Source organism: Passer montanus, unplaced genomic scaffold (genome assembly GCF_014805655.1).
Source record: "Passer montanus isolate IOZ18808 unplaced genomic scaffold, ASM1480565v1 scaffold45, whole genome shotgun sequence".
Lineage (NCBI taxonomy): Eukaryota > Metazoa > Chordata > Aves > Passeriformes > Passeridae > Passer > Passer montanus.
Genome location: NW_024369373.1, coordinates 5,872,207 through 5,941,870, shown reverse-complemented (window position 1 = coordinate 5,941,870; position 69,664 = coordinate 5,872,207). Strand labels below are relative to the sequence as shown.

Below are 69,664 nucleotides of genomic sequence, written 5' to 3'. Positions count from 1 at the left end.
TTTCAGTGTGTCATATATTGTTCTTTAATGGCACAAAATAAAGAAAACCATTTTCATAAGAAAGTACTTAAAGAAATGCTGTTGCTGTCACAACTATTGACAGGCTTTGAAGTGGCACCAATATCACAAGCAGTTAAAACAACCCAATAAAACAGAAATGTATATAAACAAACTAAGAAAGGATTTTCAATATTAAAGCCCTTAGAAACAGGGTAGTGAGACTGGGGCATCTGTTCCATAAGCAGCAGTGCAAGAGTCTCCATTGTGGCTGCAGAAGAAATTTAAATGGTACATATGTCTCAGCATAGAACTGGAAGCTACTACATCCAGTGGTTTCTCATCCATCAGGACAGGTGTGAGAAGGGAGACAGGAGTTTCCATTTTAAAAAAGGCTGTAGTTCCCCTTCAGTCATAGAAAGGAGATGAAATAAACAAAACCCAGAAAAACTAATTGCTCACGCAGCAGGTACTCAAGAAGCCCATCTGGAAGGTTGAAGGTTTTTAGAAGTACAGACAGAACAAAGGAGATGGAAGCCCACAGGAGTACTCACCTGTGGAGGTTCAAAGTTTGGTCTCCACCAGTTGCCAATGCAGTCATCAATCACCCAGTCTTGCTGAACACCATCCTGACGACCCAGTATCTATCAAAAATCCAGTACTAATCAGACCTCAAACTACCTCAAGGAAATTGTTTTAGTCAACACATACTGGAAGCACAAAGACTTGCTGTAATATGTGTCTGATGTAGTTCATAACTGCTCTGAGACAGCTTTCAATAGAATTGTAGAGTAGTTTTGTATTAAGTGAGATTTTTTAGTAAAAGCCTCACCTGGTAGGACAAGGGCACTCTAAAAAGCTTTTCAAAATCTATGCTGTACTCAGCTGGACTGAGTCCTATCAGACCAATGGGAAGAATGAAATATATTGTTACATTATCTAGCAGAACTAATTTAGTCCTGCCAATGCACCCTTTTCTCCAAGTAGCTATCTCAAAGGCAAGTCCCCATCAGTTGTCCTCCACAACATATTTTATTGCTCATCTCTACACTCACTTGCCTGAAGCCAGTCAGAAAGCAAAGCTGCAAATGAACACAGGACTTGAGCAGCAGGTAGGAGTCAGCCACACTCATGATGCAGATAAATGAAAACTTGACTGCTTTATTTGTTAACTACCTGAGAACATCACAAAAGCAACAAAATAACAACAGTGGTAAGAAAACTACTCTAATGCTTTAGCTTATTCTGCTAATTCTAAAATAATGCAACATTCTGCTACAACAACACAATGAAAGCAAACAGACCTCTGTCATTAAGCGTTTGAGCCCTTCTACCTCATCTTCTCCTGGATTGAGTTCACCACCAGGTCTGTTAAAATAATCAGTGATGAAAGCCAAAGTTATTTTATTGCATTTACCAATCTTCACAGGCAAGTTCCAGTGTGCTTCCAGGCAGGGAGTTAAAAATTCACTTATGGCTCTTAAGTCAGAAGTTCCAGAATAGCTTTGCTGAATTTGAAGACAGCAGTACAGATTTCACAAAAACTGAAACTAAAATGGCTATTTATGTCCCTTAAAAATAACCACTGCATAAAACACTCTCAGTTCAACAGGACAAACCACAACAATACACATGATAATAACTTGGACCCTTAGAGGGTAAAGTTTTAACAATAATAACCAGAAGCTGAAGGGCTGTAAATACTGCCTGTATTTGTTCTTATCACAAAATCAGCACTCACTGAAGCACACAAAAAGCAGAAAATAAAACTCATGTGGGAAAATGATGCAAGATTATTCATTTTCATTATTACAGCATTTTGCAAATCATTTACAGTCTTGCCTAGTTTATCCACAACAGCCCTTCAAATCAAGATGTCAAAAACTAATCTAGATGTAAAATTAGACTTAACACACACACAAAATTGAGAAAAATATAAAATGTTAGAAGAACAAGAACACAAACATGGTAACTTGAAACAAGTCGAGGCCATCTAGTTTAAAACAGAAAATCACCATCACTACAACCATATTCAATCACTAAAACTTCACTCTGGCTGTAATAACTATGGAGATGAACTGAAGCAGTTTTCTCAAATTTAGATGCCCACCTTTCTTGCTATCCCAGCTGAGCCATTAGTTTGTAAACAGGTATCATTCTGCATTTACAAGGGGTTAGTCCTTGGCCTCCACCTGCCCATTTTTACGGGCACAGCATAAGCTATTGAAGCACAACAGCTTTCACAATGCAAGTACAACACACCGACTGCTGATAATGAGTTTTAAACAAGATTTTACTGTAGTGATGCACTGGAACTAAGATTCCCAGTCAGTTCTAAACTAAATCATCCCCCTCACAAGCAGAGTCAAACACACTATAGATTAAAACACCACCATTCAAAAAATACTTTCCAGACTAAGCAATAAATCCCACTCAAAACATTGAGCAGTTGGCCACAGTTTAACCTCCAGCCCACACGTTTAGTGGTCTGTGACAAGAAACTGAAGTTACACTCAGGAAACAGACACTTACAGCTTGAAAAAGGTTGTACCCAGCTGCAGTAACAGCACGTGGGGCAGCCTGTGCTCATGCACAATCAGAACTCCCTCCACTGTCCGCCTCATGCCAATCTTGTCAAACTCTTCTCTCATGCGCTGAAACCGAGCTGCCACGGAGCTGTCCTTCTCATACAGGGGCTCCTTCGTGCCAAACGTGTAATTTGTCAGAGGATACCTGTAGGGAGGAGAAAAAATGTTACTGCATAACAAGAAATCTAACTTTAAATCCCGTGACACAGCATCTAGCCTGAGGCAGACCCTTCACTGGTTGATGGGTAAGTCATAGTGCAGGGCTAAAATATTTTTGGTGGCTTATGACAGGTCCCCTGTCCCCTGGGACCTGCACTATGGAACACACAAGCACAGACAGTCCTGTTGAGCTGCACTCTAGCCTGGTGCAGGCTCAAAACAAGGAAAAGAAGCACAGAACCAACTGTCATTCATCAGCCACCCTCTTTGATCTCCACGCTGCAGGGAAATGCTCTGAAAGCAGCTGGAAAAGAGACTGGAGAAAAAGCTCTGCTGGGAGGGGAGGAAGCTGCACAGGACTGCAGGTTTTCTTCTGCAGATGTTATGAGAGCCTGAGAACTAAACTGTTAGAAGTGGTTTTGTTTTGAAGTCAGAAATCAGACGTGGATCACAGAAGAGGAGAAATGCTGAGTTTATGAGCACAGGGTTGGGAGCCTGGGGTAGGATCAAGAGTGTGAGCAGATCCCTCTGCTGGGCTGGCACGGGGCCCCTGCACCTCCTGACAGTGCAGTGAAAACTCAGGGATTTCTCCAGGGTAAGAGGGACTGCAAACAGAAAGAAAGGAAAGGTTAGGCAAGAAATGGGGCAGTCCAACAGAGGGCAACAGGGGAGTGTTATTGTACAATTAAACCCATGTAACAGAGAGATCTGATGGCAGGAGACCTGGAGGAAACACAGAATCACCCAGGTAAGACAAAAGGGAGAAGAAAATGCTTCTAGGTACAGCAGGGATGAGTTATCACCATGGCTTTACTGACTTGTGGCAAACAACAGAATGAATGACTGGTGTTTTCCTTGAAAGCATGCTTCTTGGCATGGATTCTTTCCCCAAACATGTCAAACTTTAGTAGCATACAAATCCCAGGCCCCCTCCTCCTCCAATTTTCCTCATGTTTTGCAGTGGTTAAAATAACAAGCCAGTTACCATTGTCAGAGCCTTTTCTCATGCAGACAAGTGAGCCAAAACAACCAGCTTCCAAACCACAGGTTCATTTACTAACAAGCTCTCCTACTTTCACTTATAGTTTAAAACCATCCATGTTTCTTTTTCCATTCATTTCCATTTTTAGATACACAAATGGCTTTAATAATAACCTATAATGCTAACCCATACTATACTAATGTGGGTGCATTAGTCTGTACATCAAAACCCTCAGCCTTGACTTAAACAAAATGCTGCTGGTAGCACAGCTTCATGATGAGTCTTTGCTTCAGAAACCCGACAGAAATACTCCAATTTCTGAAGTTCATATTTGAATTTTCACATGACTCTGTGAATAAACTCAGCTACACCAAAAATGATTAATAGCTAAAATTGAATATTGACTGTTGCAGCTAACGTTTGCTGCTTTTTGCAGCTTGACAGAGCACATAACAAAGAACACATCCCAAATCCACCAGATTTACTGGAAGAAGCAAAAATATATAACTGCTCATAAAAAATACATGAATACTTATTAGCAAGTAATTTGTATCTATGACAATTTTCTGTGGTAGGAAACACTGAACTTTAACTCCAATACCTGCACCAGACAATCCACAAACACCAGGCACATCCAGCCACATTTTACCGACTGCCCAGGGTCAGCCCAAATCCCAGCGAGACCAAGAAAAATCCCTCTGCCGCCTTTCTGGATGCCTGTGAGAGCACGAAGATGTCTGTGATGCTCACCACACCTAAACCTTTCCTGCGTCACTTGTGGTTCACACCTCCCGAGCCAGACGCTCTTTCTAAGCACTAAAACCTTTACACTCCACACTCCCAGCAAGGCCGGCAAGCCCTCGGCACCCTCCGTGCCCTCGGTACCCTCAGCGCGGCTCAGCAGCCCCTGAGGGGCCGGGCCCCCATCGGCACTCGGGCTCTGCCGCTGTGCCCCCAGCCCTCCGAAGGGCCGGGAGCCCCCGGACCTCGCACGGCGGGCACTGAGGGAAAACCCCGCCGAGCCTGCGGTGGGAGCGGGGACGAGCTGGCCAGCGGGGCGGGACGGGAGGGGAAGGGGCAGAGCCGGGCAGGCCCGAGGCGGCGCTCACAGGTTGATGGTCCTTTCCAGCGTGAGCGGCTTCGTCTGCTGGATGTACTTGTTCCCGAACTGGTTCACCCCGCGGGGCCAGCCGGTCTGCGAGCGGTTGGGCGGCACCACGGACATGGCGGTGAGCGGCGGGAGCAGGCGGCGGGAGCGCTCGGTCACTGCTGGGCGGCGGGAGCGCCGTCCGCCATTAACACCCGCCCAGCCCTCAGCGCCGCGCGCCGCCTGCCGGGACCCGCGGCGCCCCGCCCCGCCTCCCCTCGCTCATTGGCCAACGGCTTCCCCTCCCGTCCCCGCGCGATTCGATTGGCCACCGCGGGCGAAGCGCGGGGACCGCAGGGAGTTGTAGTCCGGCCGGGACGGTGCCATGGCCACCAAGCGTCGCGGAGCGGCAGCGCCGGCGGCGGCGAAGCGCGGGAGGCGCGGGGCGCGCGCAGAGCTGAGCGCGGCTTCGCGGAGGCGCTGCGGGATGAACTGCAGGGTCTCGGCTTCCGCGGGCGGCGCAATGACCTCCTGTCGCTGCAGCAGGTGGGCCCCGGGCCGAGCTGAGCCGGGCCGGGCCGAGCTGCGCCGAGCCGAGCCGCCCTAACCCGTCCCTTCTTCTCTTCCATGGGCCGCCGCAGTCCGAGGAGCTGGGGGCAAGCCCGGAGCCCCACGTCGCTGCCCTGAGGTAAAGCTCGGGGCTCTGCCCGCTCACGGTGTGGGGAAGAGCCGTGGTGGCTCTGCCGGGAAGGCGATTGCAGGGATTTTGGCCCAAAATCGGGCCAAAAACCGGCTCTGGAGCACTGAATCTGCTCTGTGCTTGTCATGGGCACTGAAGTCTGTTCAGCTTTCATCCACAGTCAGCTCTCCTGCATCTGCCACCTCTGAAACGCTTCCCGGTGCACCTTCCCACTGGTTGCATGCTTGCTGCTGGTTATTGCCAGCAGTGCTGTGAGCACTGGGCTGTTTTCTTAGCCAGCTTCTGTGTGGTTCTACAGAAATACAGTCACTCACAGCACCTGTAACTGTTTAAACAGTTGGCAGAAAGGCAATAAATTAGTTTCGTTTATGATGATATGTTTTATAACACACTTACTTGTGTGCTTATCTTCTCAGGCGTGCTCTGTGTGAAGAATTCCAAGTGTGGCTTTCTTCTGTGACCCAGATAGCGCTGGAGCCAACTATTGACATATCCTGTGCTAAATATGAGTATACTGGTCAGTCCATAAGTGATCCTTTCCCTAAAGCTTCTGTGCATGTGTAGGGAACAAAATGTCTATAGAATACCTAATTTTATTCTAGTTTCAGAGGGTCCTAGAGGTTGTTAGCAGCAAAACAGTGTCTGAAAGTGAACCACAAATGAAGATAAAACTGTTGCTGGTGTATAACTGCCTGTACCTTTGGAATGGCCTGATCTGTCAATTGCAGTGCAGTTCCACAGAAGTGAATTTGCAGATCTCAGGCTGGTGATGCTGATGAGTGAAAATGCAGTTGTTGGAAAGAACATGTTTTTTCTTGTCATATCCTTGCGGGGACAAAGCTGGGAAGCAGTTGTTGGAATGAATCATGCATGTACTGGAAAGATGCTACAGCAGCAAAACGTGTGTAATTGCAGATGTGCTGCTGTGCCACGACGATGAACTGGAAGGTCGGAGAATCGCTTTCATCCTGTACCTCGTCCCACCCTGGGAGAAAAGTGATGGGGGAACGTTGGATCTCTACAGCACAGACGGTAAAAGCTCCAGGCCCAGCCTCAGTGGATGTAAAAGATGAAGTTAATGTGGCCCTTGCAGCAATTCTCACCTCAAACAGTAGAAGAGAGATAAAGAGTTACTCCTTTGTTCAGAGAAGCTGATGTATAAGTAAAGTGTGCCCTTAGGGATGGGCTGTAGCAGGCTTTGCAGACTGTGCTAACAGGCAGCAGCAGACAAACTTTTGGAAGGGTCAGGAGCAGAGGCAAGATGGAAGCAATGCCAATAAATGTGCTTGGAACTCCAGACTGATGACAATAACTTCCCTTTCCAGCAGCAGAACCACAGAATGGTTTGGGTTGGAAGGGATCTTAAAGCTCATCTGGTTCAGCCTGCCTGCTATGGGTAGGGACATGATCTGCTAGACCAGGGTGCTGCAAGCCCCATTGAGCATTTCTAGGACGGGGCATCTGTAGTTTCTCTAGGCAACCTGTGCCAGTGCCTTGCTGCTCAAAGTAAAGGATTCCTTTCTAATATCTAATCTAAACACACCCTTTGTTTGAAGCCATTCCCCCTTGTTCTGTTATTCCATGCCCTTGTCTTCATGCCCATGTCCCAGTTCCTTCTACAGCACTCTTGGTAGCTCCTTTTGGCACTGGAAGAGGCTTTAGGTTGCCCCAGAACCTTCCCTTCTCAAGCTGAACAGCCCCAACTCTCTCTTCTGTCTCCATGCAGAGGTGCACTGATTCCTCACCCTTGCTCTGAGCTCCATGCCTTATACCCAGGTGTCCTACCAGTCACAGAATCTTGTTGTCAGAGAGAAATCCCAGTTCATATCTTAACCAGAGCATGTTTTCTTCCTCAGAACACTTTCAGCCACAGCAAATCACCAAGTCATTAGTGCCTTCATGGAACACGCTGGTTTTCTTTGAAGTGTCTCCAGTCTCTTTCCACCAGGCAAGGAGTTGTGTCTTGTTAATTTTTTAATCCTCATTGTTGTGGTTATTCATTCTGTGTGTTATTAGTGTCCTGATGGGGAGGGAGAAGAATTTTGGGTGTAGTGGATACTTGTGCTAAGTGCTGTGTGCTAAAGAGAGGGCTTCAATGACATGAAGGAGGACAAGAACCAACAAAGCCAAATTTAAACCATCAGTGTAGCTGCATCATCCTGGGAAAGAAAAATTTCCATTTCTATTTTGTGTTTCTATCCTAGCAAGCTACTGCTGTGAATTCAGCTCTCACTTGTTTCTTTTTGTTGGCTTGTTTTAAACTAGCTCACATTTTTTATATGGTGGTCATGACCTTGTTCCAGAAGAGCTCCTCAGGCCATCCATCACCTTGCCAACAATGCAAGGGCACTGTGCAGATCTGGCTGTACCCCCTCAGTGACACAGACATGGTGCAGTGCCTGCAGCAGAAATGCTGATACAGTTAAGAATACTCTGTAACACTTGTCAGGAAAAGGCCTGGGAACGGAATGAATAATTTGGGGATCTGCATGACACAACACCTAACTGAAATCTGACACTCCTGTGTACCAGGGACTGTATCAAACAGGGCCAGAGAGCAGAAGGCTGGAAAGGAGGATCATCAGTGATCCTCCTTGGCCATGTCTTGACCTAGGCCACAGGGAGCTATTTTTGTGTCATTTATCTCTTACAGTTGTTAATTAAGAGCAGCATCTACTTGGTCACTGCCCTGATTGTTTTCTGGTAGTGATTTAATTTTGTCTTAAAAATCCATGACTCAAAGCTCTCAGAGGAAGAGAGAGAGAATGGATTCTCTGTGAGCTTGGAGTAAAAGCTTAGACTGGAATCCTGGAAACCTGTATTTCAGGACAATAAGCCTCTCTGATAATCTGTCCTGACATTTCTGTGTATGCAGTGGGCTCTCTGAGTCCATCTCCTGTGAGGAGTTTGGCTGGCCCCATGGAGCTGGTGCCTGTGCTGACGTGCTGCCCCGTTGTTGCAGGTGTCGGAGGTTCTGTCGCGCAAGTGCCGCCTGTCAGTGAGCGGTTGGTTCCACGGCCCGCCCCTGCCCAGACCTGCACGGCACATTGAAACCCCCCTGGCCAGGAGCCCACACATCCCCTATGATGTGAGTAACAAGCCTGTGTCTGCATTTCTGTGTCTGCCCTGTTCTTGTAATACCTGTTAGGGAATGCATCAATGCACGGGGGATGCTTTAATCTTTATCCCATTTTCCTTTTCATTTCCTGTTGATAAACTTGTATCCAGTTTCTTTCTTGTGTATCTTTGTATGTTTTACATACCTACAGTAGTTCAGAGAATGTGGTGAATACCTGTGGTGCAATGAAATAAGGCAATAGAGTGTGTTTGTGTGTAGGAATCCAGCTCTGTGGCCAGCTCAGTAGGGGGAATTGGGGAATCTTTGCTTCTGAAAATTCAGTGTTCTAATCCATTTCCCTTCCAGCATGAAATACTGTATGAATGGATCAATCAAGTTTATTTGGACCTGGACTCCCAAGCTCAAATCCAGGAGGAATTTGAGGAGCGATCAGAAATTCTCCTGAAAGACTTTCTTAAGGTGAGCCCAGTGGTTCAGTTTGATGCAATCTGCCAGAACTGGCAGAGGGCTGGCAGGTACCACATGGCACGAAGGCTGGGAAGGGGCTTGCTTGCACATCCAGCAAAACAAAACATCTTAAGTTTCACACCTAAAGGAAAATGGACCAGGTGACCTCCAGAGGCCCTTTCCAACCTCAGCCACTCTGGTTCTGTGGAATGATCCCCTCTGACTGCCTGTACACTGCTGCATCGGGACTCAGCAAAAATTAAACGCTTGTCTTCAACCTTGTTTTCTTGAGAGCTAAATGTTAACATTTCTGCATCTCTTTCTCCTAGAAAGAGAAGTACCAACTACTATGTGAAGCATTGGAGAACAAAGAGATCCAGTGGAGTAGTCGGGGGCCAGCCAATAAAAGGTGGGGAATGACAGCACGCTGCACCTGGTGATCAGGCTGAGCAGCAACTGCCATGAGGCTGCACTGGTCAATGCTATCCATCTAGATATGGTCCTTGTTGGCTCTCCCACAAGCAATTACATGTGCTGTCTTTCAGACTCTATGAGGCAGCAGAGGAAGACAGCCTCCCAGACACCCTGAAGAAATTCCTGCAGCTGCTGCGCTCTGAGGCCTTATTTTTACTGCTTTCCAACTTCACTGGCCTAAAGCTGCACTTCCTGGCTCCCTCTGATGAGGATGAAGATGCTGGGGAGGGACAAGCAGCAGACACCAGCAGTCCCAAACCTGAGCAGGAAGAGACTGAACAAGCAGCTACTGGCAATTCCCATCTGCCACACCAGCCTGAGAACACCCCTGAAGCACAGGACGGCGAGGCGCAGAGCAGTGAGTAGAGCAGCAGCAGCGTCAAAGGATTCAAACAGAATTCCCAGTGATTTTCATGGAACTAGGGTTTCACCTTGTACTGCAGCCAGCACAAGGCACCAGCACAAATGTGGCACTTGAAGCATTTTAGACTGATTATCTGAAATCAGTGACAATTGCAAAAGAATTTGGAGTAAATCAATGACTCATTTCAAAGTTACAATTTTGAACAGACCTAAATCCTGAGGGTGGGACTTTTAGGGGGACTGTTAATCTTTTGTCAATAGTTATGTGGTTTCTACATCCACAGACCCCTGCTTCATATAAAGCATATTCTTGTATGAGATAATAAATCAAAAAGAGAAAGGTCAGCAGGTCAGAAGTAAAACAATTTTAGAATTAGAAAATTGATACCTAAAACCAGGATTCAGCCTTTCAGAAGACACTGTCAGCCTAAACAACCTTAGCTGAATTTAGTTGTCAGCAGTGACAACTATGAAAGATTAAATTAATTTTGGATTTTGATTGGTGATGTTTATTTAAAACCAGCGGCTCTGAAGTTTAAGGGTAGAATTTTGGAAAATGCTCATCTTGCACTAAGTCAGAGAAGTTAGTGGACACTGGAATAAAAGGTAATAAAAAAACAAGTCCTACTGAAAAAATCCCACCAGAATAGTTACCAGGAGCTAAGGATGTATGGAACAAATCTTGGTCCTACTCCTACACATTGTTCAAAGTACCTAAATTAGAGTCACCTCTAGGAAAGATACTGACATGTGATATGTGGTTTTACCCTTTTTCCACTGGGGTCAGCAGACAGTTTCACAGTGGTGTGAGATCATTGAGCTTTGAGCTCAGCTGATGTGGCTTCATGGCTCTCCCTGGGTGTTTGTGCCCTCTCCTAGGCTCAGGCACCCCTGTGTGTGCAGGAGAGCTGCGACGCTGGACCCACGGGCACTACACTCTTGTCCACGACTCTCAAGCCACAGAATTTGCTCTTGACCTGCTCTTCTTCTGTGGCTGTGAAGGTAAGTGGATGCGATAGAGACGTCAGACTCTCCTTTTACAAGGTTTGCATAAAGGAATGACTTCTGAGTTCTCAGCAGTGCTAAAGCAGCCAAAATTTCCCTGCTTTCTCCTACATAGAAGGTGTCTGTAGACTTTGTCCTAGTCCTCAGTTCGGCATAAAACCCTGTTTTCAGTAGTCCTCATGCAAAGGTTTGGGATTGTGGCCTTGGAATCATCTCTGGCCTTTCCCGCTTGCGCCAGGAGGTGGCGCTTGGACAGAGGGAAAGGCTGAGCCTCCTCGCAGACCTTTCCTCTGCTAAGCAATGGCTCTGGGCACGCTGGAGGGTCAGGTGGCCACAATACCCAGGGGTGTTCTACCCTTTTTCGCATCAGAATTATCAATACACTTCCAATTTACAAAGCCCAGTGTTTTCAAAAGTTACTTTAGGCATACGTAGGCATTTTGATTGCTAGTTAGATAGTGGTTTGGTAAAAAAAAAAGTAAACACAAGCATTTTAGGCCAGATGAGGCCAGAATGTACAGCTGACTGAAATCCTTTGGCATATCTGCTAGGGCAGAACTGTTTTACAAGTGAGGAGCAGTGCACCAAACAACTTTAAACAGCCAATCTACCATAAAAGGCAAATCCAGTACATTTGCTTCAAGTTGTTTCTGAACAGAAGAAAACAAATAGACTGGCAGGAGGTAAATACTTACCCTGTATCCGGTAACCTTGGAGAGTGGGGTGAAAAAATGGCATCTCCTAGAAGGCTGCTTGGAACCTGGACAGCACTGAGGTTTCTAAGAATCTTTCTTTTCTATTTTAAGACTGGGATCCTGAATATGGTGGCTTTACTTCCTACATTGCAAAAGGTGAAGATGAAGAGGTAAGGACCTCAGTTGCTAGCTGCAAATCAGATAAAACTGTTTAGGTGGAGAGACATAATTACCCTTTGTCATAACGCCAATGTCATGCTGAGGGCGCTCAGTAGCACACTGGAGCCTCCTTGCCCCAGTCACTGCTCCTGGGCAAAGCTCTGGCCTCAGCTTCAAGAGGCTGCTGTTCACTAAAGTATGAGACCTGGGCTCTGAGAGTGCCTCACAGCACCTGCACCCGGGGCTGTTGGGGAAGCCTGCCTTGAAGGGACACAAGGCTGTAGCAGGGATAACACTTGTCCAGGGAAGTGCTGTTCACTGTTCACCCATTCAGCATCAGTACTAGGACAGTGCTGAGCAGTCATACTAGTAAGAAGTCCAGAAGCCCTTAATGTATAACAATGCTTCAGGTAAAGGGTATTAAAATTAAAATAGTGTCACAGTTCATTTTCTAACACCACCCCTTTGTTCTAACTAAATTTTGAAACTTTGGGGTTTTTTTAAGAACTTTATCAAAGCTATTTTTGTGAAACTGATTTCCTTCCTTATCTTTATGTCCTGTAGCTGTTGACAGTGAATCCAGAGGACAACTGCTTGGCCTTAGTTTATAGAGACAAAGAAACAATGAAGTTTGTGAAATACATCAACCATCGAAGCTTGGCACGCCTGAACAAGCATCCAAACAGAACAGGATTTTGGGATTTTTCCTTTGTCTATTATGAGTGACGGTGTAGTGTGCCCACTGTCAACAGAACAGTGGTGTGTGGTGGGCAGGTTCCTACCCAGATGTCCAGCTCTGAGCTAAGCACAGACAAACTTTGCTCATGCAACTCCATCACACTGCATAATGTGTGGGCAGGTCGTTTTTTTAACTGCAAAAAGGGGAATTCAGTCTTCTCCCGGGTCCATTGTAACACTCTCAACTGCTTTTAATGCTCTTTGGGGGAGGTTGTCACACAACTGTTACCTTTCCAGCTGTTCTCTCATGGGAGCAGCACAGTGGCATCTCTGACCCATCAGGGTGAGAATTACAACTGTCCATTGCCCCAAGCTGACTGATTTTATTAAAAAAAAAAAAAAAGGAAATGGGTCAGTTAAATGTTTCATACACTGGTCGGGCAAGTTTTGTTAGAAAATGCCCAAGACATTTTCTGGGGCTTAACTGTGTTCCTGAGACAGAAATAAAGGAGCCGCCATGGGAAATATGAGGTTTTTCCAGCTGCACAACTCTGTGGAGTTGGGAAGGAAGACAGTGAGGCTATAAAGGCATTGGGAAGGACTTGGCGTCGTAACAAGGAGCAGGAGTTTATTATGCTAAATGCTGTGCAGACAGACCTAGATTCTGCCCTTTTTCCAAAGAATTTACAAGCTAAACAGCCACTCTCCTTGGGTGGGTGTCCACACAGCTCTGAGCTCCCGCCTCAGAACAGGGGACAGGGACTGGAAGCAGGAATGAGGCAAGTTACCTTTTCCTGGCTTGGTGTCCACAGGTAATAGGGAAGTCACCAAAGAGCATGGCCTTGTGTCCTTTTTGTTATGTCCTGGGATCTCCTGGGTTTTAACATGGCTTCTGTCGCTGGAGAACAGTTCAGATGCTTTGAGGCAGCAGCCAGCCAAGTCCTGTGGTAAACACTGCAAGAAAGGCAGTGAGTGTGGCCTTGGTGCAACACCTCCCTGCACATTTTCAATACTGTGCACCTGCCCCACATTCACTGCAAGCAGGACAGTGCCAGACTCACTTCTGAGGTGTCCAGCCCACCACGAGGTGCAGCAGGGCTGTACCAATGCTTCAGGAGACAGCCAGAGTGCAGAACACACTGCTGGAGGCTCGGCCCTGGTCTGTTGGTCTGTACCTGCTTGCCTGAAACTTGTTTTGTCACAGAGACAGGTGTTCTTGCAGCTCATGCAAGCCAGCCAGTGCAGGCCATGGGCTTGCAGTAAGCTGGGGAGTGTGCATGTTTCATTGCTCCTGTCTCCTGGGTGGGGAGAGGGTAGTTTTGGATTAAAATCTGCTCCTTCTCCCATTCCAGGCCTGTTGCTGGAGGCCACCACAGTGGTGTAAGACCACAGCTGGCAGTACAGGAGCAGTAAACTCAAAGCAAGGCTGACTGCTGACTTAAGTAGTCTTCACCCTTTTCTGAGCAGGTGGGATGTCCTGTGGCCATGTCTGCATGAAGATACAGGAGCAACAACCTTCAGCTTCAATCCCAATACACAAAGTTCAAAAAAGGAATCCCTGAGGCAGGCAGCAGGAACCCCTGCCATTGCTTCCAAAGGGAAAGGTATCTCAGCCCCCACAGGAGCCAGAGCAAGGGGCCAACACTGCTGTTAGAGAGTGCTGTGCAGGACTCTCTAGCTCCAGTGTCAGTTCCATCCCCCATGATGAGCAGCTGCTCAATTCCAGCTACTCCCTCATGCTCTGTTGGGCAGGAAGGATGGCTGGGAGGTGGTTGCCCCAAGCTGCTGTTGTAAGATCTTGTTCATATTCTGACTCATTTCCCAAAGCCAGCATCTCTGCGTGCTGCCAAAACTCTCTTGCTTGGTTTTAATCTCCTTTGCCACTTACTAAGACAAAGGGATGAAACTAGAAACAAATCCTGAAGTGAGGACAACCCTTTGCATCATGGGTTTCTGAGGTACTTTTCTGCCTATTGGGACAGCAGCTCTTCCTGGGAAGAAAGCAGTTCTTATAGAAACAAATTCTTATTCTGAGCTCTCCCCTAGAACAAGACAAGTAATGGAGGTTTCAAAGAAAAAAAAAAAAGAATTATTTGGGTAATTTGGAACAAAATAACAGACACCACAGCTATTCACAGCATAGTCTGCTAGGCAAAGTTGGGAGCAAATTAATTAACAAAACAAGGTTACTTCTTTGACTGCATTGTGAGCCTAACAACGTGCTTGGTAGATCTTGGAACATCCTTCCAGGGGATTGGGAAGAAGTCAGGCTCTTTAGAGCTTGCTGCTTTTTAATAATAAGTATTACACTAGAGGGCATACCAGCCTCTGCTTGAGCAAGCCCCTATCTACCTGATCACACAAGGAACCACCCTTCTTCCTCTGGTGACTCAGATGAAGTAATTTAAGAAGCCAAATTTGCAGTTGGCTTTCAAAGGTTTAAAAATTAACGTCTCTGCTCTCCCACCCTTCTTGTTAGGTCTTAAAGCCACAGGCAGCCCCAGGCATGACTGGTGCTGCAGGTAGAAGAAAGACTTCACTCACTAAAGTTTCAAATGACATGAGCTACTGGAGAAAGAGGGGCCTTCATTTATACAGTGCCAGTAATGGGAGCTTTCTCTATAGATGCTCTTGCTGGATACCAGTCTGTATTTACAATTAGGTGCAGCCACTTGCAAAGTACCTGCATTTTTCATTTGGCAAAGGTAAAAGTTTTTACAGGAAAATAAATTACAGATTTGTTGTCAGAAACTTGATAGGGGAAATCAGCCTTACCAAAGGTCTGGACAGCAAGTGAAGGACTGACCTCACTGCCAGGAGCAGACCAGAGCTGGGACTGGCAGTGCCTGGTGTGTAGTCCTGAAAATGAGACTGATTGGGAAAGCCATTTTTTGATCACAGCCGCTCTCTTGCTCTCTTATCATTAAATGGAGTACATAAATTTAAGCAAGCAAGCATTAGGATTTTGAACATAAAGAACAAGAGCTTGAAACAGTGGGAACAGGTACAGCAAGTGGCAGAAAGCCCAGCACTTATGCCAGGAGACTGTTCCATAATCAAGTCTGAGCTCACTTGCTTAGAACAGCATGGGTGGCTCACCACCCTTCTACCAAGCAGCTGGATTTGACTAACAACCAGTTTCTTGAAAGGATTCAAATGAGCTCCTGCTGCAGATTCTGACTGACACAGGGCTGTGCTTTCAGCAGAATAGTTCTCCATATGGAAGGGGCCAAAGCAGTGGCGAGGGGCAGTTTTGGGAATAAAACATGTTGTGAGAATTACATTCCCCATTCAACTGGTCATACCATACTCACCAGTAGCTCTGTAACAAAGGGTGGGTTGCTGGTTTTAATTCAGTAGTGGCTCGTAAGAGAGACCAGTTAGAAGCCATGACTCCTTCTGAAAGCCCCAAGAAGCCACCCAAGAGCTTTGATATGGGCCAGCTCCTCCCTGCCCACGTCGCTAACACCATCGCATGGTGGCAAGGGTGATGCTGATGCAGGAGCACTGGGGCCCAACCTCCATCCTGTGCGGGTTATTTTTAGCTTCCAAAAGAAATTTGCTTTGGCAAAGGTTCTAAAATACCTTTAGATCTGAGATAGAGCCTTACTGTAATATTTTAATCCAATTCTAAGAGATCACACAACCAAACAGGTTTGAGCCAGGAGCCAAGTCATTTTCCAATACCTTCTTTGATCCCATTAAGTACTACCAGCTCTTCATGATTATGCACCAAGCATGGGTGTGTAGTTTGTTTTTGTTGTTCCTGAGTGAGCCTTGCTTTAAGTTTACTGAAATGCACCCTTGCCCATCTCAGTATCTGCAGTTTTTCCAGCAGTAGCACAGACCCAGTAACTGGAAGCAAAACTTTCTGCAGTCCAGGTGTGGGGAGAGTGCTGGATGTGAAACAGACCACTTCCTACCTGCACAGATCATGGAACTGGATACCTGTCAAAGATCTTCTGGCTTAAGAGCCACGCAACCCTGCGTGAAACCCCGGACTCTCCAGCACAGGAAGTTCAAGTGTAAATTAACTATGCAGCAGAAATCAGAGAAGTTGTTTGGGTTGGGTTTTTTCAACATATAAATTTAGCAGTACACATCTCCCCAACTAAATCAGAACAAAATCAGCCAAGCCAGTCTATGTTTTAATGGAAAAGACCAATGCTTTAACTACAAAATATATTTAAATACATAAATAAGTTACTGTAATAAAAAATAAGTGTTTGAACTTCTGTCTTGCATAAATACCACATCTGCACTTAAACTCTGATGCTCTCTTCATGGAGTTTTGGTCTATGCAATATTTCTCACCTGACAACTTAACTACAGCACTACCACTGTAATTACTTCACCCTACAGTGGAGTAGGGGTCTGAATTAACTGCTTGTCACTCATTATCTGCTCAGTGCATGGAATCACTGCCTCTGCACAGCTGCTGCTCCTCTCCCTAAGAAGAAGCTGTTCCCACACGCATTATCCTGAACAGTGTGTTGAAGTTGTTGCTTCTTATTGCATCCCGACAAGCACTGATCACTTGTGTTTTAGGTTTGCCAACTGCAAGGAGGAAAAAAAAGAAAAGAAAGGGAAAAAAAGTCAGTTACAGAGTAAGAAACTGGTAGAAATACTTATTTGATCCAGCCTGAAAATTTTGGGGTTTCTTTCAAATGCTTTTTAAACACATGATGAATCACCACCTTTTTTCTAGTACATAAATAAAATCCTTTCTTTAAAGAAGAATTCCCTGAAGCTCTGTTTTATGAGAATTTGTTGGAAGGGTAATGCTATAAACATAGAAAAAAGTACCTCCCTCCCCAAAGACCTACAGGACTAATAATGCAGATAAAACAGTCCTGCTTAAGTTAGTAGTTGCTTTTTTTAAAAGCAAAATTATAAACTAAAAACTGAAGTAATTCTAAAAAGATTTTTTAAGTAGCATGTTTAACAAAACTACCAATTTCTGCCTCATTCAGAAATCTGGAAGTTATTTCAAATTGTTCTTTATAGAATTGTGATCCCAGATCTGTGCCTCTCTGGGGGTCTGAGACTCCCCACTGCTTTCAAAAACACAGACTTACCACGTAACTGCCCAGCCCTTTGGATTGCCTGATTCACAGCTTTCAGGTTATTCAGCAGCTCTGTGTGATTGTTGCAACGAATTTTGTACTGATTTATTAAATCTCTGTTCAGGTCATACAGCTCGCTGTACCGTGCCTTCATGTTTTTCCTGGGGAACAATCAGTTCAGTTATTTGCATCTCTGAGGACAAGAAAGTTATTCCTGGTTTGTCAATATAAAGACGTAGCAATACATGGTTGTGTTGGCTACCACAGTCACCTGCATGTCTGCCAGCTACAAGACAACAGACTTGTCTAGACATGCTAGTTATACTCATTATTTTACTAAAAAAACCTGAATAGCCTATTTTTGCAGTTATTTTATCCAGCAAGACAAAGTGGAGGTACCACCTTCCCCAGTGAATGTACCACTGCCCTTCAGTAGCTTGAGCCTCTTTACTGCTGCTCTTCAGAGTAAAGCTTGAAATTAGCAGAAAACAGCAAATCAGAGTGAAAACCTGACACCAAAAGTTTATTTCCTGGTGTTCTCAAAATTTCACACACCACAGATAGCTTTTCCTGCTTTCTTCCCTTAATATATCCTTTCTAACATATCTCACCATCTTGAAGTAGATTCACCTCAGCTGCTATACACTAAGCCCCTACCCTTGCCCTCTTGCCTTCCCCTGACTGGTTTCCTACCTAAAGAACATGACAAGGTTCAAGGAGAGCTCATGGTGAGACCATCGAAGGTACAATTCTACATCAAAAATTGTAACTAGGCAACTCTTGTATCACACCAGTGTTTTCCTGTGCCCTTTTCTTCCTGAAAAGCAAAGACTGGCCATTCTAAACCCCAAGCACACAAACCAGGAAGCAACTGCTCACATGTCTCCCAGGAGCCGGGCATCTTCCGCCTGAACCAGCATGCTGCGGATGAGGTTGGAGTGTTCAGCCATGTCAGCAGTGAGCTTCTGATTCACTGCGTGATGCTCATCCACCTGGCCAAGGCAAACAAGTCATGAGCAAGGGTCCTTGGCACCCTGGGCACACAGGCTTCAGGCTAAACCTCAGCCCAGTGCAACAGGAAATAACACCCCAATCCAACCAACCAGTATCCCTGACACTGTTCTCTTTCCCCTCACTCCCCACTGCTCCCAGAAAGGGTGAGCAGACTGAGATACACATCTCACGTGCTGACCCAAAACCAGAGCTCAGTCTCACAGATAAAATATTTACTTTATCCTAAACAACCAACTGAAGGGACTAAGGGCCTGTTCTACAGAACAAAAACCCACAGAAAGTTGAGTGTCCCACAGGATATACAGCAAGCTATCGTGGGCCGATTTCCACAAAAAAGATAAAATAGTTTAAAGATCCTCTCATAAAAAAACCCAGCGACTGTTTATCTGCCTACTCAGAAATGTCCAAAGCCTCCTCACCTTCACCAATATTTTCCGTAGCTCCTCAAAGTATGCAGGAAAATCTGCTTCCACCTGCAGATCTTCAATGGCCAGGAAAGAGGCCATTGACTGGATAATGTCACCAGCTAGATCGATATCATCTGTGTTGATGGAAATCTGTCAGAAAGGAAAGAAAGCACTTTAGCACTCTTCCATGCCAGACCATCTGAAACTGCCCAGCAGTATTGCCTCTCCAACAGCTACCCAGGTTCAAAGCAGGTCCTTTTATCAAGTGGGCATGGGCAAGCTCTACAGCTTTCAGTAAACAGGAACACATTGATTTCAAAGGGGCTTTTATTCAGGTTTGGGATAGAGAAGCATCTGTGCACACAGGACCAGCTACAGGCAGAAGTTACAGGCAGCCTTTGTGCCTCACACTATGGCTCCCTGAAACCATTCCATGAGGAAATAATTTCTCTCCTTCCTATAGATCTGCAGGCTAAGCAGTTTACTTCACTAACTGGCCCACTAACTTACCCACTGACAGTAAATAGACACAGAAGTTTCCAAAAGCATGAGTACTTTCTCTGCCTGTTTAGTCATCCTTCACTTTTACTGCCTCTATGGGATACTGGTTTTACTGGAGTATTACTGAAGGGCTGTTCCCCTTGTCCAGAGAGGTACTCACCTCTCCACCAGGCTTGATTTTGATGCAGAGCTGACCTGCGTTACGAAGGGAAGTGAAGCAAACCTGAAAGGGAGCACTCTGAAACTCTGCATCCTCTGGCAGCAAGAAGCTCTGATTCAGCCACATAATGATCTTGCAAAAATAAAGATAAGAGCATCAGCCATCCCTTGTGTGTAAAGCCTGCGGAACCACACAATGTCCCTGCACATAATGTGCACCAGAACACTCTGTTCCGGAAATTTCATTTGCTAAATTTCACCCCATAACCCCATGTCATGAACTTAGAATGAAGAAAATTGAATCCTTGCACTAAAGCTGAATATTCCTAAAATAATCAAATCCAACAATCAGAGACTGCTATGAAATTGAGGCACTACCTGAGCACTGTGCCGCCTTTTTCTTGCTCTCTGCTCATTTACAAAATTCAACACTCACTACAGGTCTCCTGCTATCAGCAGGCACCCAGCAAACAAGATAATATCTGAAACACCTTCTGATCTCAGGCCTTTAGTTCTTGCAGGAATTCCTGATGCTTGGAGTGCCTCAACTGAGTCATCTTTTAAAGACAGAAAAAAGCAGGGTTGACTCGAAATACGCAGACTCCAAAGGCAGTAGTGCAGTTCACTGCATGATTTCTCCTTTCTATTGGGAATATCAAGCTGATTGCAAACCCGCCACCTATGCAAGACTTGAAACCAGGAAGGAGAGCAGAAACTCACCCTTTGTGGCCTCTCATTCATGGTACAGTTAACAAAGCTCAGGGGCTCTGTGGCCGAGTCTGGGCTGCTCAGGGCATACATGGAAAAGCGGGGAAGCTGTCTTGTCAACTCAAATACATGGAACTGTGTGCTGGAAGCAACCAAACAGAAAAACAGACAATTAACAACACAGCAGGGATTCACCTATTGCAATGGTTCCTGGTTCTTTTTTAGCTGGGGACTGACACCCACAGATTTCAGTTACATAATCAGCTGCTTACTGCTTCCCCAGAAGAAACACTGAAACTTGGAAATTCCAGGATTATCACAAGGTTAAATGATTCCTCTCCTTTGCTGTCATTTTCAATAATCCTTCCACTGAAGTATACTCTCTAGGCTAATACTTTTACTATATTTTACTATATGATTAGGTATTTTCTTTACAAGGTCAGTGAAGTCTTATTAAAACCAATAATAAAGGCAAATAGAGAAAACAGAAAGGGAATTCAGTCCCATACAGTCTTTCTGCAGTGGGTGGCTAGCTCTCAAAATATGCCTCCCTATTCAGGGAAAGAATGCTGCCTCCTCAGGCACCAGCAGCTCTGGCAGATGTGAGCAGGAAGAAAGCTGTTTTCAAGGGTCTATGAAGAGACATTTTATTTTCTATGGAGAGATTCCTATGGGAGACTGGAAAAATGTTGTCTTGAAATCAAGCATGTGTTACTTTCTATTTGCCCTGAAGCCAAATGGGCTCAGGATTACTTTATAGCTTGAGAGACAAAGCTGTGTCTCCAGGCTTGCCCAAGTACTCCATCCAGAGCAGCCACAATCCAGGGCCCAGCCCCTAAGGGATGACAGGACAGAGTCTCTGCATCTGTTGATTCCCTCCACACATCCATAGTAAGACATCTCCTGGAAAAATGTGCATTCCTTCCTAAAAGCAGAACCAGAACATAACAGATCACAGTGATTCCAGAGCATTTAGACTTTATCTGGAAAAGAACTCAGTGTCACAGGTGCATCAATGTTTTTAAGAAAGCACCCCAGCTCTCCTTTCATAGAAAGGGCACAGACAAATAGGGCACTCAGGAATTAACGGTGCACTTCCCATGGGACAAGCATGAAACCCCATTATTGCTGTTTCCTGGTCCCCCAGTTCTGGAGACCAGCAGAGACCACACCACAAAACTCACCTGTTTCGGTAACCCACAAAGGCTTTGATGTGCAAATCCACAGGGACATCCTTGGGTGGAGTAAGGGGAACACGAACACAGCCTGAGAGGTTCTGGAGACTGGGGTGGACCACATGGCTCTCTCCTTCAAATATGCCCTCAGCAAAGATCAGCACAGCACGGATGATTGTGTCTTAGCAACAGGAAGAAAAAGCAGTTCCCAAATTAAAAGCTGTCCTCTGGCAAGAAACCACCACTGTTTTCAGAATTAAGCATGTTTCACTCCTTACATCACTCCTCTGAATTGTTAAAATACCCCAGGTGACCAGGACTATCTGGACTTGACTGCATCCTCAGCATGCCTGGTGCAAGGTGAATTTGCTGTCTTGGGGTAATTGCAGTTTTGCTTGCAAAGCCAGCTGAGATCCAGCTGCATTCATGCAACACCCTCACTAATGCAGCTGTGGGTTGGTGTTTACAGTCAACACAAGAAGTGCTGCAGGGATCACCAAGGCTGGTTTCATCCAAGTTAAATGTTAATTGCCTCAGAAAATAACACATAATAAGAAACAAATTCCATCAAACTCCTCTCCCCTAAGACCCATCCAAGGAACAAAGCTTGATTCAAAATGCTGTGAAAGGAAAGAAACCACAAAAGGGACATTACAGGCAATAAAGGGGAGACATTCAAATCACCAGCTAAATATAACTAAAAATTTGCATGATTTTACATGAAGTGAATATCAATGGTTACAGGTTACCACTCACCATTTGTGGTGGAAATACACAGCTCCACATGGGCAGACTGGCTGTCAGAGCCCAGATTAACTGAGAGGGCTGTCTGGAGTTGGGTGTTTGCTGGAATCAGACCTCTCTGCCCGTCAGCTTCCTTCAACTGAGTGGTCAATTCAGCCTGTTACAAAACACAAACCACCCATCAGAATCAGAATTTCAAGGTTTTCACTCAAAAAACCTAGAAAACATATATACAAGTCAGTTCTATTTTCTTTCAGAAGGTTGTATTACAGCAATTTTCAGACACTTCCAACTAGCTCTGAGTGGTGGCTGGATCAGGCATGGAGCTGTGGACACTTGGGCCACAATATGTTTGAGTGCTTCACTATGGATGGACCTCAGCTCTGTATGCAAACCTTTACTCAGAAAACACTTCACATATGTCAATTTTAAACACAATCTGACAGAATTCCAAGCTTCTGCCATGGTGATCATTTGCTGTTCAAAGATGAGTTTGCTCTTTCTTCAGACTACTTTTTGAAATGTTCACCATCAAGCCACAAGTGTGATTCCTACACCCTAGCAGTGCTCCCTGATCCTCTCACAATCCCCTCTGACTCCCAAGATGGCTTATAGACTGAAAACTACAATTTTCAGTCATAAGCCAAAGCACAAGGCTGAAGGGAATCCAGTTCTAAGCACAACTACTCTGGGAAGAGCAAGAAGCAAAGAAAGCATTATTAAAATACAAAAAACAAGTTCTGAACTTGCACAGGGAGCAAGCCAAATGCAGAGGCAGGAGCCCCCAGCATCCAATCTCATTGCATCCTGACAATCTACAGCTCTGACTTGTCTGGACTGCCCCACAAACGCTTCCCAGATTACTCTGGATTTATACCAACACGAAGGTGTGTTTTGGCCCTACATGTTATTTAAGCAGTACCTTTGCATTCTCCTCATAATTTTTCAATTCCAGCAGCAGATTTTGTTTCTTTTGACTAAGTTCTCGGATAAGATCCTGCTCAGCACTTGTATCCATTAGGTTCCCTTTCATTTCCTCACCTCCTGGCAGATAGCCTCGGACTGTACAAAAACAAAACATAGCCCATTTCAGCAAAGACTTCAACAGCCTGCCCAGAACTTCAGTTTCTGTTACATGACTCCCTTGTACCACCTTTGCAGTTCTGGTCTTCAGCTAGTAATATTCAACTGAAAACCTGAGCATTGATTTAGACCCACACTCTCTCACTTTCTTGGTGACTGAGGCAAGAGAACTGCATATTTAAAAAAAAAAAAAGGTGAATTTCCAACCTGTCTTTAAGCTGTACTCACCTGACCAGACAAGTGCAGCACCCAGTCCTTTTGCAAGAGGATTCCCACTGCAATCATTCTTTAAGGTGCTTAAGCAAGTTTACAATTATGCAAAATTAATAAAATGTGTACCTGGATTTCTAGAGCTGGTCAAAGGAGTTGTCTGGAAGTGGCTGCAAGTCACTCTTAATCAGCCAGTAAACAAGATTTACCCACATTAGCTTTTCCCCAAATCAAGGGATACTTCACTTAAAGGGGTAAGACTTGTTGCCCAGTAGAGCACAGAGTTATGGAAATATGGAAATACCTCTAACTGCCAGTGGAGACAGAGGACCTGAACAGGTGATGAGACAACTTTCATTCTGCTCTAAGGTTGTGCACCCTGACTGCAGCTCTGACAAGGAAAGCCAGGACAAAAATCTTTTACCATGGAAGAATATGCTGCCTGACTGCAAATGGCTGCTGCCTAGAGGAACTTGAAATCATTCAGCTTGCACGCTGCTTTCCAATGAAAGGACACACTTTATTATTTCTGAGTGAATCATTCATTTAAAATGAGAGCAAGACAAAAACCACTGCAACACAGGAGAGCACCTCGTGTGAAAGGATGCTGGTCCCAAGCAGAACTCTAATAACACTGTCTATATAACCCCAGCCACACTAATTACTAAGGCCTGAAGGGATCCCCGTCATGCAAGGCCTGTCTACAATGGACCCATCAGAAAAGGAATGATCATGTTCAGTGATACCAACCTACACAACTCTGTAGGACAAGGTTCTCCAGAACTGCTTACAATGCTCCCCTTCCACAAGCTTGGGAAAAAGGTTTATAGGCTGAAGCCCAAGTGCAGCAAATCCCCACAGCCTGTGATTAAGACAGTCAGCAAAACACACTGCTATTTAACAAGGACAGGCTTTTGTTTCAAATGGGTTGTGCCAGACCTGCTTGTCTCAGGCCACTGACGCCAAGGAGTCGGATAATCACACCAGTGTCTTTCCTGGAGCCATCCCTGTAAATTCATACTGAGCTTCTTTAAATCATCTGTGATCATATTTATTTCCACTCACAATAACAAGGTTTAACTTCTTGAATGCATGGTGGGATAAATCCACCACTTCTCCAGTCTCAGGATAGCATTTTCCAGGAAGCAAAGTGCTGTTAACATCTAAAATTTCTAATATAAAAACTCTTCATCTGCAGAAGAAAACCAAAACACACACACCCTTAGTTCTTTAAACACCTTTACCTACTGTAAAGCGGCCAAAGAACTAAAACATAGAAAAAATATTTCCTATACATACATCTATTATAAAGTAGCCTGAAGAACCAGAGTCTGTACTGAATATCATTATCTTTGCATTAGGATGGGGTTTCTTCCATTAAACAAATGAATTTTGATGGTTTCTTGGATCACAATGAAACACATGCTGATTCTCACAGAAAAGGCAATATTCAAAATTCTGTTTGCAGATAGCATAACTCAAAATTCCCTTAACTGCACATAAAGCAAAGGGAATTTGGCACACAAAACGTTGGAACCAAAACTATGTTTAGCTAATCTGAGATGATGTGATGTGCCTGATATTGCTGTGCATTACATTAATATCATTAACAATGCTTTTACCTTCACCATCAATTGAGCAGCAGATTAACTGGGTGCTCCCATCCATTCTGTAATCCCCCTCCACCAGTCCTGCAATCGAGGAAGCAAAGTTGTCCTTAAAGATGACCTCCCCAGTCCGGTCACTGCGTGCATCAACCTGGATAAACAAAAAGTTCCAAGCCTCAGCATGAAGGGAAAAGCCAACTCCAAAACACGTATCATGCCATACTCTGAGCTGTTAACTGAAAGCCAGCTCTGCTCACAGAACTGCACCTCTGCTCATGCAAACACCACGCATGAAAAAAGTACTATCAAGAAATGACCTCTAGGCAGAGTCTAGAAGGAGCTAGAAGGAACTTCTCTGCAGAGATGCTTCCCTAAGTTACAAAACTAAAAAAGGAAGGAAATAGAAGGAACTGCAAGTCTGCACTGGAAAGGTTATGCACATATGATGCAGCAGTGATGGGACTAAACCAGAAATAACTTTAATGCAGTATTTACAACATCTCCTCTCAACTGCAGCCCTTGTGTGGTGAATTATTTTTATACACAAATACCACAACCTTCAATTATCTTTCATTTGATAAGAAGAGTGAGGTGGGCTCAGTTCCATGCACTGTGTAATTTCCAAAGCACAGATCACAGCATTACTCTTTCTAGGAGTATTGGACTGTTTCAGACCAATCAATTGGGTAGAGACTACCAGTGAAAAAGAACAGGAGCAAAGCAAGTAGAGGTTCTCTGTTGCTGTGGAGCTCGGTAAAGAAAGATGCAGGGCAGACATTATGGAGCAAAGAGGAAAGAGCCCAGTTTATTCACACATCTTTTTAGACTGAGTTTTTAAAGACCATCCCCCATCTAGCCCCAACTGGGCAGGAACAAGTTGTTACTCTGTATTGATTGGTCACTCAATCCACTGGTGTGTACGTGCAGAATAAGTTGTTTGTGACTACAGTTTTCATTTTCCTGCCTATCAGTGTAAAAACAGTTTACACAGGTGGCTAGAGTTTTTCACAGTCCTAGAGTTCCTTCTCAGGGAAATCAAGTTGTTTTCTACAGTGCTAGAGTTCTTGCTCAAGGAAAACAAGTTGTTTTTCACTGCTGTAGGACTCTGTTCTCATGAAGAGGTGTCAGCTTTCTGGCGGGGGCTGGAGTCAGGATTCAGTTTGTAAGGCCCCTGGCCTGCTGTTTCACCACCACAGTTCTCTCTTTAACAATGTTACACATCTAATCCAATGTAAGTTACAACACATCTGGGCTCCGGACAGCCAGCTTGATATGAAGTTATTAAAGTGCCGCAGGCTAATGACAGTAATAAGAGGTGTGAAGAAAAAAGCACAGCTTTACAGAAAAACCTGGCAAGCTGCATCCAGGAGAGATGTGGCAGTTAAAACAGTCATCTCTGGCAAAGGGGAATACCAAGGTACAGGCTTAAAAGACTAAAACTGAGCGGTATAGAATGCCTCCACATAAAATGAAATAACGCTTGATTAATCCTGCCACAGTCAAGACTGACGCTGCTCTCCTGTTACATAACTGCTTTGTCTTCCCTGCAGTTTGGGAACACTCAGAACACACTGCAGAGGATTATTCACGTGGCCTCAAGACACACCTGAATAGAGACACTCAAGAACTCTAGGATGTGGCATATGATCTCTGCCACCATGGAAACAACCTGCCACACCTTAGCAATTGACTCTGAGCTAAGCAGGGGAAGCAGCTTTTCTCTGATCTTGCACTTGGCACAAGACTCACAAGCCCAACTAGGTTTATTGCAATAGATCTGCAGTGCTCAGGTTTCTAAGTCTTTTTCATTTTTGGTTGTTGTTCATCAGATAATTTAACAGCCTTGTTCAAACACAGCCCCCATATCCACATCTCCTCATTTTCCCCTTGTATAAACTCACCTTCCCATTAGACCAGCCAGTGATCAACTCACACACTCCATCAGAGTTCAGGTCAAATGCATGTATGCTCATAGCTTGGTTTTTTGACTGAGGGCAGAAAAGAAAGAACAAAATAAACTTGGATATGTTCTCTAAACTTCACATGCTTGCCACTTGCAAAACACTGGACTATCAGACTAGAGAGAGTACAGAAAGGAGTACAACTATCCCTCTTAACAGAAAGTTTGAGCATTACTAAAGTCACAGACAAATATGACATCTTAGCCCTTGCACTACTAATCTAGTACACTGCTTTTAAAGGACCTGATAGCTCCTTTAAATACATTTCCATCCAAGCAGATGATTTGAACTCACATAAATTAAGTGTAAAAAACCAAATCCTCTAGAGAAAAAGTATCAGAGCCTCAACATGGTCATAAAATTAGACTACTGAGGACAACCATGAGCCTCTTCCTGCCACATCTTGAGGAATCTTCTTATTGCTATTAAATATACTGTTCTGTGTTATATTAAGAATATTAAAAAGAGCATCAGGAAAGGATCTTATCAAACTGATTTGCTGGAGTAGGAAATTGCTATTGATGAGAAAAATCAACCTTGAAAATAGACAATGCAAGATTTCAGCTTCTGAAACAGTTTATTGATTCAACCAAAGGATATTCTAACATGAACTCGAATGTCTCTTGCTAAGCTGAAGAATCCCTAATTGTATGGTTGTATCCCTGTTGTTTAAACCACCACCAACAGCACAAAAGTACTGCAGGAACTGACCTGGTATTTTACATGAACCTATAAAACCAGGTAGATTTTGTAAGAACAAAATTACATTAAGTTCTCTGCTCAGCAAAGTTCACCTAAGGGTAACATCAGAATGACCTGAAATTAGATACCAAGTCTCCAGGCAGCCTTCAAGCTTCCAGTGATGATACTCCAACAATGGACTAACCTTAATCCTCCAGTAGCGCGCTGCCTTGTTGTAAACTCCAACGGTGCCGTTGGCAAGAGCGTAGCCAAAGCGACTGCCATACATGGGGCTGAGGGCAGTGACTGTCTGCAGGGGAAAGAGGGAGAGAGGACACAGGAGTGAGAACTTGTGCAACTGCAACTAACAGGGAACAGGCTATACATCTGCCATATGAGTCCTACATTTCTTAAGTGGTAAGACTTTTGTAGGAAGTATTGAATACTGAGTAATTGCTTTTAAGAATCAGCCTGAAATCACTGAAGGCCTTGTAGGATTTCCTCACACAAGCTGTATTGCCAGTGTTAGGACACACTTCAGCAGGGATTGCAGAACTGCCCTCAAACTGTGTACTTTGACCAACTATTTCCTACCACAGGCAGCAAAACAACTGCTCATAGGATTCCTGTGGTCATCAGTGCTAACACACTAGCATTGAGAAACTACATACAATGTTCCTTAAGCTTAAGGAGCTGATGATGCCAAAGGTTCAACTTGCCTGGGTTAGGAAAGCCCCGGAGATATTACTGGTAGAAAATCTATGCCCAGTACTAGTAAGATTTTTATCTGCTAAAAACTGTCACAGTTGGACTTCTTTGGAACACAACTGGAACACCAGGCTAAGGGTCCTACCTGAATAAACTCTGGAAAAAGACCTGAGAGTCATAACTTGGCCTGATTCGCACTCCTTTTAAAACCCATTCCTCATTGAGCTAAGGTTTTCAGGGCTTGGAAATGCAGGTTTTTCCACACACTGAGATTAATGTCAGGAGGAACAATTGCAATCATCTGTCTGGTCTTCTGTACAACGTAGCATAGGAGACTTCCTTCTGACAGCAACAGTCAGAAACTCAAAGGTAACAATAAACCCAAATTTACTGTCCATTTATAAAAATCACAATAGTTTACAGCTTCAGCTTCACCAGAGTAAGTGATTAAACACAGAAAATGAAAACTACACAAGACTTCCAAACCAAACCCAATGTACAAAGACACTGTTCCCTGAATTTACCTTCCTAAAAAGAAAGGTTTAGGCTCAGCTGTGTCCTTTTATGTTAGAACAGTATAATCGTAACAAGCCTCCTATGACTGCAGGTGTAAACTTAAAACAATTCTGCTGAGGATCTGGAAATAAATCACACTTGAGAGTGACAGACCTTTAGCATCCCTTTAACTAGAAATATCTAATGACCAGACTAGTCACTGCACAGAGAGCAAGACATATTACAGGCCCAGTTCCAATTCTAGTGACAGCAACAACCTCCTTTTCCAGAACAGTGCCTGGCTTTGTCTTTTATAGCTCTTCCTAAGTGGTTTATTAGCTAAGCCTTTTAGTCCCATCTTGGGCAGCAGGGAGGCCTCAGATGTTAAAGGACAAAGGTCTGTGACCTTACTCTACCTTGGGTCCCAAAGAGCTGTGAGAAGACTGAGAACACTTCTAAATGCAGTGATAAGGATATTTTACTCCCTTCCTAGAAAACAAAATCAGTGGGCATCTTCTTAAGCTAAACAGCAACTCCTACAGCTACTCCTATTCCTCTGTAAACATATCTGCCCCCATACCTTACTTTAGTCACCACAGCTCTTTTTACACAGCCAGTGTGTAACTCCAATTGCAACATAATCTTCCAGTTTTGCCTGGGCATTCCCCTTCTATCCGGCCATGCACTGTCTGGATATACACACAGGGACAAGTTACATCACCATGATTGCACCAAAAACATTTGAGGAAAACTGCAGAAGACATCCTTTTACTCAGGGGACACTAAGAGCTTCAATCACAACCCAGCAACATTAATCACCCTTGCATGAGCTCCTGACTGTCAGTCAAGAATAGTCACTTTTCTCAGTGGGGTGAAAGATTTATAAATAAACAAAGCAAAAGCCTCCTGCATAATGAAATACATTATTAAACTCAAACTTTCACAGTTCTAGCAGAATAGATACTGTGCCAAATAGTTAAGTAACTACTTAACTACACAATAAATCTGAACCAGAGAAGCTTTAGAGTACACAACACTTTCAGTTCTGTCAGCAACTATAATAAACATCAGCCAGAAATAATTTACCTCTGTCTCAGACATTTCTGCCACAATCTCATCCTCTTTAAATACGCGGATGTCAAAATCTTCAGAGCCAACAAGAAGCTGAAAAAAAAAATAGTGCTCCTTAAAAATAATTATTCAAGCTAAGGAAGCAAGCAACAACACTTTCAGTTCTGTCAGCAACTATAATAAACATCAGCCAGAAATAATTTACCTCTGTCTCAGACATTTCTGCCACAATCTCATCCTCTTTAAATACGCGGATGTCAAAATCTTCAGAGCCAACAAGAAGCTGAAAAAAAACAGTGCTCCTTAAAAATAATTTTTCAAGCTAAGGAAGCAAGCGCCAGGATCCAGAGGACAAATTAATATTTCAAGTCCAGCAATGAAGAAGTTTTAACAGATCTAAGACATGCTGCAAGTATTGCACTGAAAATCCCTCATTTAAAAAGAACAACCAAACAAACACACACAAAAAACCACCAAGACAAACAACAAGCCAACCCAAATGAATCCAAGTATCAACCATCTCTGCTTCTCCAACGTAAGTGGTGGTTGCCACTACTGCCAAGTAGAAGTAAATTCAGCTTTATCTTGATGTAAATAATTATACCAATAGGCATTGAATTGGGTCTTCTGCATCCTCACTCCGTAATATTTCCACATTTTAGTTCTTCTCCTGTTTCCTACTTCACCTGGTAAAAGGCATTAACTGGAGAGGAGCCCAGTGGAAAACTTCGTACTGAAGATCATGACAATTGTCAGGTTCTCTTTTGTAAACTGAGAAACCAAGGAACAGATCTGCTCAGTGCCTTGTCCATAAAGTCATCCATCAAATCAATGAAAAACAGAATTACAAATCAAAGTCTAAAACTTGGTAGTACTTTTCCCCACTGGAACCCATGAGACTTTCATCTTTACTTGATAAAAAAGATACAAATCCATAATAAAGTTGGATTTTTAAAAATAGTAAAGGCTTTTTCTGTTCCCAAGTAAAGATGCTTCAGATTATGTCAACCTAAATCACACCAAGCTAAGTCTACTGCACCTATTGAAATTATTTGCAACAATTAACATATTTAAGAAGCACAGATTTCTTGACAAAGTTGCAACCACCAGCAAAAGGCAACCAGATAAAAGCACACAATCCTGAAACAATTACTGGTGATGCTGTGTTTTCCAGAGATGCCTAGATCTTTTTTTGTTAGTTTGATTCACCCCATCCACCTCAGTGATTTTCACTCCACTGGACAGAAATTTGAAAGAGCGAGTCAAAGTTCTGCTCCACAAGTCTTCTGCCAGATGGCAGAAAGTAACCTTCATCAATCCAAAAACCCTGAGGAAGGCAGTGACAAGTTAGTTCTATTAGCTACTAAAAGTATATTCATGCAGTTTTTAAAATCAGTAAATTTTAAATGTAAACTCATTTTTACTGGGGTGGAAAGAACAGAAATTAAGCTAACACAGTCATTTACCAGGTAAGATACAAAGTGATAATTTAGGAAGCTTCTTCTTGCATTTTCTCAGAACTTCAGTTTTAAATCTGAGGCAGTTTCAAAAAAGCCACAAATAAAAGTAAATAAATAAGTAAAAACCCTTTAAAATCACCTAGATAATTAAGATCAAAAAGAACCCTGAAAACATCTCAGTAAATGCACATTGGGGTAACTGGCCCAACAAGTTAGTCAGATATTGTATCCAGCTCTACTCAGCTCAAAGTAGCACCAGATTACACCAACTGCCAAGAATGAACTTCTATCAAGCAGAAAAATATAGCAAAACCCACTTAAAAGCACAAGTGCAAACCATTTGCAATTAGTGCCATAGATCAGTTTCCTGGTTTCTGAATCCCTAGACACTGTCTCCACTTTCTATAAACACCTCTCAGCACATTAAAAAATTACAAAGAGGAGCTGTGAAGAAATTGATTTGAAAACCTGAAACCGTTTTGCTTCCTAAAGATCCCAATCAAGCAGAGCCTGTATCAGTTTAATGCTTATAAAAAACCATGAAAACTGTCAAGGCCCTTTACACATCACTATTACACAGTCCAACTGGATATTCCAAATGAGGATTTTTCAGGAACTAAACAAAGAAGCTCAAGTAATTATGTTTGAAGTCTTAAGACAAATGGCAAAAGTAACTATTTTTAGCATAATGATTTAACTTCATATTGATTTGCATCTGATGTATACTAGGAAGCTGTTACTCTTCTTAAAGATTCATATTCAGAAGCATAGTTGCTCATTTGGGATGAAGAAATGTTTCCAAAAGAGAACACCATACAAATTCACAATTTCACCAATCTCTTTTAGCCTGCACGATCAGAATGGCAACTGCTTCCCATTGTCTCACATCATTATCAGCAAGATGTGTGTTACAAGTTATTGGCATTTTAAATCAGCAAAGCAAAGAGTATTTCATTTCCCCATGTCCCTCTAAGGAAACAGAAGGGCTGGATGTGAAGACAGATTTCTGGATTTTACCAAGCGTAAGTGAAGCTTTTCAAAGGAATAGCTTTCTAAAAGTTCACTTTTATGTGTAAGCTTGCAAGTTGTTTCTGTGAAATTTAAAACAGTTCATCAGCATATTCAAGAAATACCACTGAAATAGACATCTTGCCAACTGATGATCACAGGCATTTCAGTGTATTGCTCCTGGCGTAAAGAAAAATGAGAAACTTTAACTGGTGATGTAAGTCAGTTGTATCTGATAATCTAAGTTTTTTATTATCATTTCACTACAAGACCACAAGAACAGCTGAATTCATGTGTAAACGTTTACAAACCTCAGTTTTTCCATCATCATCAAAGTCACACAGTGCTAATGAACGAACGTTGTCTCCAGTAACCTGCAAAGAGAAGGACAGTACTCAGTGATGGTCACAGCTGTCAGAAACTGGATTATTTTGATTATCTCAACTGCAAAAAGAACACTTGACACAATCAGTGTTCAAGTAACATCTGAATGCACCGAATACATGGCCAAAATATAGTTTAAGGCCTGAGATAAATTAAGAACAATCAACAACTAAATTAATAATTATCATATAAAAGAAACTCAAGATTATTTAGTGCCATTGAAAGAATCTTCTAATAACATCAAAACTATCATGCATGGCCTTACCGTCCAAAAACGGTCATTGCCTTCATAATCAAAGCCCTGCAGGGCACAGTTTCCACCAATAATAGCAAGTGGAGGTGAAATATCTCCCAGCTTCCCAAGAACTATTGCATTGGCTCCATCTGAAACCTGCAGAGAAGCATTAAAGGAAAAAGAAACAGCAGACAATAATACATCAGACCACAAAAGTGAAGAAGAGAGCTTTCAACATTATCACTGCCAGCTCTGAATGCCTATTAGTTTTTTTTAAGTTGGTCTTGCTAGGTGATGGGACAGATGAATGCAATGTGTATCTGTATGTGTGAGTGGGAATTCTCATTTATTAATTTTGAAATACTGCAGATATTCTAGAGACAAAACATTCTGAATATAGCAGTAGGAATAATGCAGAGCACAGACATGTAATTAGTTGACAAAGTAATGTAAAACTGTAATCTTTGCAATTCAAAGAAACAGAAAATTATGGAGGTACTAAAAGAAGCAGACAAATCAACTTGCCTCTCTGTAAAACAAATCTGAGTTGTTATACACATCGTAAGCCAATAAATTAGTCTGTGTTCCAACCAGAAGACAATCATAACCCAGCTGAGGGCTCAGCACCCCCGAAGTCAAACAAGTGATCCCTTGATTAATGTTCAGAAGAGAAATGTCTGAATCTTGGTTACTTTGCACCATTCGGTTTGTGTTTACTCGCTGTCCTCGGGCATGAGGATTGTGTATAAAAACCTGTAGAAACAAAAATATAAATATTAATACAACACATGTATCTGTTTGTATACAAACAGTAAAGACTATTGTTTGGATATTAACTGTGATGGGGGAAAAGGCATTCACTCAACCTAAATGAGGACAAAAGGCTGGGAGTTTTACTGATAATAGTATTTCTCACAGTTATTCTTTAAACTATACTAGAAAAAGGGAAATGGCAGGAAAAACAGTGCTCTGGCCAGTGGAGTAGCAATATCGTTGTTTTGTTTGTTTCTGAAAATTACAACTGACAAATCTTCGGAGCAAGGCAAAAAGAGGAAACCAAAGGAAACAACAACAAACTAAACAAATTACCTCCAGCTGGTAACAGTATTTGCAAAACATTCCAAACATTTAAGACAATTTACCTGGTACATATCTGTAACCTCCATCTGTAGGAGAACATGGCTAATTTTAAAAGGATGAATGATAAATATGGTTTTACTTTCGCTGACCAATGCTCAGTTACTATAATTGCCTGGAGCCAAGTCAGAGGATCACAGGCTCAACAGTTTGCTTTCTGGTTGTGCAGTCTGTCCCTCAGACAAGCCCTTGTTCTATGTTGTTCCTAAAGGAGCCAAAATAAAATTAATAATGCTGGGAAACATCACAGATGAACCCTCTCTGAATTAACAATCTAAGTGCCTCTGTGGGTTTATGCTTCAACCTATGCTTTATTACTCAGGTTGTGCTTAATCCTGCTTTGTTTATGTTTCTAACTCAAACAGAGCACACAGGATGTTGTCTGTTCCCGTCAGGCTGTTTGTGCATCACCCACAGAAACCTCAGCCCCGTTATCAGCACAGAGCTTGGTTTGTAACAGCGCCAAGGCTCACTGCTCTGAGAACTGCACGACAAAACCCATGGCTTCAAAAAACCCCGCTGTCTGCTAGAAAACGTGTTCCCGTGGCAACTTGGCTTTGTAAACTGGCTCGGGCTGGCAGAAGCCACCCAGTGCGACCTCCTGCTCCAACAGGGTCCCCCAGAGCGTGTTACTCCAGATGTGTCTAGACAGCTTTTGGATTTCCCCGGGCTGGAGACTCCTCAGCCTCTCTGGGCACCTCTGCTCGGTTTCGGCACCTGCTATAACGCCTGCAGGCTCCCCGCTGCAGCAGAGCGAGGCTCCCGGCACCGCGCCCCGGGCCGCGGGTCCGCTCAGGGCGAGGGGAGCGGGCCCAGCTCCTGCCTGGGCTCAGCCCTGCCAGGGGAGCAGGCGGGGTTAGCGCGGCTCCCGCCGGGGCGGCTCCCCCCGGGGCTGCTCGGCCGGGCCAGGCCGCACCGCGGCCGCTCCTGCCCCGTTACCTTGCCCGCTTGCGTGGCGGCCGCCAGGCAGGGGTGCGTCCCGTCGTACCGGCCCAGCGCCACCATGCGGGGCAGGATCTTGTGGTTGAGCTTCAGCGTGAACACGGGCACCAGCATGATGGGCGAGGGGCCGCGGGGCGGGGCGGGGCACGCCGGGGGAAGCCGGGCTGGGCCGGGGCGGCTGGTCTGAGGGGGAGCTCGGGGGGACCGGGGGAGCAAGGCTGAGGGACATAGGACCGGGGAACAGGGCAGAGGGACCGGGGGCAATGGGGGACATGAGGGCAGAGGGACCGGGGGAGCAAGGCTGAGGGACTGAGGGCAATGGGGGAGATGGGACCGGGGAACAGGGCAGAGGGACCGGGGGCAATGGGGGACATGGGACCGGGACATGAGGGCAGAGGGACCGGGGGAGCACGGCAGAGGGATTGAGGGCAATGAGATGAGACCAGGGAACAGGGCAGAGGGACTGAGGGCAATGGGGGACATGGGGTAGGACTGCGGGGCAGTTGCAAAGGTCAGGGGTTTGGAGGAGGTTGGGGGACACTCAGAGATAGGGGAGGTGGGGGATGCCACTGAGGATAATGGATTGCATCTGGGAGAGCTGGGGTGTGGGATTAGGAGGCCGGGAAGGCAAATGCAGAGGTCTGAAGAGCTGAGAGGGAGTTTGGGATGCAGGGCTAGGGGAGGTGGGGGAGAGCTGGCTGTGTGGAACTAGGAGAGGTACTTGTACAGGTCAGGAGAACTGGGGGAGCAGCTGGAGGTACTGGGGGCAACCAGACACACCTTGTACAGGTCAGGAGAACTGGGGGAGCAGCTGGAGGTACTGGGGGCAACCGGAGACAGGAGGATAGAGGCAATTGCCCTCCTGTGCAGCTGCAGTGGCCTCCAAGACCCACATTGCCATCTCAGTGCCAGCTTCTCTGCAGGATCAGCACCCAGCGGGGGGCAAGGGCTGTCCCCTCTCTGTCCCCAGTGCCCTCACCTCACCCTCTGCTGCCTGCCGGCTGCCACGCACATCCTTACTCACACCTTGCCAGGAGTATCTCCAACTGAGAGATCTCCAAGCCAGTAAAACCCAACCCAGAGTTGCAAAGTGCCATGAAGACAAAAGCACAACCTCGGAACATCATTACTGCTCCTTTGTGGGATTGTGCACTGGATCCTACAGAATCCAGCCACTGGGGCACTGGGAGGAGGTTGGAGGTGAGACCACAGTGTAAACACTGATGCTGATCCCCATCCTGGACTGGATTTTGGTATACAGACCCTCATGGATCTCCCTGCAGCTCCCACTCCCTGCCTGGACACAGGCTGGATAGGGAAACCCTGGCTCAAGGTCATGACTTTAGAAATTCTTAAATTATTTTAGATTTAAGCAATATTTTAACATGATAACCCTCATGGGTGCTCTCTGACAGTTCCTGAATCCATCACCTGCACTGGGACATTATCACCTCCATCCCAGCAAGAAGCAGGTTTGGAGGAGGATGCACTGGAAAAACAGCTCTTCCTTCCCTGCAAAGGCCACTGTTTTGAGGCACAGATCCCTTTATTTCTAGGAGAGCTGGCAGACCCATCCCAGCTGGCATTTCCTTGTGCGTTGGCCAAGCCCTGGCCGGCAGCGGCGTCCCTGCCCCGCATACGAAGGAGGGCTCTAAAAAGCACCACTCAAGCAGGGATCATGCAGCTCTGAATGCGACGACCTCCTTTTTCTCTTCTTTAAATCGTTTACACCAAGTTTCTCTGGCACCTCTATCAATGTGCTGTTGTACTTGTGGACAAGGAGGCAGCAGTCACATGCAGCATTTTAAGGAGGGTGTTTTTCCCCTGGGTGGCTCTGTTTGGGGTGAGCGTGGGTGTCAGTGCCAGCCGTGCAGTGGGTCCCCCCTCCCTCATGCTGGTTTGGGTACCAGAGCACAAAGGCAAAGCGCTGGCGTGAACTCAGGCACGCAATGGGGTGTTGCTCTAGGCCAGCAAACACTGCTCTCCTCACAGGGAAAATCGCAGAATTCTAGAATAGTTTGGCTTGGAAAGGACATTAAAGATCATCCAGTTCCAGCCCCTGTGCCATGGGCGGGAACAAAATCCCCAGCTCCTCTCCCAGCAGTGCTGACAAGGCTCTTCAAACCCAACCAAGCAAAATGGGGGGGAAACTGAGCTTAGAGAGCTTTTTAAGCTTGTAAAATTGTAAATAGATGGAAATTTCAACTTCTTGCTAAATATGTATGATTTGAGCTGTAAATATTATTTTGAATCACTAATTATGGTATTGGGTTTGGCACGTCTGCAACACAATTAAATTACAGCTGCCACTTTGAATCAGCTGGCTCTGAAACTCTTAATATTGAATTCGTGGCTTTTAACACTCATTTCCCTGCATTTGAAAGCCCATCATCTTTAAAATTAAATTAAATGTATTTATTTTATAAATAAAATAATAAAGTATAATAAAATTTATTTACATCCAAATGTATAGCATCCAGTCCTGAGTCCTGAGCAGTGCTCAGGACAGGGGTCCTTTCCTTTTGCAAGGGGAGAAATCCCATGAAATCCTCACTAAGGCCCTGGGTTTCACTGCTGCACAGACAGGGCCTGCTTTGCAGCCAGGATTAGTGTAACTGTAGCTGAGGGATTATTCAGCTTCTTCACTAGAACACAGGTCTTAAAATCCAGCAAGACATCATCACCATCCTCCTTCCCGACTACACTGCACAGGCTTGGCAAGGCAATGCTCTGTGACCAGTGTTTGCTCTTTTCTGGCTCCTACTAACTATAACTGATATACTATAATAATTTAATATAATATTGTTTAAGCCACTATGATTTAATATAATACATATTCTATAATAAAATATCATAAAATATATTAGAGATATATATAGATAGATATAGATAGAGATATAGATATATAGATATAGATATAGATATAGATATAGATATAGATACAGATTATATAATCAAACAGGCTGCTGTTTTTCTAGTCAGGTTGCATGGAGAAGCTGGACCTGACAGCACAACAGGTATGAGGATTGTCATACACCCAGAAGCCATTTCTTTGAAAAGACTTCAAATGTAACCAAAATTCACTATGCCTTTATCTGCCTGGCAGAGGAATGCTGAGGAGCACTCAGATATTGAGTTTGGGAAAATGTTGGCAAAAATAACCATCCCCATCCTTCGAGGAGTGGGATAATATGGCTGGAGAGAGTGGGGAGGGATGAGCAATTGCATCTGCACACTTAAGTACTCCTTAAAATGAAGAATGAGCCTGTCTGCAGTGGCTTTTCTCTTTCACCAGGTTTGCTGCCCCAGCTGGAGCAGCATTCCTCCCCCCCATCCCGTGCCCATTCCTGGGATGGGAGACACTTCTGGATGGGGATGTGAAGAGCTGTTGTGCCAGACCCTGCCTCTACAGCTACACTGCTCTCAGGGGAGGCAGGATCCAGCACAGCAGCTGCATGAATCATTCCCAAGATAGACAACAAGGATCTCTGGATCTCAGGAGCAGGGTTTAAAGACATCAAGGAAAATATCACATCCTTTTATTTCACACCTTTATACTGAGGGGGCCGATGTTTTCTTTGCAAGCTCAGGCAAGTGTGTACTTGACATCGCAGGGAATTACTCATCCCCTCTACTCTTGGCTTCTAATTAGCAACTAAAGGGGAATATAATAATTAAATATGCCCAAGGTAACGATACTTGGAAACTTTGGGTCACGTTTCAGCCAGGGGAGGCGGCGAGTAGTTGGAGCAGGTGAGTTTGAAGTCTGTGGGAACCTGAAAGACGCAAAAGGGAAGGAAAGATGTAAGGGGAAAAAAAAAAACAACAAAGAAAAAAAAGAAAATCCAAACTGTACACTGGGAAAGCATTAGATTGGTGAATTAAAATGATGCCTAGAGTTAAAGTGATGCTTAAAGCCTGTCATGCATTGCCAGCAGTGTTGGGCAAAGTGGGGGACACCTGGCAAACCCCTTTCCCAGAAGAGCATTCAGGGATGCTGGGCAGCCTCCGACCCACTGGTTTTCTGCTCTCACAGGTGGGGGACAAGGTAAATTCAAACATTTTTATTTCCCAGCCAAAGCTTGGTTGGTCCTCATCCCCTTCCTTCCCTTGGGGGCTGCAATTCAACCCTCGTTAGACCTCGAAGTAATTCCCATTAACATTTATGAGAATTTCATGATCAAAAGAAGAAGCAGCCCTTTCATCTTCCAGACATGCCCCAACACACATCACCTGGCCCCAAAAGCCTGTCCTGCCAGGCAGGAGCTCCCACCTTGTGCTGGGGTCTCTCAGTATGCACACCCCAAAACTGGCGGGAACTTTGCAAGGTCAGTTCACCCTCCTGGACCCGGTTCATGGCATCAATTCAGCGTATCTTCCTTTCCTTCTCCCTAAAAATCAGTAATTAGCAAATCCACACCGCTTTTTCAAGGAGAAGGCAATACTGATAGCTGCATTGCAGATAAGAAATAAGGAGTAAGGGGCAAGCCCTTGCCTGGAGCCGTAGGATGAGCCGGCAGCTGAGCCCGACTCATAATCCCGGCCTTGGGAGTCCCAGCCCTAGCGCAGCCGGCTGGGTCACAAGGCGGCTCCCAAAGAGCCCACATCAAAGAGTGCTGCCGGCTTGTGAAAGCGTCCCAGGATTGCACACCGTGCAATTCCTGCTTAATGGGAATCTGCCCGTCCCCTTCCCACTGCCAGCGGGCCCTCGCTGAAGGTGCCTTCCTATGGTTACAGACGTGATGTGGGCCAGCAAGTCCCCAAGAAGGGCATTTCCCCAGGAAAATGGGACATGCCATGTCTTTGCTGATGGCTGATATTGGAGAAGCACTCACTGGGATGTCTTTTCCTAAAGTTGCAATCAAGATGCAGGCAGGGAAGCAAGCATCTTCCCAGGAAGACGCAAGGAGGGAGAGCAGACGAGCTTAGCTAATGTTTGCCACTGAGAGCAGAACAAGTCTTTGCTCCCAATTTTCTGGGAAAAAGAAAGAAGTCTCCACAGCGTGAGGTCACCCCACTGATCCGGTTTCACTCCCAAATCTTTCCAAGGCTTTGCCTATGCACATGGGGAGTGGTTGAGAATGGCTTCCCAGGGCAGACAAGGGGTGATTCACCTTCTTCCTCCTCTGCCAAAGGGCTGGCAAGCACTAGCAAAATAAAACTACGTCAGCATCTATTTCCCGTGTTTCAGACACTTGTTTATCATCAGCAAACAATAACCTGAGATTCTGATCAAAGCTGAGCCTGCTTTCTAAGCAGCAATCACTCCTAGGACTTCCTGCTGGCTTTCAGCACTTGCAAGTGCTGGGCGTTTGCTGGGCGCTAAAATATTTTTTATTCTCTCAATTTGGGTTTAAAAGACTGGTCCCAGGTGGGCTGTGGTTCCCTGTACCTCTGGCAGCTGAGCCCTGGCCATCCATGGCCCTTCTGCCCGGAGACCAACACAAAGAGCAGCTGGAGCAGGCAGAGCTGAGCTGCCCTTGCTGCTGCTGCATACCCTGCATCAGCATCCTGCCTGGCAAGGAGTAGGCAAAGGTGAGGGGCAGGGCATCCCCAGGGACTGTCCCCCAGGGTCTCAGTGCTGTGCCCACACGGGGTTCATAGCTCCCTGCATCCCTTCCCATGGTCTGTACCCACTGAGCCATGGTGCTTTGCCAGCAGAGCTCCCCCGGCTGCCTAGGAACTTGTGTCTGGGTGAAGGAGGGGTCACCGAACCCATCACTGCTCCAGAGGGGATGATGAGCCCAGAGCAAGCACTCTGGGGGACCCATGCCACGAGAGGGAACTTGTAGTAGTCTGCAGGGTCCCCAGAAGGCAATGTGCTGGGTGGCTGCACCCCAGGCAGCTGGAGGATGATGCTGGTCCATTATGCACCTCTGTGTGCCCACAGGTGACTGGAGCCACGTGTCCTTCAGCAGAGAGCCAGGGCAGACCTGTGCCAGCTCACCTCCACGGGAGCTGGCTGCTGTGCCTCCCTCCTCGCCTGCCTGGCACCAGCCTTGAGTCACTGCCGGTCACTGGCACCAGCCCTGACACCATCCTGTGGCTTTCAGCAATCAGCTGGAGGCACCTGAGGTGTCACAGGAACAGGTGTCTCTGCCACATTGTCCTGAAAGCTGTCAGCTTCCTTCTCTCCTTTCTAGGGATCCCTGTCCCTGGCATGCCAATGGTGATGCTCAGCCATCACCACCCTCCCAGTGAACATCATCTCTGCCTGGAGCACTGGAGCAGCACGCTGACTCACCCCTGTTAATCCACCTGGCAATCTCGGGGTAATTGCCTGGGGACCCAGCCAGGAATCCCACGCAGGGGACATGAGAGCCAAGGGGTACAGCTCCGGGACTGCAAGGGCTGGTGAATAAATTCTCTGCAGGGATCCTGCCTGTTTTGTTTGGCTCTGGGAGCAGCATCAGGACCATTTAAAGGAGGGAGAACCCCCAGACAAATGGAGGGCAGGGTCTAGAAGGCAAACTGAGGCTGGCAAGACCTTGTCTTGGGGGGTATTTAAACAGCAGGAAGGTGTCCTCAGCTCATCATTGTCACCCCAATCACAGGTTGCTTCTGGAGGTGGTCTGATTGGTATGTGTCTGCCTGACAACCCACTATTCCAGTCCAATCCCAAATTAATTATAGAATGTATCCCAAATCAATTACAGAATAGACTAGGAGCAATGTAAGATCTACCAGAGTCCTGACTCTCAGTCTTACATCACCTGGAAGATTATTTTTTTTCCCTTGTGCAGAAAGAGAGGAAAGAAACTAAAAAGGTCTGGGGTCTGACTGAGAACAGATGTTGGAGAGCTTTTCCTGCACCCTGCCCTTTCATGGCAGAGATTGTTCTCTTCCCTTTGTGTGGGCTCAACCTTCCTCCCCCTAGGCTAGAGAAAGAGGGACCATCACATGTCCTTGTGTCACTGGGCCACCACCAGCTGGGGATAGGGCAAATTTTTGCCTGGGTGGCCAAGGGTGCCAGGCAGTGGGGGAAGACACAACAGATGCAACAGCGATATTGCAGTTCACCATTAATCCATCACGACACAGCAGGAAGCATTTCCTTCAGCATGTTACTGCACCACATGAGTGCTTGGCTGATTATATCAGCCAAGGAGCAGAGCAAATGCAAGACCCCAAGGAGATGTTGCCCCTCTGTCATGACACCAACACAGTACAGGGGGCTGTAGCCAGGGTGGCAGGTGACCATTTGCATGTGTGTTTCCCATGTTTGTGTTTCCCTGCTCCCACAGGAGCAATAACACTCTTGGCACACGCCTGCTCCCTGGCACTGTCCCCTGCCATCACGCCCCAGTGCATCAGCAGCAGTGTGACATTCACACGACCTCAGGGCTGGCATGTCAGGGCACTGACAAGCTGCTCCAGGGAAGAGGAGCTGAGGCAGGGGCCCATTGGCTCTGCCTTTCTTAGGCTTTTCCATACTGATTTCTCACACTGGCCTGGAGAGGCTGGAGGAGACACTGAGCCGGGGTGCTGGCAATGCTCCCCATCAGGTCACCCAACAAGCCCAGACAGCTGAGTGGTAAAAATACTCCCCAGGCCTCTGCTTCGGCTGGATTAGCATCGACAAACTGCCTCAGCCAGGTACCTCAGGCAAAAGCCTATCTGGGATAAAACCCCAAGGCAAAGGAGTCTCAGAGCAAGGGGCAGCTGGGATGGGGTATCACTGACACCATGGAGCACACAGAAACACAGGAATGATGAGGAAGGATGCTCCACAGCTGACAATGCCTCCTGCACATGAAGCAGACACCAAAAATCTCAGCAAGCATAATTTTTTTTGCCTTCCACCCCAAACTATCACTGCGCTTTCGAGTGGTGGGTAAAACCCGCTGGAGGAGTTGACCAGGGTGATGCCACCCTCCTCCCCTGCACACCCAGTTAATGACACACGGAAATTAATTCAGAACAGTGGGATGGAGCACCCCAGCTGGGAAGGAGACAGGGCCCCGAGGTGCCATGCACGGCGCCAAGGGGACGTGGGTGCCACTGTCCTGGGGCACTGGGAGGGCATGGCAGGCTCTGGCCAGGCCAGTCCAGCTTGTTGCTGCTCCTGCTTGCAGGGAGGGTGTAGGAACCAGAGGACAGGGTCTCAAACAGGGACTGAATCCCTGCCACCTCATGATGCCAGCTCCCCATCACCCCACTGTGCCAGCTCTGAGAGGAGGGGACTGAGATTTCCTAGCCGTAGTGGCACTTCCTGGAATAATGTATCTCCCAAGTCAGATTGGCAGATTGATTTTGGCATTAATCAATCAATCAATCAATCAATGGCTGGACTGTGGGGGCTCCCTGGGTGCACCCCCTCAGCCCCCAGCAGCAACACTCCTGTGACAGGCATCATCTGTGTGATGAGATCTGCCCGTTCTCTGCACCCCTCCACACCTCAGCAGAGAGGGGCGGTCACCCCCCAGCCCTCCCTGCTGCCCGGGAGCCGCAGGTCACGCTGCGCCGCCCGGCAGTGAATCAGCAGCGCCCGGGGCAGAGCCGGGCCGAGCCGAGCCGAGCCGTGCGCAGGCTGCAGGGGCGGAGGTTTTGCACTCGCTCTCGCCTGCCCAAGGATAAATAGGAGGCGGCTGCGGGCGCTGCCAAAGCTCCTTCCCGTCACCCAACGCGTCCGACAGCAGGCACCCAGCCCAGCCAGACATGGACTCTCAGGATTGCCCTTGTGCCACAGGTAAGGCAGCGTTTCCTTCCATGCCGGGGGCACCCCAGCATCCCAGCGGGATCCCCGACACTCCGCCCGCCGCTCCCCTCCGCCATTCCCCACGGTCTGTCCCCTACGGGCTGGGCCAGCAGCTGAAGTCCTCTCCCAGCGCTGCGGTGGCACACTGGGAGCATCTCACTGGAAAGCGGCTGGGAATGCCGTGACCTCCCCTCTGAGCGAGGATGAAGCATCAGTGGATGCTCGGAGGGCAGGCAGTGCTGTTCCCCGCGGATCTCTGGGTTGTTGGTGTCCCCTCCCACCACCTCTTCTCAACCTCTTTTTCTCCTTTTCTCCATGTTTTAGGTGGCACCTGCACCTGCGGGGACAACTGTAAATGCAAAAACTGCAAATGCACATCGTGCAAAAAAGGTAAGAGAGATCCCTGAGCCCCCGGGGCGGGGAGAGCAGAAACACTCATGGGGTTTTCTCTACACATATGCACTGAATCAAATCAGTCTTAGCATTGTCAGTGGCAAGTTTATTCTTCACATAAGGTTTTCTGCCCCCCAAAGGAGCACAGTGTGAATCCCACCCCCTCTCCAGGCAATACAAGTCACTCAGTACCACCTAAGCCTGAGCATTCCCCTCAATAGCACCTCAGGCTCAGCACAAGGGGATGCTGGGGAGGAAACCGGCACTGGGATTTCTTCTGGGTGCTCCTGATGCTGCCACCCACAGCAGAGCCGTGTGCCATGAGGGTTTCAAAGACAGGGACTGAGGGAATCCTGGTGAACCCCTGGGAGTACCACACTCTCCCCCTGCCTCTCCAGTGCCAGCCCTGGCTGCACAAACACCCTGGAAGACACTGCCAAGAATGGGGATGCTGCTAAAAGGGAACAACATGAATACATGGGAGGTCTCCAAAACAGTGAGACTCCCCCGAGCCCCAGCCTGACTTCCTGAGAATGTCCTTGATTTTTTTTTTTGTCTCTCCCACAGGCTGCTGCTCCTGCTGCCCAGCTGGATGTGCCAAGTGTGCCCAGGGCTGCGTCTGCAAGGGGCCCCCCTCCGCCAAGTGCAGCTGCTGCAAATAGGGGACCCCTGGCTGCACATCTGGGGGTGATGCACATCCGGGGGGCCAAAGAAGAATAACCTTATTGTGTATGTTGGTTGTCTTTTTTTTTTTTTTATATATATGTGTTCAGATTTCTTTAGTGTTTGTCACTTTGACATGTAATAAGCTACCTAAATAAAGTGGTATGTATATAAAGGTCCATGAGGAGCTTGGCACTTCTGTTGGGTGCGGCAGTTTCCCTGGGGAGCGGGAGGACAGTGCATGTGGGAGGTCATGGCAAAGAGCCTGTGTCTTATTTTTGCTCCTGTCTTCTAGTCTTGGCTCTGCTCTCCTTACCAGTAGTTCTGATTCTTGTTTTAACACTTTCCCTACACAACAAGGGAATTTTCCCACCCCCACCACCCTCTTGTTACCCAGGGGCAAATCCCATGCTGTCTCCTCCAACCAGAGATGCTCGGGGCTAATGAGCAGCTCGTTATTAAAAGCTTTCACTGTAATAACACCCCAGCCCTGCCCATTTCCAGGGGGAATGTTTCCATGGCAGGTGGGGCGGCAGAGAAACAGGTTTAGTTTTCCTCCTGGCAGTTTAGTTGAACTGGCTGGTAGAACCACATTGCTTATCCCCCTGCCACTGTGCCAGTCTGGCTGGGTGCCCCTGGGGAGCCTCAGATGACCTGGTTCTCCACCGTGGGCTGCAGTGGACACAGTGGGGTGTGATCCCCACAATAGGGTGCACTGCCTGCAATAGGGTTCAGTGCCTGTGATGGGACGTGGTGCCCAAACCAGAGAGTGGTGCCCACTGTGGTTTGCAATGCCCAAACCAGGATTCCAGTGATGGGATGCGATGGGGTGCAATGCCTGTGATGGGGTGGAGTGCCCACAGTGGGATGGGATGCCTGTGCCAGGGTGCAAAGCCAACAATGGGATGTGATGCCCCTGATGCCCATGTCAGGGTGTGATGCTCACCCTGCCCAAGCACAGCCATGCTGCTGCCAGAACGCTGCACCCCAGGTGCCCCATGCCACCCTGCTGCTTCCCAGGAACATGACAGGCTCTGCCTGTCCCCACATTCCTCAAATGCAGCCGTTCATGGTCACATTTTATGTTAAAAACCTTTCCTGACCCACCCAGGCACCACTGCCAGGACTCAGCCAGGGATTTGGCACAGCCTACAGCACAGCACCCCTGCCCACCGGCTGCTCAGGGTGCCAATTCCTAGGGGACACCCCTTTGCTCCAGGAGGGCTCCTCCCTCAGGGTATCCCCTGAGATGTCACCATCACCCCACACTTCTGGCAGGTGCAAAGGCCACTCCTATGTCAGCTGAATTTAGGCAGGGCAGGATGTGGCAGGCATGGAGCAATCACACTAAACTCCACACTGCAAAGAGCAGGGTTATCTTTATTCCTTCCAACCCAGGGAGATGTAAGTGCCAACCAAACAAAAACATCATTGGTAAGCTCACAACAAGAGTGAATGAGAGGCTGCTAATGGGATTTATCACCAAACATCTGGTTTAACCAGCAAAGCTCACAGAATCAGTCTGGCTTTGCTGTGGTTTGCACTGGTCTGTCCCACAGCTCTGTGCTGTGCCCATGCCTGTGGCCCAAGCCAGTATGATGGACAGCGGCTATCAGATGGTGCCCCCTGCCTTCAGGGGAAGTGCTGGGGGAGAGGGGGCAGGAGTGGGCAGACAGAGGTCCCAGCATCCCAACTCTGAGCCCTGAGACCAGTGCTAGGCAGCTGCAGCTCTGCTGCTCACTTTATGTTTGTTATAAAATCAGAGTTGGACATGGCACTCTCTTACATGGGAACAGACTTGGGTTTAACTACTCCATGCCCTGGGAAATAGGAATACCAGCCATAATACAGGAGACCCCTCTGAGCTCTCCTCTCACCACTGATGTCTGGCATGACCTTTCAGCAAGCCTGTGGCTCAGGGAATACTCATTAATTCCTCCCTGTTCTGCTTGTGGGATGACCTCACTATGTAGTGGAAATGCTCAGATTGGGTAATCAGGCATTTTCCAGGCTCTTTTCCCATCACAGCTTCACATACAGTTCTGTGGGGATGCTGTGCTGCCTTTTCCGGCTCACAGTGACGTGGGCCCAGGACAACGTGTCCCAGGATTCAGCACAGCCCCTCCATGTATGATATACAGGATTCCTAGCAATCTGGGAACTCCCCTGCTTTCCCGGCACCTTTGGCCCGGCACAGTCATCCCTCACCTCTGGAATGGCCCCGTGCAGGGGTGCACGATCCCATTTTGGCAGGTCAGGGCTCTCTCTTGCTCAGCCAGGGGCGCAGCAGAGCCCGCCCTGCTGGCGCGGGGCCCGCGGGGGCAGCACATTCCCGAAGCACCGCGCCGGGGCTGTCCGGGAGGGAGGGAAGTTAATTCCCAACCGGTGTTTATGTGCAGTGACACCACACGTGCTCGGTTATTCCAGCTCTCCTCCTTCCCGTCAGCCAGTGGCGTGTGCAATGCCTGCTGGCTTCGCCTCGCTGCTGCTGGCAAACACTGCCAGGAAAAAAACAACTCCGTGCCTTTGCAAACAAGCACGAGCCGTCCCCTGGCACAACCACCCGGGTCACTGAACCTCTGCTGGTCCTAGAGCCCGCTGGCCAGGGCTCCAGGGGATGGAGCCATCTACAGCACCAGCTCTGAGCCCAGGCTTGCCCCATCTGTGACACCACCGAGAGCAGGGGGTGCAGGCATGGGGACAGCCTGGCCCTGGCCCAGCCACTGCTTGCCACGCTGGGTGTTGAACTGGCCACAGGCACAGGTCAAGGTGGTGGAAGCCTGTTGGCACATGAACCCTGTGGCAAGGTGGAAAACTCAGAGGGATGAGAAAGTGATTCCCAGCAGCTCTTAGCTGGCAATGCCAAGCTACCATGCTCACCGGAGGGAAGTGCATGAAACTCTGTCAAGGGAGGTTTAGATTGGATATGAGGAAAATATCCTTTACCCAGAAGGTAGTTGGGCCCTGGAACAGAGTCACCAAGGAAGCGGTCACTGCACAAACCAGGTTTGGGAAGTTTTTGGACAGCACACTCAGGGACATGGCACACTTTTTGGAGTTTTCCTGCTCAAGTTCAGGAGCTGCATACGAAGATCCTGGCGGGTTTCTTCCAGCTCAGGGTGTTCTATGATTCACCCCTGCTGGGAGGGGAACTCCAGCCCCATGGGGGCTGCCCAGGGCCATGCCACTCTGCGGTGGGTGCTGAAACAGTCTCATCCTCGGGGACAGCCCCGTGCACCCCACAGCCAGCCCTGAGTGGGGGGCACGGCTGCACAAAGCTCTGGACGCACGGGGCTGTCCCGAGCGGGCAGGAGGCGGTGGCAGCGCCGTGCCAGGGCTGCACCCCGCACCCCGCGCATCCCAGCGTCTCGGTGCCCCGGAGCGCGGCACCCTGCGGGGGAGGGGGTGCAGGTGGGACACCCCGGCTGGGAGCGGGGATGGGGGGCAGGTCCGTGACCCGGGTAAGCACGGCACGGCACGGCACGGCCCCGCGGTGGGCACGGCTCCGCGGCCAGCACCGCCCCCCGTGAGCACGGCCCCGGGGTAGGGCACGGCCCCCGGCGAGCACAGCACGGCCCCGGGGTGCGCACCGCCCGACAGTGAGCACGGCACGGCACGGCACGGCACCGCCCCCGGTGAGCACGGCCCGAGGGCGAGCATAGCCCCGGGCTGAGCACGGCACGACACGGTACCGCCCCCGGTGAGCACGGCCCCGGGCTGAGCACGGCACGGCACGGCACGGCACCGCCCCCGGTGAGCACGGCCCGGCGCCGGCCGCCCCGCGGCACCGTGCGCAGCGCCAGCACCGCCCCGCGTCCTGCCCCATAAATAGCGGGCGGCCGGCGCTGCTCTGCACCGCTGCCTGCCCCGCCGGACCGAGCCGGACCGAGCCGAGCCAGACTGAGCTAAACCCAGCCGAGCCATGGACCCCCAGGACTGCACGTGTGCCGCCGGTAAGTGCCCCGTCCTGCCCCGGCTGCCTCCCGCCGGACTCCCGGCTGCCCGGCTCCTGGCTGATCCCGCTCTCCTTGCCTCGCTCTCCAGGTGACTCCTGCTCCTGCGCCGGGTCCTGCAAGTGCAAGAACTGCCGCTGCCGGAGCTGCCGCAAGAGTGAGTGCGGGGCTCGGGGAGGGGACACCCGGCCTTGGTTTTGGAGGGAGCTGCCACTGCCCTGTGGGACATCCTCTCTGCTCCATTGGGAAACTTCTTGTACTGTGGGCACCTCGCTGCTCCGTAGGGGAACCTCTCCTTGCCCGGTGGGACTCCACGGACACCTTCCTGTTCCACAAGGGAGCTGTTTCTTGCTCTGTCGGACCCAATGGGCACCTCTCAACTCTTACCCTGTAGACAACCCCTCTTTCCATGTCAGACCCTGTATGGAGACTCCATCACTCCCTCTCTTGCCCTGTAGGACTCTCATGGGATCCTTCCCTCTTCCCCTGGCCCATTGCAATGCACACACACTCTCTCCTCTGGGGGCCCCTGCCCTGTAGGACCCTCATGGGCAACTCCAACCCATTGGGATCATCAGCCCTGCTCATGCAGAGGTGGTGTTTCCCACTCTCCCATTGGGCCCCCCTGCCTCACAGAGCCCCAGTCCCTTCCACCTACTTCCTAACTCTTGTGTCCCCCCAGGTTGCTGCTCCTGCTGTCCCGCGAGCTGCAGCAACTGCGCCAAGGGCTGCGTGTGCAAGGAGCCGACCAGCAGCAAGTGCAGCTGCTGCCACTGAGCCTCTGCCTCTGCCTGTAAATAGTCGGCACGCTTCGGGGATGGGGGGTGGGGGGCACAGAAAAGCCTATTTTTTTGGTTTTGTTTTTCTTGTTTTGTATTTTCTGTACCAGTGGTGAAACTGGATGGAAATAAAGGAGTTTATCTGGAGGTACGAGTGCTGCTGTGGGGATGGGTTGGAGGCTGAGCATTTTCACCACTTGGGACACTTGTATGGGAATTGTCAAATTGTTGATGCGAGGTGGGAGAGGCCTGCTCAGAAACATCCCCATGTCCTCCCTTAAGTTGGCTCTGCACATTCCTTGAAGGAGAAAAGGAGCTTCACAGGGCACTGGATGGACCTCATCCTACATGTGGGGTTGGTGTGAGCATCTTTAAGGTGCTGGTCTCCCAGGGAGGACAGGTCACACACCCAGAGGTGTGGGCAAACAGTGGAAGGAGGGGCTCTAGTCCCCTCCAGGCTTTCCTTGGCAGGTGCCTCTGCACCATGTTAGGGGCTTCCTTAAGGTGAAAGATCTTGTGGGAGCAAGCGTGGTGGGTGGGAGGGTGATGTGTGCTGGCAGGATGCCTGCCCTGAGCTGCTGCTGGAGAGCACTTGGACACATTCTAGTGAGGACAAACCTCCCTTCTTCAAGAGTTCATGCTTTGCAAACCCCAATCCATTGCAGAGCAGATCCATCCCCAAAGGGACACTTTCCCTGCAGCCTCCCTATGCCAAATACCTGCAGCTACAGTGCCTGGCTCCTGCTGTGGGCAAAAACTCCAAGCACTTTTTTCCAGCTCGTTTTTGGGAAGCATCTTACTTAAAGCTGCAATGACCATGAATGCAGTGCTTGGCTGCCTGGATTTGGGGTGGCTGCTGGGATGGGGGAGGGAGAGCAGTGGGAAGATGCATGGGATGTGTTTTGCTTCCGAAAGTCTCTGCCAAATGGAAGAGTCACTTTTTAGGCACCTGCCTGCCCATACACGTCTCCTGGGTGTGCCCCACCACAGATGAAAGTTCCCAGCCATGTTGCCCTCACGCACTTTGCGCCTTTTAGGGCAATGGGACAGCTCTGCCTGGCAGGAAAATCTCCTGCAACCCTTGGTCACAAGGCACCAGGGACAAGATACATAAAAACCAGCAAAATTGGTCACTTGGGTACCCATGTACCCATATAGTCCTTTCTGCTAGGCTGGGTGGCACAAGGTGGGGTATCTGCACAGTGAGAGCATGGCAATAGCAGTTCCCAGGGATGTTTCAGGCATCCAGGATGATCCAGACTCACCCTTTCCCCAAAGTCTGCCCAGCTTCAGCACCTGGCTTTGCAGGGGGAGCCCAGACTGCTCAGCACCCAACTTTGCCAGTGAGAAAAGCAACACCTAGCTCAGCACACATTTGCCTTTTAAATGTGCTGCCTTATTGCATCAGTGTGTCTTTGCCTAAGCAGCCTCCCAGCACTGCTTGTTGCAACAGAGGTGTAGTGCTGGAAACGGGTTTTAAGGGTCTGCCCTGCCCTAAATACATTTAAAAAACAATCCCATGGGAAGACGCTTTGCTGGAAAAGAAGACTGGCATGGCTCTGCTGCTGGAGCCATATGAAACAGGGCTGCGACCCCGGCCACTGTAGCGGGGGGGCTGCAGACTGAGCCCCCCGGGGCCAGGGCTCCATCCTGCCCCAAAACAAAGCCGGGCGCGGATGGGGCTTCCCCTCGCAGGAAGCGCCCCGGGCATCAACCGCTCCCCGTTCCCAGCAGCCTGCCAGGGTGGGACTGGGCACACGCTTGTGCACCCTGCCGCTGCCAGCCTGCCCTGCCCGCTCCTGGCTCTGCCTGCACGCCCGTCTGGCAGAGACCCTCAGCCTCGGTGCCCTTTCCAGCCTCCCAGGAGGGATTTGGGGCAGGGAAAGCCACAGGACCAGCGGAACGAGCTCGTCAGAGATGTGTCCAGTGCCTGCCCTTGTCTGTAGCTGGTCTCAGTGAAGTGGGTGGGGGCTTTCTGCTCCCCTCAAGAGTATTTTAGATTTTAAAAAAAAACCAAACTTTTTTGGTGAAGCAGGAAGTGCTCTCGGCCTCTGGACAGCTCTGTGTAGTGGGAGGGTGAGGGGAGCCTTTGCTTGATCCAAGAAGTCGCTGATGTGCTTTATCCAGCCCCACCAGGAAAAGTCCAGCTCAGTTTGCCGAGGTGGTTTGAGGTGACCGTGATCCCCCCATGGCACCCAGGGGAGCCGGGGCAGGGGGGTCCTGGGTGACTCCGGGACGAGCAGCTGCCCATGGGTCTGCATTCAGTTCCGCTTTTCCTGGCTGTGCGTGAATGCCGGGGGGATGATGGGTGCCCGTGCCCCCGCGTGGCTGACACACACCATGTGCAGGAGGGACACGTGCAGAAAGGATGCGGCTCCGTGCAGAGCAGCGATGCACCGAGCGCAGAGGAGACCAGCCCCCTGTGCACGCGTGGCAGGAGGGGACACGGTCCTGTGCCGAGGGGACAAGCGCTGTGTGCAGAGGGGACACGGTCCTGTGCCGAGGGGACAAGCGCTGTGTGCAGAGGGGACACGGTCCTGTGCCGAGGGGACAAGCGCTGTGTGCAGAGGGGACAAGCGCTGTGTGCAGAGGGGACACGGTCCTGTGCCGAGGGGACAAGCGCTGTGTGCAGAGGGGACGCGCACCCAGCGCAGAGAGCAAACACAGCTGGAGCAGAGGTGACAGGCGCGTGTGCACAGGGGAAATAACGCCCTGCCCTCGGGGCAGAGGGAAAATGTACCAGCGCGAGGGGAAAATACAGAGTCATGAAATTGTTAGAAAGGTCGGAAAACCCCTCTAAGGGCATCAAGCTCAGCTGCTACCCCAGCACTGCCAAGCCCACCCCTAAACCAAGTGACACATCTACATGTTTTTAAGTCGCCCCGGGGGTGGTGACTCCTCTACTTTCCCGAGCAGCATGTTCCAGTGCTTGACAGCACTTTCAGTGATGCATTTTGACTAATATCCTGTCTAAAACCCCGGCACAGATACGAGATGCTGTGCTTGTGGGATGGGCACCCAGGGCGGAGGGTACAGGCGTCTGGTGTAGAGGGGACCCAGCGCACCCTGGGCAAGGGAACAGGGGCTCTGTCACTCGGTGTAGAGGGACGGGCACCCCCAGAGGGGACAGCACCGCTTGTCCCCGTGCAGAGGACCCGGGTCCCGCGCCAGGAGCGGCTCTCCCGGCTCTCCGCTCCCGGTGCCGCCGAGCCCTTCCGCAGGGATCTGCTGCCACCTGCCTGCCCGCAGCACCGCCGCCCGCCCGGCCCGGCCCCGCCTGCCCCCGCCGGGCTCTGCCCCTGCCCGGCCCCGGCCCCTCGGGACGGCGGCTCCCCGGGCCGCCCCGGAGGGCACCGGCGCCGGTCTCCGGGCGGACCTGGACTCTCCTCGCTCCGGGAAGATGCCCCGGGAGCCTGGAAGGGCTCAGGGAGGGCTGGGGTGGCACGGCCACCCTACCAGGGCACCCATCCCATGAGGTCACCCATCACGCCGGGACAAACGTCCCACCAAGGCATCTGACCCTCTGCGTGCTCTTGACAATTAGGAGAGGCTACAGCTGGTACAGAGGCTACAGCGCTGGCATGCTGCCTCTGGCCTGGGAACTGCTTTTTTACATGGGAAAATTTGGAAATAGAGACTGTATTAATGGGAAAATCTGTTGAGCTTTGAAGGTTTGATAGGCAATGTTTTGGAACAGTAGCAAGGTCCAGACAACATCTCTTACACAAGCAGGCTGTGGCCTTGTGGGTCCATGAAGTTCCCAGTTACCAGATTTTGCCCAACAAATCCCATGTCATTGGCAGTATCTGTTTTAGGGCCACCGTGTGTGCGCCCAAATACATCCTCAGTGAACCCCTATACACCCTCAGAACACCATTGTGTTCTGACACACATTGATGATGTGAGTACCTGCTGGCTGTGAGTTTGTTTGTTGTGTATTTGGTCTTAGGAGGCAAAATGGGCATGAATTCATTATCTTCATTTTACCTCCCACGGAATCAGCTCACAGACGGGGTTTGCCAGCAAGAGTCAGCGCTTACTGAGAAAGGAGAGGGGCAATAGGGGAACAACCCCATGCACGTTATTTCTGTCTGTATATCTCTAATTTCGCCGATTTCGGCGCGGCGCTCGCAGCGCGCGCAGGCGGGACGCGTCCTCGAACCCGCGGCCTCGGGAGGCAGCCGCCCCCGCTTCGGCCCGCGCCCCCCTCCGAGCGCCTCAATAAAGTTGTTCTCGCGAGGGGGCGGGAACCGGCACGCTGCGGAGCGCGGCAGCTGGGCCAATAGAAGCACGGGAAGCCGGGACGCGCGGCGGCTCGGCCAATGGGGGCGCGGGACAGGGCGAGCGGGCAGCCAATGGGGGTGCGCGGCGCGGGCACGGCGGGCGCGGCGGGCGGCGCGGAGCGCAGGTGAGGTGAGGGCGCCGTGCGGGCGGGCCGGGGTTCGGCGTCCTTCCGCCGCTTTGCCCCGCTCCTTCCCCGCCTCCGGTGCTCGCTGCCTGCTTCCCCCCCGCACCCGGAGCTCCCGGCAGCTCTCCCCCGCTATGGCTTCCCCCGTGGCCCGTGCAGGCCGCTGCGGCGGGCGGGGAGCGCCGCGGGCCGCCTCGTGGGCTGCCCGGAAGCTGCTGCTGTCCGTGACCCGCGCTGGGGCGGCGGCCGTGGGTGCGCGGGGAGCTCTCTGTGCTTCACAGCGGGGCTTTGTGCCGGGAGAAGGGGAGTTTAATGCCTGAGCGAGGTGCAGTGTTGGTGCTCAGGAAGCAGAAGCTGGTTGTCTGGGAGGGTTTCCGGAGATCGGGTTGGTTTGTGTGTGGTTCTGTTTCGAGTTCTGTGCGTGGGGGTTGTTCCTCCCCACCGCGGGTTTGCTGGTTGGTTCCTAGGAATTCATAGAATGTTAAGGGGTTGGAAGGGACTTCAAAGCTTATCGAGTTCCACCCCTGCTACCGTGGGCAGGGATACCTTCTGCTAGACCGGGTTGCTCAGGGCATTATCCAGCCTGGCGTGCTGAGCACTGTCAGGGCTGGGACAGTCACAGCCTCCCAGGGCAACGTGTGCCAAGCCTCACCACCCTCGCAGTAAAGAATTCCTTCCTGAATTCCCCCTCTTTCGGTGTTTATCTGTTACACCTTGTCCTGTCACTACAGTGCTGACAGAGTCCCACTCTGGTTTTGCTGTAGGAGCCCTTCAGATACTGGAAGACTTCAGGAGCAGTGAGTGGAAGGGTTGGAATTAAAGTGCAGGTGCAAAGAAAGGCTGCTTCTCTTCTGCAATTTGGTCGTGTTGGTCTGGGGACAGACACCCTGTGCAAGTTATTTCCCTGCTGAGTTGAGTGCTTAAAATAAAGGCTAAGTGTTTGGAAAAGAGGGAACCTGGTAATATGGCAAAACTGCCAGCTGAGTCAGATAATTCAGAGCAGTGGGGACTTGAGACCATTATGAGGAATTTATGGCAGATAAAAGGAAGTGTTGACAAATGTGTGCTAGTGTGTTTTGGTAGAAATCACTTCAAATGCCTACTCTTCAGGTCCACTTTAAATAATGAACAGGCTAGAGAGGTATCGTGCCCTTCCTTGTCCTTTCTTACAGTGCAGTAACCCAATGTTACTGCCTTTGAAACTTTGAAAAAAAAACATTTTTGTTCAACATAAGGGCTCTCTGGGACCATAAGAAGATTGTACTTTTTGCATATCTACCTACAAATGAGATGAAGAAGAAAATATGCAGGACTGAAAGCCTTTCTGTAGGAGGCAGAGGAGCATTAATAGATCAGTGGCAGAAGAAACAGTAGTATTGTTTCAAAGGTTGTGTGATCTATTCAGGATTTTCCTGCATCTGCCTTTTGTTGCAGGGGGAGCAGGCTGTTGTACCAGATGGGGTGCCAAATATAGCTTGAAGCTTTTAGGTATTTTTAAGGTGGCCTGTTGTGATTTTATCTGGGTTTAGTGTAGTTAGGGTATGGCAACTTTCCCTCTGTTAGGTTTGGTAAACATTATTGTGTTTTATGGGCAGGGGATGGTGTGCTGAAAATGTGCAGCAGATATTTGGGTTGTACAATTGTCCACCTGCTCTTTGATTATCATTTCTGTGTTTCTTAATCACTTCCCCTGTCTGTAGCATGGAGATTACGTTGCTGACTTGTTCTCTGAAGTGTCTGGATGTCTGCTTGTGCCATGTGAGAGCTGGGTGTTATTGCTGCTGCTCAGACAGAATTCCCCAGGTCTGCTAAATGGACCTTTTATTTATTCATGTTTAGCTTAGTAGACAGAAACTGCTCCACTCTCTGTAGCAGCCCAGGCTTGGAGCCTGTCAAAAACCCACTTTTTACCTCAGATCTTGGCTGTAGGGAGCAAAGCATTGCTGGCTTGTTCTTGCTGCTTGTGCTCTTGTGTTTTGTTTCCACAAGAAGCTGATCCTGACTCATCAGACTTGAGTCTCTTGAGCACTTTGAGGTGGGAGCCTCTTTGAGAAGCCAACACTTGATTTCTTCCTTTTTCTTTCCCGTTTTGAAGAATCTTTCTGCAACGTGTGGAATTCTTGCTTCATCAGCTACTCTGAATGTAGTGGGTGAAGCTTTCCTTCTCCTGTGACATCTTCCTTTCTTTTTCCCAGAGCACTGAAAAACGTATTTTTTTTACTGTTTCTCAAAGTTCTTTGTTTAGTTGACACAAACCCTGTCAATGTGTGAAGTACAGCAGATAGTTGCATATGCATTGGAGTATTTCAGCTTTGTGTATTTCTGAATCAAGTACAGTGAAATGTTCATCATGGTTGTATTTGGAGTAGAATAGCTACAGTTTTCTTCCGAAGATAGCATTGTAGTGCTCTTGAGGAGTTTTTAGTGGTTTTTAGGTAAGAAATAATCAACTATAATCAGTCTGAATAGATTTAAGAAACCTGTCATCTTTTTTGTTTTCTCTGTTTTCTTTGTTTTCTTAAACTTAGTCAGTTTGTACAATACATAGTGCTTATGTGTGGTTTTAAATGTTGGGAAAATTAAACTGGGGTTTAATGGAATTGTGGTCTAATGCAGCAACTTCTATTGATAAGTCATCAAAGTTGTTTTACAGAAGAGCTTTTTTAGTCCTGGCTTTTAGCCCAAGGTCAATCTGGTTTCACTGAAGTTGATAAAATTTCTGAAGTGTTTTCTTTCTCTTAAGTGTTGGTTGTTGCTCCTGCCCCAGCCAGACATGAAAATCTGCCATCACTGTGCTCGTTGCTGTGGAAGCAGTTTCCATCTTGCACAGCAGCATGAAGAGTCAGACTGCAGACTTTTGAATGCAGTAAATTCTGTCAGGGTGGAGACAAAGTTGTTTGTGCTGTTACGAATATATGAATATTCAGTCTAAATGTCTGAATTCTGTCACTTAGAAAAAGCTGTGTAGTGTTCACTCTCTGAGTTTTGAGATGTTGCTTCCAGTGCTTGGTTATAATCACAGGTACTTTAACTTGCTCCAAAATAACCAGTTTATTCCATATTTGCTGAATTGGATTCAGTCTCACAGAGTTGCTGCAATTGTTCTACACAGGCAAACATGTGACAGACCTCACATGGTATTAACAGGGTGTGTGCAGGTAAAAAATGCAGGTTTGGGTGCAGGTCTGTAGCAACTGATTTTTTTGTGCTTTTGGTTTCAGCAGTCTGAGAAGTTGGTGCTTCTTACACTCTCAGTTTATCTTGGTAATGAAAAGAGGAAGTGAACCAGATCACATCAAATCAAGCTGATGTCTGTGTTCTCACAGTCACTGCTCCTGGAGGATCTCATCAGTCTCTGAATGTGCAGGAGTGTGGCTGTTCTGGTCAGTGTCTGCCAGCAGAGGCTGTTCCTGGCAGGGGTGCATCTGAGTTACTGCAAGTAAACACTGGGAAGATGTTCTGTACTGCATTGCAGGGCATGAAACTGCTTATTTCCACCCTCCTCCTCCCTGTTCCACTCCATCTGGGTGGCACGCTGATCTGTTCAAACAGATCCGGTCTCTGCTATCTCACCTGATTAACAAGTCATTGTAAATACAATCATTCTCTCCCCTAGCTTGCCTGGAGTGTGTGGGGAGTGTTTGTGAAATTCTCCGTTCCTGGATGCTGCTGTTAGGGTTTGTCCTGGCACCCAGGCAGGAGGATTTCTCTCTCAAGCTGCATCTGTCTGAATGAATCAGCATGCAGTGCTTTTAAATCACTTGTCCAGACAGAAGAAAGCGCTGCTACTGCTGCTGGTAGTAGTACTTGGGAATGGTGGTGAGACTGAGAATGTGAGGAATGTTCAAATTCTACTGTAAAATTGCTTTGGTATGATTGAGGAGTATGAAGAAATACTTGAATTGCAGGCTATTGTTGATTTGTAAAAAACCCTGTTTTCTTTTTAGAGGGTTTCATTGAACCAGATAGTCTTCACTGATTTTACTTTTGAGTAAATGATGAACAGTTGGAGTTAATGCTTGACATCTGGTTTCTCTTATTTCATCCCAGGCCCTCTGGGTTTGGGTGCAAAAGCTGTGAGAGAGGGACTGTGCTGAAGATTTCCATCTCTGTAGTACCATTCAGCACCACAGATTTCTGTCATGTTCTGTGGCTTTACTGAGGTGCCTGTTGCTTATTGCTTGTAGCTGGTTTAGCTGCAGACCATGATTTGGTGTGTGAAATTGAGGTTTTGGGTTTCATATTTTGTTAATGTGGACACTGTTGTAGCTACATGTCTTTTTCCATAGTGATCCCAAGCACATGTGCTTTCATCCTTTCTGTAAAAATAACAGGCTCCATTCTGAATTTGGAACTGCATGATGCATTTAATGCATCTTCTGTTACATTGCCTTGTGCTTTAACTTCTTTAATTATTCTGTCACTGGGTCAGTGCAAGGAATTCTCACACTGGTAAAACTTCCTGCAGGCCTTGAATTTAGACACAAGTCTTCTAAACTGGAAGAACATGAACTTATTTCTTTTGGCTGGGGGTTAATGACATATGGAGCAACACATTTTAACAGCTAGCTAGTTATGGCTGTCTGTGTGCATCTATAGCTTGACTGTTTTGCTACTAATTTAACTTCATGTTTATGTGTGTTTTCAGCCCATGTGCACATGTATGCATCTTTCTTCATAATATATAAGAATATAGAATCATAGAATGGGAAGGAACCCCTAAGGATCACTGAGTCCAGTGCTCCAAGCAATCTGCTTATGTGTGTATGCAAGTAGTTAAATTAACACCAAATTCTTCACAGGGACTTCTCTGCTTTCACCCTCCTTTGTTTTAAGGCAAAATATGAACTGTGGTATGACATCTACATCCCACCTCTGACAGGTCCATAGACTAGTCTTGCAAGGGAAAGCTCTCTGAGACCACTTGAAAAGATTTCCTTGATGTTTAGTGCCTGGGGAGGATAGACAGTGTGTCTTATTTGAGAAGATCTGCTCTTGCTGGTCCGTCTGTGACCCCACAGGTGTAGAAACTTTATAGCTGAGCAAGAATTTTCCCTTTTCCCCTGAAGGTTTCCGCGTGTCTCGAGCGAGCCCTGCGGCCGAGATGGACACGGACGGCTTTGGAGAGCTGCTGCAGCAGGCAGAGCAGCTGGCAGCCGAGACCGAGGGCATCTCGGAGCTGCCGCACGTGGAGCGCAACCTGCAGGAGATCCAGCAGGCCGGGGAGCGGCTGCGCTCCCGCACGCTGACCCGCACCTCCCAGGAGACCGCGGACGTGAAGGCGTGAGTACGGAGTGCCACAGCGGCCTGGGAGCTGCCTCTGCCTTTGGTGTCCTGCTGGGAGAAGCAGCACAGCTGCAAAGCTTGTGCTTTGGTTTATTTCTTCCTGCCTTTCTCTTGTTTGTAAAAAGCAAGGGATAGTTGAAGGGTTTATCTGAGGAGCTGCTGTTCGTGGTTTTGGGCGTTAAAGCCAAGAAGTGCAGTACCTTCTTCTGGCTGCTGCTGGAGATGTTTACCAACACGGTGTACATTTTTTTCTGTTTGGAAGGACTTGGCATCTGTGCAGCACTGCAGTGGAACAGCAGAAAGACTTCAGCAGGGCTGAGGTGTTTACATAGACACATAGGGCTGTTCAAAGTTTGGATCTGTGCAGTTTTTTAAATGTCTGGGAGCACTGTCTGTACGTGGCAAGCTGACCTAAATATTGGCAATGAGTCTGGGTTTAGATTTCTGTCTGTTCAATACTAATTTCATATCTGTACAATTTCTTCCTTATAGATCGGTTCTTCTTGGGTCTAGAGGGCTTGATATATCCCACATTTCTCAGAGACTTGAGAGTCTAAGTGCAGCCACTACATTTGAGCCTCTTGAACCTGTGAAGGACACTGACATCCAGGTAGGGAAATTTCTGACATTTGAATTACACTGCCCTTGCCATTGCCATTCCTGTGTTGTGGTGCAGAGCTGTTCTAAGGCTTCTGTGGAAATTGTCTTGCTCTCTGTTTAATTCACTGGCTAGAGGAAATGAGGAGGGGAGATGCTGCTTTCAGTGCTGAAGGATGTTTGAGTTAACCACGAGAAGCAGCATTAAGTACCGAGATAACAGAAGTATTTTAAGTTCCAAGTTCTTGCTGAAGTCAAGAGGAGCTAGGTACATACTTACTCCCTTTGTGGACCTGTCTCTGTTGGCTTTGCAAGCCTAAATTGCACAGCGATACCTCTCTCATAGTTTTGAAACCTTTTTTATGTCTGATTGGAAAAACACATGGAACCACTTTTGAGGCAATTTTGAGGTGTTGGAATAGGGGGCATTTAACTGAACAATCAAAACAGGTGAGTATAGCTTTTTTTCTTTCACTGTATCACAGATGTCATAACCTTGTCTTGGTGATAGACTGAATTTGCTGTGGTTCAAGTGCTTTGCCAGATGATTTTATCTTGTAAAGTTTCCTGTAAATTTTCTCTGGGTGTCTTAGAAATTATCATGACCCATCTAGTTTTGCTTTCTGATCTTTGCCTGCCTGAAGTAGAATATCTTCATGATGAAACCTGCAATACTCATTACTCAGTTACGAGCTGGTTGTGGAATTGATGTTGTGGGTTGCATTGAAGGTAACAGTCTGAATTACTCGTTAATCATTTTGAAGCTCATATTTTCTCTCCTTTCTGGCAGAAGGCTCACTTATGAGGGTCAGAAGACTTGTGAGCTCTTCTTTCTTTTTTGCAGAAGTAGTATGCTAAACTACTTAACTTCAGGAGGGGAAGTGAGGCATGTGAAATTATCCCATTTTATCTAATGTATGTTTTAGCTTCACATTTGGTGCCATCCCTTTTGGGTGCAGGACCCTTAGCTGAATCTCATGCCAGTGTTAGGAGCCCTGTGGTCTCCTGTCTTATTTAACCCCAGTTTTCTAAGGCCTCTCTTTCACTCAAGATTAGTATTCTCTGGAGACTTTATATGTTGCCTGATCATAGAGTGAGAGCTCTAAACCACTGGCATTGTTCACTTTCTGTCTTTTCTCATTTTATCCCTTTGCCCCAATTTCTGATGTTGTTGTCTTTCTAACTGGTGATCTTAAACTTGCTACATGTCTTTCTTGACCTCATTCTGTCTAGATTTTTTTCAACAACTCTTGCCTCTTCTTCATTTTTTCTTTTTGTTTTGTTGTTTTTTGTTTTTTGTTTTTTGTTTTTTTTTTTACTAATGCTGTTAATTCTTTGATTTCTACAGTTTTTCCTTTCTGTTGTAAGAAGAATCTTATTGTAGATTCTCAAGCCCAGAAGCAGTACAGCACTTCACTCTTTGGAGCTGAGATTTGTGGCACATGAGAAAATGGTTATGATTGCATAATAATATTTTATATTATTGCTGATTACCTAACTAAAATATGAAGATTTTCTTATTCCTTAATTATACCAGATCTCAAGGCCTTGTTTGAAATGATGATTCTGGTGTATTCTGGTAGTGATCTTGGTATGTTTTCTTATCTCTAGTACCTTTTTTTAGTTGCCCTTGTCAATATTTGAATGTATTCTCCTGTTCAGGAAAAGCTCCAAATTTAACATAAAACCAGTGGTTAATTGCAAATCACTGTGTGTAGATGGCCAAATCAGCCAATGCAATTCAGTGCTTTCTTCAGGAAAACAGCTAAAAAGTACAAATGAGAAACAGGATTAAAATCAATCATTTAAATCAAAGTTCCATGTTTGCTGTGTTGAATCATGATTAACACTAGTGATTTAATCACTGAACACTTCAACTACTCATCTCTGAGGCCTAATAATTGTGTGCTTTGAATCTTACTTTTTTTTTTGCAGGGCATGTGCAGAAAATATTCATAGTCAACTAGCTAAAAGTGATTTGCAAGGGGAAGGATGGCAAGGGGCTCCACTTCAGATCATCTTGGAGGCACATGAGCCAAGTGTCAGTTTGAAATGTTTTGTCCCTGCTTGTTTTTGCAGTTAGTGGGTACAAGGATTTATGTCTGGCAGGACATCATCCTCTGCTCTGAGGATGTTTGCAGTCACATCTCAAGCTGTCTGGCTGGTGTCAGCTGTGGTCTGTACCTGAAAGTCACTTGCTTAGAATATGGACAAGTCTCTGTACCTATCTGTAGGTTCTGGTATGCAGTCATCAACTCTTTTAGAATAGTTTTTATTAAGTTTTGTTAGTTATACAAGAGGATCTTTGTGTTAGGCATTGCTGATAGTCCTCTAATTACCTCTGTTAATCAAGAAGGTCTTAAACTTATTTGATGCTTTAGATAAAGATGTGCTACAAAAGTTTCTTTTTCTATGTTACTTTCTTATACTTCCTGATGATTGTTGGGATTTCTTTTCCTTGTTCCTAGATAGTTTCTTAAGTCTTCTTCAGGTGTGTTGTGTTTATTTTGGGACAGATGAAGCAATCCCTGTGCACTGTGTAGAATCCTTCCTCCATAAGCTGTTCCCATTTTATCTGGTAGGCAGTGTGCAGAGGGATATAAGGGAGGGGTCTGCTTTATTTCTTTACAGGACTTTACTGTTCCTCTGCTGTTATTCAGTGTTTACATAGGTATACTGGTAAACTTTAATTCTGTGGATTGGGAAGGCTTGTTCTCTTCAAGGCCCTCAGCCTGTGCCTTCTGGCATTATCATTACTCTTTTTAACCAGCAAAAATTTCTCCACGTGTTCATAATGACTTGGTCCACACTTTATCATCAGTGTTGTTGGCTCAACTGTCCTTCCTCAGACCTGTCTTTTCCTGGTGCTCAACACAGACTCACAGCCCTGTGTATTTTGCAGCAAGTTTATTTGGCCTGAAATCCCATCTGAAACTTGTCATTTGTAGATTCTTTAACACTTCAATTAGTCTTGTGTGTGTGGTTCCTCATATCTGCCCCTTAATCTTCAGTTTGAGCACTTATCAATTCATAAACACTTTACAGCATCATTTGCCTAAGAGATTTTTTGGGGGTGAGCTCCTGAGACTGGGGTGTGTGCCCTCTTCCCTCTGGTGGTGGGGCTGCATTGGTGCAGCCTCTGTGCACCACTGCACAGGAGAGGGTGGTGGGTATGGGCACTTGTGCCAGGGGCACAGACCTAATGCTTAGCCTTTGCTGACTGTTGTGAAGGCTACAAATATAATTAAATCTTCATTGTATGAATTTTAGGGTTCTGCTGACTTTTAAATTCTAGTAAAGCTCTTACAGCATGAAAATACTCTTTAGACTTTCTGCCATGTGTTCCCACATCACTCCTTTGCATCTAGAGATTTCTCTGGCAGTTTGCTTGAGCTTTCCCTGCATTCTTACCTAAAGCATTCATTTATTGTCTCTGTTCCTCCTTCCATTGCAGTCTGTTCTAGCAGCCTGTGGGAGGCCAGCACAGAGAGATATGCTAGAATCTAATCTCTCAAATGATGGCAATCAGCACTGCAGAAGGAGAATGCCAGGAAATGCCCTGTTTCTTATGTGGAGAGTAAAACAGCAACAAAAATCAGAGGGGAGCATCCTAGGGCATGAAGTCCCAGGATGCTGGTGCAAGACATTCAGAAAGTGTTAAGAGAATCTAGGAATTCACCTTAATAGAAGTCTCAGCTTGGGTTAACAAGCAGGAGGGACTTTCTGTTCAGAACCTCTTTAAATGGTACTCTGTAGTGCTGACTAAAAAGTGCACCAAATTGCAGCTCAATTAATTATCTGAATTATTTATCAGTTGTAAAATGTAGATTGCTTGCACATAAAAGGGTTGTGAGTCCAGGAAATGTCTCCCACTAGAGCAGTAGGCCGGGAAGATTATGTAAAAGATTCTAGACTTGCCATTAAATTATAAGAATTTGTATTTTTCCTCTCTCTCTTTTCAAAGTTTGTTATTAAATTGCATGCAGAACAACAAGCACTTCTTGCAGTAAATCCATTTTACAATAATTCTTATGTCAGGAGTTTATAAAGATCAAGATTTTTCTAAATTGTCAAAATGCCCTATTTTGGCAAAATCTTTCCAAAACTGAATGTATAAGCCAAGTGCTTCTTGATCTCATAATTAGCATGTATTTATGTGCTTGGGTCTTTTTGTTTGCTTCTTTTTGGCGTTTAAAAATCCAAGGTAAGTCTTGATCATGCAAATCTGTATCACAAAGATGGGTTATGGGAATACAAACCTAACATTGCCATTCTGTTCAGAAAAGGTATTTCTTCACCCTTCCACAGATGCAAACTATGATGTCCTCTTCTGATGAGCACTGTCACAGCAGATCCTCTCTCAGGTTGGAGTAATGGCAGCCAGAGGAATTATTCCAAAACTGTGGGTGGGCTGTGCTCTTGTAACGTGTGAGGTGGGACCTGGCCCTGCACTTGTCCTGTTTGTTTTATGTGTGGGGGTCAGAGAGAGCTTCAGTGCTGCTCTTTCAAACTGATTTTTGGGGTTTAACTCCAGGAAGGAGTTAGTTGCTAGATCAAGGCCTGGTTTCTTCCTGCTAAGATCATTTGACTGTTACAATGTATATTATGCTTTACTGTCAGCTTTGTTTTTTGAACATGTCACTGGGCTTGATACTAGATTTGGTGCCCTCTATGTTTGTTTGGAAAAATAAAAGCCCAGAGTCATGGTGGTAATTTAAAAAAATGGTTTTGGTCTCATTTTTCTGGCTCAGTCCAGCTCTGTGCAGATTTGTGAAATGAATGCTAGAAGGAGACAGAAGCTCTCCTTGCATGCATTGCTTGTCTGCTTAGAAAGTTTGAGGTGAATGGCCAGCTCCTTTACACTGAAGGAAAATTTTGTTGAATTATCTCATTTGTACAAGTTTCACGTTGGCCTTCTGACCTAGGCACAGCTGAAATGAAAGGTTGCATACTAGGGTTTGGTCTTGATTTCTGGGTGTGGATATTCAGAGTATTGACTGAGTAGCTCTCTGGAGGCCCAGATACAGAAATAAGAGCTTTTATCTAAATGAGGGCAGAGGGTTAGACTGAAATCTCTCTGAGTGGCATGAGAGACAGACTGAAATTAAGTATCTGGGGTATTTTGAAGCTTTTCAAAGTACTGTAAATAGGTTTTGTATCAAAGGTAGCTTTAACTTCTACTTTAGTGTTGATAGAATCTGTGTCCCAGGATGCTGCCCCTAGCCCTGTATGTTCTGTTTGTGTGTATGTATGTGTATGACTCGTAATTTAAAACTTCTTACTCTGACATCAGGTGCTGCAAGGGTGCATTATTCAACAATTGAGCTCTTATTGCTATTTTATGTTGCCATTTGTGATATACTTTGTGGTATCTGCTAGAATAATACCAAAGCCTGTGGTAATCTGCTAGAGTGTAACTAAAATCAGAGTTTATAAATGGAAATGCTGACACAACCTTAAAGGGCCAACCTCAAGTGCTGTTCACCATCCATTGTTTGCATTAGCTTCGCTTGGAAATGCATTTTTCCTTTTGCAGATTTTGTCCTTTCTCATTTGCCAGACATTGATTTCTCCCCCCGCCCCCAAGTCCTTCAGTTCTAATGGAGCTTGAAATTAAGGTGGCTTTATTTTCCTGTCGCTTCCTTGTTCACCCTAATCAATGATGCCAGCACAGCTGTGTGGAACTTTTAACCATTGCAGAGCCATGATGGGGAATGCAAGAGGACAACCTTTGACCTTGGATTTTTTAGGATTGGTCATTAGCTGTTGGTTTCTTTGCATTGCTGCAGTCCAAATGAGAAATACTCTTTGTGCAATAGTATTCAGAATTCTTCAAAAACTGTAGAAATGTTTGGCTCCAAAAATATCTCTCTTCAAAGGTTCTTAGAAATAATTTTTAAGTCCTCCCTTTACTAATGCATGCTAGTATCAAACCCTGCTGTCTTCTTTGCCTAGGTTGTCTCACTGATTGCATTCAGGATTTTAGCCTTAATGTATATATTTAGGTGTGTAAATCAGGAATATAAATGTGCTGGTAATTAAATGTGGCCAGAGGCAGTTTGCACACAATTGAGGAAAGCAGTGATGGGGAATGAATGAGGATTTTGACTCACAGCAAATGGAGCCAAGGGATGTGGACCTTGGAAATATAAATTACAGAAACCTCCTCAGCTCATCTCTGCTGTGTTTGATGTCTCCTTCTAAGCAATGTGTAACAATTTGACATGAACTGCAGCCTGCCTGTGCTCTCTCCTGGGTGACATGGCTTGGGCTCCCAGGCCTGGCAAAGCAGCCAGGGCATCAGTGGCCTGTCTGCCACCTCCCTGACACTGACACCCTCCCAGGGCCCCTCTGAATGAGCAGACTGGCCCGGAGCCTCCCAAGGCCTGTGCTGATTAAAGGATGCCCTGGCACGTACCAAGCTGTGTGTAGGTTGGAATGTAACTAGGATTTCTAGTGAAGGCTTCTCTATTTTACAGCCAGCTTGGGGTTTTGGGGTCTGTTTTGGTTTGAAGTTAAAAGGAATAAAACACCTAAAAACCAAAACACCCCCTTCTTTTTGGCATTAGGTAGGTGAGTTAATAATAGGGAAAAAGAAGGAGGAAATGAGGAAAAAAAAAAAGCCCAAAACATTGGGGTTTTTTTTTTTTTTTTGCTTGTCTCTTTCTCCCTCATGTTTGTAATTTGCATCTAAGCAGCAATTCTCTCTACTTTTCATTACTGCTTTGGTGGCATGGTTTAGTGCAGTTTTATATGATCTTGGCCTTAATAACCTTGAAAACAAATATGCACATCCCCAAAAAACCCAAACCATTAATAGAATAGTAGAATACTCAGGTGTTTCATTAGTTGGCCAAATTACAGTCATTCAATAAATATTCTGATAGTGAATTATTTTAAATTTTATTTGCTTGGTTGCATGCTAATTGGAGTAGTTATGTGGTGATCTTCCAGTTCATTGTGGTTCTGATCATGGATTCCCAACCTTAAGGGGTTGGGAACAGGGAGGAAGATATATGATCTGCCTTTCTCTTTCTTCATGGGTAAATAAGAGGGTAGGAAAGATATTTCAGAACTTTATGCTAATGCAAGGTCATGAGATGGAAAAATTGGGAGCTGCTTCTAGTAGCTGTATTTATTGATCTATTTAAATTCTGCTATGTCCTGGCACATTTCACATTTCCTGTCTGTTTAATCCAAATACGTTCTTTGCATCTTAAATCGGGACAACTGTAAACTCTCAATAAATGTTTTTGTAACAGATACTTCAGACATTAAACATACCAGATTTTGAGTCTTAACACTTGACTTCATTCCTCCTCCCCTGTTTTTCTTCTTTTGCCATGTAGCTCTGGCCTTGTGTGAAAATGGTTCCAATTTCTGATTAAATGTTAACTTGTATTCCTGTGAAGGAGCAAATACAGTATGTAAAGGCAGTTTGGACATCACGTATCCAAAATGCAGCCTCTCCTGTGCTGAGGTGTAGGCATCTTCACTTCTCTTGGTAGCAGTGCTGGATCTTTTCATGGCTGGAACTCAGGAGCAAGCCTGGGTGTGAGGATCTGAGCCAGAATTTCCCCAACACCCTGCTTGTAGCAATGTTACTATTGCAAGAAGTACTGTGGCATCATTAATGACTTCCAGGATCTGTATTGCATCTGACCAGGAGGATGTCATTTCTGGCAGTGTGGTACCTCTTAGTGTCATGCTGTCCCATTAATTTAGTGCTTGCTGAGGGCTTGTACTGGCCACTGACCTAGGCTGTGTGTGCTCAGCATGTGCAAATGAACTGTTGGAATTGGTGTTTTCATGGTGCAGGAAAAATTTAGTAGAATGCTTCATCTCTGCATATATACAGATTGATGAGAAGAAACAAGGCTGAGATGCAATCTGGCAATTTGCCCCCTCCTCATACCATGTGATAGAGCACTTACTTGGATTAAAAGAAATATTTTATTTATTTGAGACTGAAATGTAGCTTTTGCAAAGCATAATTCCTGTTTTGTTTTGTAACATTTTTTAAACCATTACAAATACTGCATAGACCTTATAGGAGAGGATTTGGAGTTTTCCAGTACCTTTATAATAGCTCTGAAATGAAAGATTTGCAGGACTGTGCTGGAATTTCAAAGTGGACCTGATTATACACGGAAGTGAACCTGGTTCATCTATGTTGCATTTAAGGCAAAAAACAAAAAGTTGTCAAAAATGAACAAGAAGATAAATGAGATTTCTAATATATAGTAGAACACTACTGTATAGTAGCAGTATAAGACCATAATTTAGAGGAAGGGGTAATATTTTTTTTTACATATTTATTTTTAAAGCAATCCAGTTTTCTCAGTGGACCTTGGTATGACCTTCTAGTGCCTCTGTGGAAATTGGAAATGGAAACTTCTGGCTTTAGGAAGCTCTGCTCACAGCCATACAGAGATGTTGAGGGGACTTCTCACTGATGGCAGAAGCTTTCAGTCCCAGTGTTGCAGTGGGTAAATGGAGTTAAGCCATAAGTGTGGGGTTGAAAAATTAACATTTACCTGTTTAAATCAATATGGCTTTTTAACTCTTCTGAAAAAGAGGAGAAAGAAACTGAAGTTTCCCAAGCGCAGTAGGTAAAAAAGAATTTTGATCTTCAGCAAACGTGTCTGAAATGAGACAAGAGGGGCTTGGAGCTGACCTATAAGAGAGATGAAGTTGTTAACTTTTTCCTGAGCTATTGTTTCTGTGGGGTTTTTTTGCTAGTCTTTATTACATGAGCATTGTCTTGGCCATTTTTCTCAACTAATCCCTCATGGTGCTGTGAGCAAATCACTCTTCCACAGGGGAAATCTGTATTGTGGGTAGGCCAGACTCTCTTGCTGAACTCCTGTGGTCACAAACAGCATAAAACCCTGGACACTCTTTTTCCAGTGAGGCAGTTCATCAAATTTATTAGGAAAAGCAGCAGCTGCTGCAGCTCTCAATGCCCTCCCCTCCTCTCAAGATCCCCTCATTTACTCAAAGCCTCTTGAAAGTGTTACTGGACTGATGAATTCCACTGGGGTTTATTACTGAACCATTTGTGTAATTTGGCAGTCTGGGAAAGGCTAACAGGTATATTGTTGTGCATGCCCTCCTCTCCCCTGTCATAATTAGTCAGTTTACTCCACATCCAAAATCTTAATCCTAGGCATTATCAAGCTTTGCTTTAACACAGTCACTAAGAAGTGTGACAACTGTTTATCAGTGACTGGGCATCAAACTCTGGATGTACTTAAGTTTCCCCATACAAAACAGCAGCCTGAAAATTTGGCAGTTTGCAGAAGAAATGTTTGGGTTGTGTGCAGGGATGGTTTTTAACTTTTCTTTTTGAGGTCAAAATGAAATTCTTACTCCTGCCGAGATATGTTCCTGAAAGAAAGTTGCAGCCTTTTGAGGTAGAACTAAGGATACATGCATTTGTTTAGCTTATTTAGATTTTTGGCAAAACTTCTGTTCTCACTGTCTCCTGTTTTCTTTCCCATCCTTTATTTCTCATCTTTCTTCCACTCTCTTTTTTTTTCTTTCTTACTCTGGTTGTGTTCATTCTCTTTGCTTTTCTACTCTGAATTAATGTATTACCTCCTCCCAGCACTTCACTCAAGTCTCTGCTTTGACACTATTTTGGGTGCAAAAGAGTTATTTGTTTACTTTGAGCTAAAATGTTAAACTGCTCAAACAAAAAGCAATTACTGTAAGA

At 46.8% G+C, this 69,664-nt stretch overlaps 5 protein-coding genes across 11 annotated transcripts in view; 3 read left to right on the top strand and 2 right to left on the bottom strand.

Annotated features, from left to right (window-relative positions):
- The window catches only part of NUDT21 (nudix hydrolase 21), a 7,280-nt gene extending 2,207 nt beyond the window's left edge, over positions 1-5,073 (bottom strand). The window contains exons 1-4 of the mRNA XM_039721091.1: positions 4,836-5,073; positions 2,530-2,730; positions 1,302-1,365; positions 552-641 (exon numbers count right to left, since the gene is read on the bottom strand). Of these exons, the coding sequence (XP_039577025.1) occupies positions 552-641; positions 1,302-1,365; positions 2,530-2,730; positions 4,836-4,951 (471 nt within the window). The 5' untranslated portion in view covers positions 4,952-5,073. The remainder of the gene's footprint in view (positions 1-551; positions 642-1,301; positions 1,366-2,529; positions 2,731-4,835) is intronic.
- A 125-nt stretch (positions 5,074-5,198) lies between these two features.
- Positions 5,199-12,938, top strand: OGFOD1 (2-oxoglutarate and iron dependent oxygenase domain containing 1). Its single transcript, XM_039721214.1, is given in 13 exon segments — positions 5,199-5,277; positions 5,280-5,359; positions 5,455-5,501; positions 5,930-6,030; positions 6,429-6,545; positions 7,370-7,461; positions 8,476-8,601; positions 8,938-9,051; positions 9,369-9,448; positions 9,585-9,871; positions 10,756-10,878; positions 11,688-11,746; positions 12,300-12,938. Coding segments are annotated over 13 exon segments (1,467 nt in total). The 3' UTR covers positions 12,462-12,938.
- Positions 12,939-16,543: 3,605 nt separating this feature from the next.
- Positions 16,544-35,341, bottom strand: BBS2 (Bardet-Biedl syndrome 2). Of its 2 annotated transcripts, none has more exons than XM_039721212.1 (17): positions 35,167-35,341; positions 33,616-33,843; positions 33,121-33,246; positions 32,783-32,845; positions 30,209-30,286; positions 27,935-28,039; positions 26,989-27,075; positions 25,103-25,238; positions 23,110-23,249; positions 22,200-22,344; positions 21,453-21,624; positions 20,281-20,410; positions 19,562-19,693; positions 18,913-19,050; positions 18,359-18,471; positions 17,492-17,640; positions 16,544-16,970 (listed from the first exon to the last, which is right to left on the bottom strand). In XM_039721212.1, the coding sequence occupies exons 1-17, from the start codon at positions 35,281-35,283 to the stop codon at positions 16,864-16,866; spliced, it is 2,166 nt and encodes a 721-aa protein (XP_039577146.1). In that variant the 5' UTR covers positions 35,284-35,341; the 3' UTR covers positions 16,544-16,863. The 2 variants fall into 2 exon arrangements, with proteins under 2 accessions (XP_039577146.1, XP_039577147.1); XM_039721213.1 differs by lacking the exon at positions 30,209-30,286 and adding an exon at positions 30,019-30,096.
- An 8,347-nt stretch (positions 35,342-43,688) lies between these two features.
- LOC120507987 (metallothionein-1) lies at positions 43,689-45,102 on the top strand. The gene is made up of 3 exons (XM_039721215.1): positions 43,689-43,858; positions 44,192-44,257; positions 44,828-45,102. The coding sequence occupies exons 1-3, from the start codon at positions 43,828-43,830 to the stop codon at positions 44,920-44,922; spliced, it is 192 nt and encodes a 63-aa protein (XP_039577149.1). The 5' UTR covers positions 43,689-43,827; the 3' UTR covers positions 44,923-45,102.
- Positions 45,103-54,014: 8,912 nt separating this feature from the next.
- NUP93 (nucleoporin 93) overlaps positions 54,015-69,664 on the top strand; it is a 75,778-nt gene continuing 60,128 nt past the window's right edge. For 2 of the 6 annotated variants that reach the window (XM_039721306.1, XM_039721312.1), the window contains exons 1-3: positions 54,079-54,315; positions 59,133-59,346; positions 59,842-59,959. In XM_039721306.1, coding sequence (XP_039577240.1) covers positions 54,198-54,315; positions 59,133-59,346; positions 59,842-59,959 — 450 coding nt within the window. In that variant the 5' untranslated portion in view covers positions 54,079-54,197. The other 4 variants (XM_039721309.1, XM_039721308.1, XM_039721307.1 and 1 more) reach the window with 4 other exon arrangements.

Bases quoted from the DNA above. Each gene is read 5' to 3' on its own strand.
- LOC120507987 (XM_039721215.1), top strand. From the start codon at position 43,828: ATGGACTCTCAGGATTGCCCTTGTGCCACAG. The intron at 43,859-44,191 runs GTAAGGCAGCGT...TCCATGTTTTAG, and splicing joins GGATTGCCCTTGTGCCACAG to GTGGCACCTGCACCTGCGGG. The intron at 44,258-44,827 runs GTAAGAGAGATC...TCTCTCCCACAG, and splicing joins ATGCACATCGTGCAAAAAAG to GCTGCTGCTCCTGCTGCCCA.
- BBS2 (XM_039721212.1), bottom strand. From the start codon at position 35,283: ATGCTGGTGCCCGTGTTCACGCTGAAGCTCAACCACAAGATCCTGCCC. The intron at 32,846-33,120 runs GTAAGGCCATGC...TTCTCTTTGCAG, and splicing joins GCAATGACCGTTTTTGGACG to GTTACTGGAGACAACGTTCG. The intron at 18,472-18,912 runs GTGAGGAGGCTT...TGCCTTGGCCAG, and splicing joins TACGGAAAATATTGGTGAAG to GTGGATGAGCATCACGCAGT.